The sequence below is a fragment of the Homo sapiens genome, chromosome 3 (assembly GCF_000001405.40).
Source record: "Homo sapiens chromosome 3, GRCh38.p14 Primary Assembly".
Taxonomy (NCBI): domain Eukaryota; kingdom Metazoa; phylum Chordata; class Mammalia; order Primates; family Hominidae; genus Homo; species Homo sapiens.
Window position 1 is genome coordinate 99,277,116 of NC_000003.12, and position 72,089 is coordinate 99,349,204.

At 36.6% G+C, this 72,089-nt stretch overlaps 3 long non-coding RNA genes and 1 pseudogene across 3 annotated transcripts; 1 reads left to right on the forward strand and 3 right to left on the reverse strand.

Annotated features, from left to right (window-relative positions):
* The first annotated feature begins 731 nt into the window (after window positions 1-731).
* On the forward strand, window positions 732-39,140 carry LOC124909399 (uncharacterized). Its single transcript, XR_007095979.1, has 2 exons — window positions 732-855; window positions 38,867-39,140. It is a non-coding gene; the product is annotated as an uncharacterized LOC124909399 (long non-coding RNA).
* Window positions 38,994-52,731, reverse strand: LOC107986104 (uncharacterized). Its single transcript, XR_001740816.1, has 3 exons — window positions 52,701-52,731; window positions 48,209-48,322; window positions 38,994-39,058 (listed from the first exon to the last, which is right to left on the reverse strand). It is a non-coding gene; the product is annotated as an uncharacterized LOC107986104 (long non-coding RNA).
* ARHGEF28P1 (ARHGEF28 pseudogene 1) lies at window positions 49,262-49,437 on the reverse strand (annotated as a pseudogene).
* Window positions 52,723-60,559, reverse strand: LOC105374004 (uncharacterized). Its single transcript, XR_924266.2, has 3 exons — window positions 60,479-60,559; window positions 59,983-60,101; window positions 52,723-52,762 (listed from the first exon to the last, which is right to left on the reverse strand). It is a non-coding gene; the product is annotated as an uncharacterized LOC105374004 (long non-coding RNA).
* Between the last annotated feature and the right edge of the window lie 11,530 nt (window positions 60,560-72,089).

A 72,089-nucleotide genomic window follows, 5' to 3' on the forward strand; every position in this document is an offset into this window, starting at 1 on the left:
TTATCATGAAGTGGTGCTGAATGTTTTCAAATGCCTTTTCTTCATCTATTGAGATGATTATATGATTTTTAGTATAATTCTTATTATATGACCACTGAGAGATGCCAAGTGTGAGAAGTATTGCTGCGTCTAAGATGCAGAGCCCACAAGTAAGCCTAAAGAGAACTCTAAGTGGTAAGGATGGCCTCCGGCTGACAGCCATCAGGACAGTGAGATCTTGGCCCTATAATCACAAGGTACTGGATTCTGAGGATTACTCCCAGAGCCTCTAAATAAGTGCCCAGCTTGTTGACACCTGGTTTGGGCCTGCAAATGCAAAACCCAGGGCAGAGAAACCAGCTGAATCAACAGAACCTTGAGAAAACAAATGTTATTTTAAACCACTATGTTTGTAAGATCGTGGTAATTTATTGCAGCAGCAATAGAAAACTTAAATATACATATATGTGTATATATGTATGTGTGTCTGTGTATATATATATTTATATTCACCAACAAATTTCCCCTTTGGCATTTTTAATGGTTTCTTGCAGATCTGGGCATCACTTGCTTTAGTCTAAATAATTTATTTTATTCTATAGTGCAGGCTTCCTGGAGACAAATTTCTCAGCTTTTATCTTTTGTCTATCTGAAAGTTTATTTAATTTATCTTTGTACATAGAGCATATATTCACTGGAGATAGAATTTTATTATAACAGTGTTTTTTTTTTTTTTTTTTGCTTTCTTTCAGTTCTTTTAAGATATATTTCCAGGGGAGACAGAGTAAGATGGCTCCACCAATTGTTCCCCCGACAAGGACACCAATTTAACAATCATCTACACAGAAAAAACACCCTCGTAAGGATAAAAATCAAGTGAGTACTCATACTGCCTGGTTTAACTATTTATTTCTGAAAGAGGCATTGAAGAGATAGTAAACACAGATGCCACCCCTCCAGCTCTCCATCCCTTACCCCGAGCAGCTGCATGATGTGGACAGCATCTCCAGGCACTGGGGGAGGGAGAGGACAGCAATTGTGAGGCATTGAACACAGTGGTGTCCTCAGTGGTATTAGAGCAGAAAGGAAAATCGGACCAAACTCAACTGACATCCCCAACACAGAGGGAACATTTAAACCAGCCCTAGCCAGAGGGGAATTGCCAACCCCAGCAGTCCCTGCTTGAGTTTTGGCAAACCTCGCCACTGATGGCTTGAGTGTTCTGTGTTTCCAAGGAAACTTGAAAGACAGTCTAGGCCATAAGGACTGCGAATCTTAGGTGAATCCTAGTGCTGAACTAGGAACAGAGACAGTGGACTTGGGGGGATGGGGGCACACAATCTACTGAGATACCAGCTAAGGTAGCCAAGAGAGTGCTGGCATCAAACCTCCCTAACACAAACTGCACGGCTGGAGGCTCCAAAAGAAACCCCTTCCTTTTATTTGAGGGAAGGAGAGGGAAGAGTGGGGAGGACTTTGTTTTGCATCTTGAATACCAGCTCAGCCACAGCAGGATAAGGCACTGCTCAGAGTTGTCAGACACCCATTCCAGGCCCTAGCTCCCAAAAAATATTTCTAGACACATCCTGGGCCAGAAGCGAACCTGCTTTTTTAAAGGAAAGGACTCAGTCCTTCCAGCACTCATCACCTGCTTATTGAAAAGCCCCTGGGCCCTGAATTAATAACAGTGATACCCAGGTACTATATCGAGGACCTTGGGTGACCCTCTGAGACTTGCTGACTTTAGGTAAGTCTCAGCACATTACCAACTGTGGTGGCTACAGGGCAAAACTCCTTCTGCTTGAGAAAAGCAGAGGGAAAGGGAATGGAGACTTTGTCTTGCACCTTAGGTACCAACACCGCCATGGTGGGTAGAGCACCAAATGGGCTCTTGGAATCCCTGATTATAGGACTTGACTTTTGGATGTCATTTCTGGTCCTGCTGTGGGCCAGAGGGAAGTCCACTACTCTGAAGTATGAATCCCAGGCCAGGCAGCATTCACAACAAGCTGATTTAAGAGACTTTGAGCCTTAAGGGAGCATCAGGGGCAGTCTGGAAGTACTTTTTGAGGCCTGGGGTAAAGGTGGCTACAGAGTGAGACTCCTCTCCTCAGTCTTTAGAAATGAAAAGAAAGAGTGAAAAGGACTGCATCTTGTGGTTTGAGTGCCAGCTCAGCCTCAGTATGATAGAAAACCAAGTAAAGTTCTAAAGTCTTTGACTCCAGTTCTTGACTCCCAGATGGCATGCCTGGACCCACCTGGGACGTGGACGACCTTGCCATGCTGGAAAAAACAAACAAACAAACAAACAAACAAACAAATAAAAAACCACGATCCTGGCTGGCTTTGCCACCTGCTAATTGTAGAGCCCCAGGTCCTTGAGTGAACATAGGCAGTAGCCAGGGAGTGGTTACAGCAGGTCTTGGGTGAGACCCAGTGCTATACTAGCTTCAGGTCTGATCCAGCACAGTCATAGTAGTGGTGGCCACAGGGGTGCTTGTGTCACTCTATCCCCAGCTTTGGATGGCTCAGCACAGAAAGAGAAAGACTGTTTGTTTGGAAGAAAGTAACGGAAGACAGCAAGAGTCTCTGCCTGGAAACCAAGAGAATTCTCCCAGACCTTGCCCAAGACTATTAAGATGGTACCTCTACAAGTCTGCAAGAACCATAGTGTTACTGGGCTTGGGTACCCACTGAATCAGATACAGCTTAGATCACAACAACCAAGTCCTTTCATATGTCTGTAAATCCTTCCCAGGAAGAAGGGCTATACATAAGCCCAGACAGTGAAGGCTACAATAAATTCCTAACTTTTCAATGCACAGACACCAAAGAACATCTATTAGCACCAACACCATCCAGGAAAACATGACTTTGCCAAATGAATTAAATAAGCCACCAGGGGCCAATCCTGGAAAGACAGAGATATGTGACCTTTAAGACAGAGTATTTAAAATAGCTGTGTTGAAGAAACTCAAAGAAATTCAATATAACACAGGGAAGGAATTCATAATTATATCAAATTTAAGAAAGATATTAAAATCAAAATAATCAAGCAGAAATTCTGGAGCTGAAAGATACAATTGGCATACTGAAGAATGTGTCAGAGTCCTTTAATAGAAGACTTGATCAAGCAGAAGAAAAAATTGCTGAGCTTGAAAATAGGCTATTCAAAAATACACAGTCAGAGGAAACAAAAGAAAAAAGAATAAAGAAGAATGAAACATGCCTACAGGATCTAGAAAATAACCTCAAAATGGCATATTTAAAAGTTACTGTCCTTAAAGAGGAGGTAGAAAAATATATAGTGGTCAAAAGTTTATTGGCAGATATAATAGCAGCCAACTTCACAAATCTAGAGAAATATATCAATATTCAAATACAAGAAGGTTATAAAACACCAAGCAGATTTAACACAAAGAAAGTATCTTGAGGCATTTAAAAATCAAACTCCCAAAATCAAGGATGAAGAAAGGATCCTAAAAGAAGCAAGAGAAAAGAAACAAATAACACACAGTGGAGCTCTAATATGTCTGGTAGCAAACTTTGTGATGGGAACCTTACAGGCCAGGAGAGAGTAGCATGACGTATTTAAAGTGCTGAAAGAAAATATTTTTACCCTAGAATAGTATATCTTCAAACACAAAGAAGAAATAAGGACTTTCCCAGACAAACAAAAGCTGAAGGATTTCATCAACACCAGACTTGTCCTACAATAAATGCTAAAGGGAGTACATCAATCAGAAAGAAAAGGACATTAATGAGCAATAAATAATCACCTTAAGATGAACTCACTGGTAATAGTAAGTACACAGAAAAATGCAGAATGTTATAAAACTGTACCTGTGATGTGTAAACTACTTTTATCCTAAATAGAAAGACTAAATAATGAAGCAATCAAAATAATTACAACAAATTTTCAAGATACAATAAGATATCTTTTCTATAACTTTTCAAGTATAATAAGAGATAAATAGAAACAACAAAAACTTAAAAAGCAGAGGGATGAAGTTAAGGCATGGAATTTTATTAGTTTTCTTTTTTCTTATTTGTTTGTTTATGAAAATAGTGTGAAGTTGTTATCAGGTTAAAATAATGCATTATAAGGTAGTATTTACAAGCCTCATGGTAACCTCAAATCAAAAAAACATACATTAAATACACACAAAATAAAAATCAAGAAATTAAATCATTTCAACAGGGAAAATCTCCTTCACTAGAGGAAGACAGGAAAGAAGGAAGAGAAGACCACAAAGCAATCAGAAAACAAATAACAAAATGGCAATAGTCAGTACTTACTTATCAATAATTACATTGAATGTATATAGACAAAACTTTCCAATCAAAAGATATAGATTGGCTGAATGGATGTTAAAACAAGATACACTGATTTGCTTTCTACAAGAAACACCCTTAACCTATGAAGACACTGAAAATAAAGGGATGGAAAAAGACATTCCATGACAATGAAAACCAAAAAGGAGCACTAGTCGCTATACTTATATCAGACAAAATAGATTTCAGGACAAAAATTGTAAGAAGAGACAAAGAAGGTCACTATATAATGATGAAGCAGTCAATTCAGCAAAAGCCTATAACAATTTTAAATATATATGCACCCAATGCTAGAGTACCCAGGTATAAAGCAAATATTATTAGAGCTAAAGAGAAATATATCTATATAATAGACATATTGTGTGTCTATATAATGACATATATAATTATATGTCTATAAATATGTCTATATAATAGACATATTTCAATACAATAATTGCTGGGGACTTCAACACTCCACTTTCAGCATTGGACATATCTTCCAGATAGAAAATCAATAAAGAAACATCAGAATTAATCTGCACTATACACCAAATGGACCTAGAGAAAATATTTGCAAACTACCCATCTGACAAGGGATTAATAAGTAATCCCTTGTCACGTTACCAGCTTCCATATTTAAGAAGCTCAACCAACTCTATAGGAACAAAGAGCCTAATAATCTGATCAAAAAAAATGGGCAAAAGGTTTGAATAGAAATTTCTCAAAGGAAGACATACAAGTGGCAAATAGACATATAAAAAGGTGCTCTTATGGGACCAGGCACAGTGGCTCACGCCTGTAATCCCAGCACTTTGGGAGGCTGAGGCGGGCAGATATGAGGTCAGGAGTTCAAAACCAGGCTGGCCAATATGGTGAAACCTCACCTCTACTAAAAATACAAAAACTAGCCAGGCATGGTGGTGTATACTTGTAGTCCCAGCTACTCGGGAGGCTGAGGCAGGAGAATTGCTTGAACCCAGGAGGTGGAGGTTGCAGTGAGCCGAGATTGTGCCACTGTACTCCAGCCTGGGCAATAAAGGGAGACTCTGTCTCAAAAGAAAAAAAAAAAGGTGCTCAAGGTCATTGATCATCAGAGAAATATAAATCAAAACTACAGTAAGGTATCATCTCACACCAGTTAAAATGGCTATTTCAAAAACACAGGCAATAACAAATGCTGGCAAGGATGTGGAGAAAGGGGAACTCTTGAACATTGCTGGTGGAAATGTAAATTAGTACAACCACTATGGAGGTCAGTTTCGAGGATCCTCAACAAACTAAAAATTGAGCTGCCATATGATCCAGCAATCCCTCTGCTGGGTATATATGCAAAAAAAGTACATCAGTATATTGAAGATATAGCTGTGCTCTTATGTTTGTTGCAGCACTGTTTACAATAGCTAAGATTCAGAAGCAACCTAAGTGTCCATCAACAGATGAATGGATAAAGAAAATGTGGAGCATATACACAATAGAGTACTATTCAGTCATAAAAAAGAATGAGATCCAATCATTTGCAACAACATAGGTGGAACTGGAGATCATTATATCAAGTGAAATAAGCCAGGCACAGAAAGACAAACATCGTATGTTCTCACTTATTTGTGGGATCTAAAAATCAAACAAGTGAACTCATGGACATAGAGAATAGAGACATGGATATAGAGAACCAGAGGCGGGAGGGGTAGTCGGGGGTTGGGGGAGGTGGAGATTTTTAATGGGTACAAAAAGTCAAAGAGTGAATAAGTCCTACTATTTGGTAGCATAAAAGGGTGACTACAGTGAATAGTAACTTAACTGTATGTTTTAAAATAACAAGCAATGTAATTGGATTGTTTGTATCTGGAAAAATAAATGCTTGAGGGAATAGAAAAAATATAAAAGAAAATTATTACATTATTTAAAAAATATATAAAACCTCATTGTCAGAATATATGTAATCAGCAGCTTGGTATTCTAATATGTTGGCCTTATGTTCTGACAGTGCTATTACATCAACTGAATAAGGATCACTTGTATCTATCCAAAAAAAGATATTTTTCTAGCAAGAAGCTATCATTCTTATCATTTTTATCTGTGTGTAAGCTGTCAGGGTTTTTCTTCTTTATTACTTTTATGAATTTTCACTTAATCCTTGGTGTTCATCTTTTGACTATGAGTTTTTTTAGTGTAGTTTACTTTGTATTTATTCTATGGGTTTTGCCAAGTTTCTTGGATATATGGGTTAATAGCTTTGTATCAATTTTGAACAATTATAGAGATAATATGTGCAAATATTTCTTCTGTCCCATTCATTTTCTCCTCTCCTTCTGGGACTCCGTTTATGTGAATGTTAAACTGCTTGATTTTAATCCTATAGATCTTGAATGCCCTGTCCCATTTTTCTCCTTTTTTTCTCTTTGTGTTTTGGTTTGAATGATTCCTATTGTCCTGCCTCCAAGTTCATTTATCATTTCTACTGCTTTGTCAAATCTGCTGCTAAGCCTATCAAATACTTTTTCTGTTTTTCCTTCTGGAATTTTAATTTTGTCAGAGTTTGCATCTTTAGGTTGACTTATTGTAGCTTCACTTAGATTTAGCTAACTTTTGTCTTCCAATATTTTGAAGAAGATATTAGGACTTTTCAATCAAGTGGGGCTTAGAATCTGAACACTGGAAGACTCCAAAGCCCTCTTTATTCTTTACTTTAGTCCATCAGCTTTAGTCTCTTTATACTTTTAGCTATCAGCTTTTCAAAGCATAAGAGATGGTTCTCTGCCTTACAGTTCAGTGCCACCTCTTTCATCAATACAGATTTTTCTTTTCCTTTAGTCCTGTCTTCAGATTCTCTGAATCCAGGAAAATTTTTCTCTGTCCTATTTCTTCGTCAAGCCCTGAAAGTTTGCTCCAGCACATTTGGTGCAGATGCAAAAGACCAGAGAAAAAGGAGGAAAGAGAGAGACAGAGACAGAAAGAATGTGTGTGTGTGTGTGTGTGTGTGTGTGTGTGTGTGTGTGTGTGTGTGTGTGTGTGTTGTTGGGCTGTCCTACCTGGCCCCAGTCTTTGGTACACAACTGCTGTGCACTCAGTGAAGATAAGGGTTGTAGGGTGGGTATAGGTTCTCTGAAGCTGGAAGTCCATAGGATTCTAATCCATCCATCACTCTGGACCACAGGTGACTACTAGAAATTTGGTAATAATTAGACTGACATCTCTTTATAACAGATTCCCTCTTGTTGTGTTTCCATAAATGAAAGCAGCTATGAGTTTCTTTATTTAGGTTTATTTGCGTTCTTGACTCTTTAATGGGTTTTTAAAACCTATGATTTTGTAACGTTATCAGCTTGCTTCATTATTAGCTAGGTAGAACTTTGTCTGGTTTTACATAATAGTAAATAAATTACTTTTAAAAGTCCATGACAAATTTATTCTATATCAGAATGTGTGTTGTATAAAGGAAACTGTTTATTTTGAAGGAAAAGGGGTTTTATTGGATTTCGTTATACAATATAAATAATATACTTTTCTTTCCCTTTGGATTTAAGGGAAGTTTTTTTTTTTTTTTTTTTTTTTTTTTTTTTTTTTTTTTTTTTTTTTGAGACAGAGTCTCGCTCTATCACCCAGGCTGCAGTGCAGTGGCACAATCTTGCCTCACTGCAACCTCCACTTACCAGGTTCAAGCAATTCTCCTGTCTCAGTCTCCTGAGTAGCTGGGACTACAGGCACAGGCCACCACACCTGCCTAATTTTTGTATTTTTAGTAGAGATGGGGTTTCACCATATTGGTCAGGCTGGTCACAAACTCCTGACCTCAGCTGATCCACCTGCCTCAGCCTCCCAAAGTGTTGAGATTACAGGCATGAGCCACCGCACCCGGCTGGATTTAAGGGAAACTTTGAAGGAAATATTTTTAAGGGATACCTTAAAAGTATTTCCTTCAAAGTTTCCCTTAAATATTAAATATTTTAAAAATAAATTTAAATATAATAAATAAATTTAAATATAATAAATATAAATAAATTTAAACATTAAAAAACAAATATTTTTAAGGAATACCTTAAAAATATTAGATACATCTTTCCTTAAGCAGTTAATCTTTGTTGGCTCTGATTCAAAGTGATCACAAATTCTGAAATTTCAAAAATTTCTACTCACTTTTCTTTGCCTCTTGATTAGTTTATTCCATTCTCTTTAGCCATGCAGGCATTTCCCTCCCCTCTTCTATAATATGAACTTTTCTTGAATAATCAATTTATTCCATTGGCACAATTTCCACATGTTGTGGGAGGGACCTGGTGGGAGGTGACTGAATCATGGGGGCAGGTCTTTCCCGTTCTGTTCTTGTGATAGTGAATTCTCATTGTATTGACTCCAGTAGAATGCGTAACATTTGGGTTTCACTAAAGGTGTATTCTGCTTTTGCATTGGAGTCATACACTATGATTTTAAAATCACAACTATTCTCATTATGCATCATTTCTTAACCTCTATCAGATTTATACCCATATGATCAGTAGAATTTCATCACATCTTAAATCAAAATAATTCTCAGATAGTATTGAAATGAATCTTCTTTCATTTTGGGAAATCTGAAGACAAAACAAAAAATTGGGCATCTAGGTCACTTGAAAGAGTGTGGGTTTCTTCAAGGGCTTCTGCTAATCTGTTCCTTTTATTTAGCACCTGGTACTGGTAGATCTGGTATACTAGACATTGATACTTTCTGCTTCAAACCTTGTCTGGCCTACAACTTCATCTGCTGAATTCATGGATATTGCACCCTCTAAGCACAAACTGTTTTTGGTTTCCCTATACTTTTGTGCTTACCCATTCCAGGGGAAAGCAGAAACTAGAACTGGGACTAATCCTGATTCCAATAGAAGTTTTGATCTCAGGCCCAGCCCTGGCCCCAGCTTTAGATAGAATTTCAATGATCTCCCTTTCACTAAATCACACAGTCACTTAAAACTCAATCAGTGATTCATTTGGTTTAGCCACCTACCCTTCCAGAGCAAATGGACCTTGGAAAGCTGCCAGTCCTTTATAAGTCAGTGCTAATTAGAGGTATTTTTTCTTTCCACTGAGCACCTAATTGAGATGAGTCACATGAATAAACAAAACAAAACAAAAAATCCCTGTTTCAGAGATAAATAAGATATGAGTAATAATTTCAGATCAGTCCTGAATTGTTACACCAAGTAAGGGATTTTGGTCTTGAGATGCTGGTAGAGAAGAGATGAAATCAACAGGAAATGGTGCAGAAAGGATGCTTAAATGTTGCCAGAAATGAATTTCATCAGCTTAGCAGTTTTGATTAGATCAACCCTTGTTGAGTAATTTTTCAACCTACCATTCAAGATAAAGGAAGCAAATCCTTTTCTGTTTCCCAAAATTCAGTTCTCTGTTAATGAGACTGTGAGGAAGATATACATTTAAAAGAGGGCAAGGAGAGGATACCTGCTCTTAAGTGATGGAGAGATTCTTACATTTTTAAGGTATAAAGTGGCCTAGTTCATCATTTATTTAGGAAGAATGTTGAACCTGATATTATAATACTTGATGTAATATCAAAATATTTAATTCATTAGACATATATAGAGCACCTACTGTGTGCTAGGCATAATTCTGTTAGATCCAAATATAGAAAACTTTTAAAATAAGAATGAAGTGTTTTATGGTGCTTATATTTAAAGACTGTATGAAAAATAGCTTCAAAGGAATAGCTAAGTCTTTGTGCACAAGACAGCCCAGCATGACTTGGGATGCATTAACTTTGGAAAAATCACACTTTATACTGCTCAAACTTCAAGCAAAATCATGTGTTATATGGCAAGGATTTACAAGTGTAGGTACCTGTCTTTGAATTTATACTCAGAGTCTAAGTTGATTTAAAAAAAAAAAAAACAGCTTTCTCTTGGTGATATGGTTTGGCTGTGTCCCCACCCAAATCTCATCTTGAATTCCCATGTGTTGTGGGAGGAACCTGGTGGGAGGTGATTGAATCATGGAGGGCAGGTCTTTCCCTTTCTGGTCTCATGATAGTGAATGGGTCTCACAAGATCTGATGGTTTTAAAAACGTGAGTTTCCCTGCACAAGCTCTCTTTTTTTGCCTGCTGCCATCCATGTAAGATGTGACTTGCTCCTCCTGCCTTCCACCATGATCATGAGGCCTTCTCAGCCATGTGGAACTGTAAATCCAATAAACCTTTTTCCATATAAATTACCCAGTCTCAGGTATGTCTTTATCAGCAGTGTGAAAACGGACCAATACACTTGGTTTATTTATTTTTTTAGTAATGACAAAAAAGACAGGTAAGTTTTTTCATACTACCCAATTTCACATCTGCTTATGATACATAAAAGACATATTAATATTTTGACATTTAAAATGCATATTGCAATCATAGATGCATAAAATCAAAAGGAAATAATTCTGATTTCATTTTTATTTCTATTCATATTTTCTCCAAGTTAAGAAGATCTTTGCTTAACTTATTTTTAGGAACACTGTGTTACATATGTTTCCTCAAAAACTTTTGGTTTTGGCTCCTACATCTAAAGAGCTTAAAAGTTGTCACTCCTGTTCTTACAACAAGAAAAAAATGAACAAACTGGAAATCAGTGACTTTTCTTGGACTCATTAAAGAACTGAGCTGCAAGGCAAACCTCCACCCTAAATCTGGAAAGACAAGTAAATCCAGAGCGTCACAGTCAAGCCCTGCTAACCTGAAACAGTAGCTGCTAGAGCCATAAACTTGTTAAAACATTTTAACAGTAATTTTGATGAATTGCTGGAAGCTGGTTCTGGACTAGCATGAGAATGAGAAACTCTTGGGGCATTGCAGTCTGGGGCGTGAGGCCCACAATTTCATGGGTTTTACCTCCAAGAACCTCACTAGGTTCTCATGATGAAGAGCCAAGAAATATATCCTTATTGCTCAGGCAGAGGAAGAGGAAGAGTGATTACTGAGAAATATATCTAGAGAGTCTTTATAGCAAAGGCCTACTTTTCAGGGAAAAAGACACTACTAGAACTTTATCTCATCTAAGGTAAGGGCATTTTCTTCTCACCCTCAGCCCTTTCTAGGCTCCCTGTCTCACCTAATGGGAGAGAAAGATAAGAAATATTCCCGAATGTCACAGTCTTCACAGTGGAGGAAAAAAGCCCACTAAAAAGACTGAAAATCCTTTTTTTTTCTTTTTCTTTTTTTTTTATTATTATACTTTAAGTTTTAGGGTACATGTGCATATTGTGCAGGTTAGTTACATACGTATACATGTGCCACGCTGGTGCACTGCACCCACTAACTCATCATCTAGCATTAGGTATATCTCCCAATGCTATCCCTCCCCCCTCCCCCCACCCCACAACAGTCCCCAGAGTGTGATGTTCCCCTTCCTGTGTCCATGTGATCTCATTGTTCAATTCCCACCTATGAGAGAGAATATGCAGTGTTTGGTTCTTTGTTTTTGCGATAGTTTACTGAGAATGATGATTTCCAATTTCATCCATGTCCCTACAAAGGATATGAACTCATCAGTTTTTATGGCTGCATAGTATTCCATGGTGTATATGTGCCACATTTTCTTAATCCAGTCTATCATTGTTGGACATTTGGGTTGGTTCCAAGTCTTTGCTATTGTGAATAATGCCACAATAAACATACGTGTGCATGTGTCTTTATAGCAACATGATTTATAGTCCTTTGGGTATATACCCACTAATGGGATGGCTGGGTCAGATGGTATTTCTAGTTCTAGATCCCTGAGGAATCGCTACACTGACTTCCACAATGGTTGAACTAGTTTACAGTCCCACCAACAGTGTAAAAGTGTTCCTATTTCTCCACATCCTCTCCAGCACCTGTTGTTTCCTGACTTTTTAATGGTTGCCATTCTAACTGGTGTGAGATGGTATCTCATTGTGGTTTTGATTTGCATTTCTCTGATGGCCAGTGATGATGAGCATTTTTTCATGTGTCTTTTGGCTGCATAAATGTCTTCTTTTGAGAAGTATCGGTTCATGTCCTTCGCCCACTTTTTGTTGGGGTTGTTTGTTTTTTTCTTGTAAATTTGTTTGAGTTCATTGTAGATTCTGGGTATTAGCCCTTTGTCAGATGAGTAGGTTGCAAAAATTTTCTCCCATTTTGTAGGTTGCCTGTTCACTCTCATGGTAGTTTTTTTTGCTGTGCAGAAGCTCTTTAGTTTAATTAGATCCCATTTGTCAATTTTGTCCTTTGTTGCCATTGCTTTTGGTGTTTTAGCCATGAAGTCCTTGCCCATGCCTATGTCCTGAATGGTAATGCCTAGGTTTTCTTCTAGGGTTTTTATGGTTTTAGGTCTAATGTTTAAGTCTTTAATCCATCTTGAATTGATTTTTGTATAAGGTGTACGGAAGGGATCCAGTTTCAGCTTTCTACATATGGCTAGCCAGTTTTCCCAGCACCATTTATTAAATAGGGAATCCTTTCCCCATTGCTTGTTTTTGGCAGGTTTGTCAAAGATCAGATAGTTGTAGATATGTGGCGTTATTTCTGAGGGCTCTGTTCTGTTCCATTGATCTATATCTCTGTTTTGGTACCAGTACCATGCTGTTTTGGTTACTGTAGCCTTGTAGTATAGTTTGAAGTCAGGTAGTGTGATGCCTCCAGCTTTGTCCTTCTGGCTTAGGATTGACTTGGCGACACAGGCTCTTTTTTGGTTCCATATGAACTTTAAAGTAGTTTTTTCCAATTCTGTGAAGAAAGGCATTGGTAGCTTGATGGGGATGGCATTGAATCTGTAAATTACCTTGGGCAGTATGGCCATTTTCACGATATTGATTCTTCCTACCCATGAGCATGGAATGATCTTCCATTTGTTTGTATCCTCTTTTATTTCCTTGAGCAGTGGTTTGTAGTTCTCCTTGAAGAGGTCCTTCACATCCCTTGTAAGTTGGATTCCTAGGTATTTTATTCTCTTTGAAGCAATTGTGAATGGGAGTTCACTCATGATTTGGCTCTCTGTTTGTCTGTTGTTGGTGTATAGGAATGCTTGTGATTTTTGCACATTGATTTTGTATCCTGAGACTTTGCTGAAGTTGCTTATTAGCTTAAGGAGATTTTGGGCTGAGACAATGGGGTTTTCTAGATATACAATCATGTCTTCTGCAAACAGGGACAATTTGACTTCCTCTTTTCCTAATTGAATACCCTTTATTTCCTTCTCCTGCCTAATTGCCCTGGCCAGAACTTCCAACACTATGCTGAATAGGAAGGGTGAGAGAGGGCACCCCTGTCTTGTGCCAGTTTTCAAAGGGAATGCTTCCAGTTTTTGCCCATTCAGTATGATATTGGCTGTGGGTTTGTCATAGATAGCTCTTATTATTTTGAAATACATCCCATCAATACCTAATTTATTGAGAGTTTTTAGCATGAAGGTTTGTTGAATTTTGTCAAAGGCCTTTTCTGCATCTATTGAGATAATCATGTGGTTTTTGTCTTTGGCTCTGTTTATATGCTGGATTACATTTATTGATTTGCATATATCAAACCAGCCTTGCATCCCAGGGATGAAGCCCACTTGATCATGGTGGATAAGCTTTTTGTTGTGCTGCTGGATTCGTTTTGCCAGTATTTTATTGAGGATTTTTGCATCATTGTTCATCAAGGATATTGGTCTAAAATTCTCTTTTCTCGTTGTGTCTCTGCCCAGCTTTGGTATCAGAATGATGCTGGCCTCATAAAATGACTTAGGGAGGATTCCCTCTTTTTCTATTGATTGGAATAGTTTCAGAAGGAATGGTAGCAGTTCCTCCTTGTACCTCTGGTGGAATTCAGCTGTGAGTCCATCTGGTCCTGGACTCTTTTTTGTTGGTAAGCTATTGATTATTGCCACAATTTCAGATCCTGTTACTGGTCTATTCAGAGATTCTACTTCTTCCTGCTTCAGTCTTGGGAAAGTGTATGTGTACAAGAATTTATCCATTTCTTCTAGATTTTCTAGTTGATTTGCGCAGAGGTGTTTGTAGTATTCTCTGATGGTAGTTTGTATTTCTGTGGGATCGGTGGTGATATCCCCTTTATCATTTTTTATTGTGTCTATTTGATTCTTCTCTCTTTTTTTCTTTAGTAGTCTTGCTAGCGGTCTTTCAATATTGTTGATCCTTTCAAAAAACCAGCTCCTGGATTCATTAATTTTTTGAAGGGTTTTTTGTGTCTCTATTTCCTTCAGTTCTGCTCTGATTTTAGTTATTTATTGCCTTCTGCTAGCTTTTGAATGTGTTTGCTCTTGCTTTTCTAGTTCTTTTAATTGTGATGTTAGGGTGTCAATTTTGGATCTTTCCTGCTTTCTCTTGTGGGCATTTAGTGCTATAAATTTCCCTCTACACACTGCTTTGAATGCGTCCCAGAGATTCTGGTATGTTGTGCCTTTGTTCTCATTGGTTTCAAAGAACATCTTTATTTCTGCCTTCATTTTGTTATGTACCCAGTAGTCATTCAGGAGTAGGTTGTTCAGTTTCCATGTAGTTGAGCAGTTTTGAGTGAGACTCTTAATCCTGAGTTCTAGTTTGATTGCACTGTGGTCTGAGAGATAGTTTGTTATAATTTCTGTTCTTTTACATTTGCTGAGGAGAGCTTTACTTCCAAGTATGTGGTCAATTTTGAAATAGGTGTGGTGTGGTGCTGAAAAAAATGTATATTGTGTTGATTTGGGGTGGAGAGTTCTGTAGATGTCTATTAGGTCTGCTTGGTGCAGAGCTGAGTTCAATTCCTGTGTATCCTTGTTGACTTTCTGTCTCGTTGATCTGTCTAATGTTGATAGTGGGGTGTTAAAGTCTCCCATTATTAGTGTGTGGGAGTCTAAGTCTCTTTATAGGTCACTCAGGACTTGCTTTATGAATCTGGGTGCTCCTGTATTGGGTGCATATATATTTAGGATAGTTAGCTCTTCTTGTTGAATTGATCCCTTTACCATTATGTAATGGCCTTCTTTGTCTCTTTTGATCTTTGTTGGTTTAAAGTCTGTTTTATCAGAGACTAGGATTGCAACCCCTGCCTTTTTTTTTTGTTTTCCATTTGCTTGGTAGATCTTCCTCCATCCTTTTATTTTGAGCCTATGTGTGTCTCTGCACATGAGATGGGTTTCCTGAATACAGCACACTGATGGGTCTTGACTCTTTATCCAATTTGCCAGTCTGTGTCTTTTAATTGGAGCATTTAGTCCATTTACATTTAAAGTTAATATTGTTATGTGTGAACTTGATCCTGTCATTATGATGTTAGCTGGTTATTTTGCTCGTTAGTTGATGCAGTTACTTCCTTGTCTCGATGGCCTTTATATTTTGGCATGGTTTTGCAGCGGCTGGTACCGATTGTTCCTTTCCATGTTTAGCACTTCCTTCAGGAGCTCTTTTAGGGCAGGCCTGGTGGTGACAAAATCTCTCAGCATTTGCTTGTCTGTAAAGGATTTTATTTCTTCTTCATTTATAAAGCTTAGTTTGTCTGGATATGAAATTCTGGGTTGAAAATTCTTTTCTTTAAGAATGTTGAATATTGGCCCCCACTCTCTTCTGGCTTGTAGGGTTTCTGCCAAGAGATCCGCTGTTAGTCTGATGGGCTTCCCTTTGAGGGTAACCCGACCTTTCTCTCTGGCTGCCCTTAACATTTTTTTCCTTCATTTCAACTTTGGTGAATCTGACAATTATGTGTCTTGGAGTTGCTCTTCTCGAGGAGTATCTTTGTGGTGTTCTCTGTATTTCCTGAATCTGAATGTTGGCCTGCCTTGCTAGATTGGGGAAGTTCTCCTGGATAATATCCTGCAGAGTGTTTTCCAACTTGGTTCCATTCTCCCCATCACTTTCAGGTACACCAATCAGACGTAGATTTGGTCTTTTCACATAGTCCCATATTTCTTGGAGGCTTTGCTCATTTCTTTTTATTCTTTTTTCTCTAAACTTCCCTTCTCACTTCATTTCATTCATTTCATCTTCCATTGCTGATACCCTTTCTTCCAGTTGATGGCATCGGCTCCTGAGGCTTCTGCATTCTTCATGTAGTTCTCGAGCCTCGGTTTTCAGCTCCATAAGCTCCTTTAAGCACTTCTCTGTATTGATTATTCTAGTTATACATTCTTCTAAATTTTTTTCAAAGTTTTCAACTTCTTTGCCTTTGGTTTGAATGTCCTCTCGTAGCTCAGAGTAATTTGATCATCTGAAGCCTTCTTCTCTCAGCTCGTCAAAGTCATTCTGTGTCCAGCTTTGTTCCGTTGCTGGTGAGGAGCTGCGTTCCTTTGGAGGAGGAGAGGCACTCTGATTTTTAGAGTTTCCAGCTTTTCTGTTCTGTTTTTTCCCCATCTTTGTGGTTTTATCTACTTTTGGTCTTTGATGATGGTGATGTACAGATGGGTTTTTGGTGTGGATGTCCTTTCTGTTTGTTAGTTTTCCTTCCAACAGACAGGACCCTCAGCTGCAGGTCTGTTGGAGTACCCTGCAGTGTGAGGTGTCAGTGTGCCCCTGCTGGGGGGTGCCTCCCAGTTAGGTAGCTCGGGGGTCAGGGGTCAGGGACCGACTTCAGGAGGCAGTCTGCCCGTTCTCAGATCTCCAGCTGCGTACTGGTAGAATCCCTGCTCTCTTCAAAGCTGTCAGACAGGGACATTTAAGTCTGAAGAGGTTACTGCTGTCTTTTTGTTTGTCTGTGCCCTGCCCCCAGAGGTGGAGCCTACAGAGGCAGGCAGGCCTCCTTGAGCTGTGGTGGGCTCCACCCAGTTCGAGCTTCCCGGCTGCTTTGTTTACCTAAGCAAGCCTGGGCAATTGTGGGCGCCCCTCCCCCAGCCTCGCTGCTGCCTTGCAGTTTGATCTCAGACTGCTGTGCTAGCAATCAGCAAGGCTCCGTGGGTGTAGAACCTTCCGAGCCAGGTGCGGGGTATAATCTGAAATTTCATATAGACTGAAATTTCATCATAACATTAAAGAATATTTCCACTGCCACACATTGCCAGCACACCAGTAGAGCTCGGTGTAATGACAGTGGATTATAGCTAAAAGGTCTGCAACATGCAGGCTGTCTCTGAGGAAGGGTACTTAAAGAAGCCCAAAGTCATCAGGGAACATTTTAAAAAAGGACATCAAAGTAATTTAAAGCCTGTGACAAATTCAGATACAGCAAACATTGCATAGAGGCAAACTCCCAGCCAGATTGACATAAAAGCTAACATTAAAGGACATTTGCCTCAGTTCCCATTATATCCGGCTTTCAAGGAGAAATTAGAAGACATACTAAAAGGTAAGAAAAACCACATTCTCCAGAGACAAAGCAAGCATCCAAACTAGACTCATATGCCACAGATGTTGGGATTGTCAAACATGAAATTAAAACCACTATGATTAATATGTTAGGGACTCTAATGAAAAAAGTAAACAACAGAGAGCAACAGAAGGGTAATGTAAGCAGATAAATTAAAAGTCCAAGAAAGAATCAAAAACATTATAACAGCTGAGAAGAATGCCTTTGGTGTCATTAATAGACTGGGCACAGTCTAGGAAAGAATAAATGTGCTTGAATCGAAGTCAATGGGAATTTCTCATGCCAAAATGCAGAGAAAAAAATGATACAAGTAGAACAGAATACCTAAGAACTGTGTGATAATTTCACAAGTGTTACATGTGCATAACTAAAATATTAGGCAAAGAAAAAGACAAAAAGGATTATTTGAAGCACTAGCAGTCAAGACCATTGCAAAATTAATGAGACCCCCTGTCACAAACCCAGGAAGCTCAGGGATCACTAAAGCACAGTAAGTTCCAAACAAAAATGTCGACCTACCCTTAGTCACAGCATACTCAACTTGCAGAAAATCAGACAAAAAGAAAACCTTGAAATAAATTAGAGGAAAAAAATATGGCATTTTTACCTATACAGGGAAAAATACAAAGATAAGAATTAAAGCGAACTTCTTGTCAGAAACTATAAAGCAAGAAGGGAGTAGAATGAAATAATTGAAGTGCTTAAGAAAAAAAAAACACCAACTAGATCCAGGGAAATTATTTTTCACAAAATGATGGAGAAATAAAGACTTTCTCAAACAAACAGCAACTGAAGAAATGTACCAACAGCATACCTGTCTTGTAAGAAATATTAAAAGAAGTTGTTCAGGAAGAAGGAAAATGATAATAGATTTACAAACTCAGATTTACATTTAGAGAGAAAGAGCCTCGGATAAGAAATTAAAACAGCTAAATAAAATCTATCTTTTTCTTATTCATAATTGAGCTAAAGAATGTTTGTTTAAAGTCATAATAGTAACAATGTATTGGGTGATTATAGCTTATTAATAAGTAAAATAAATGACAGCAATGTCCTAAGGATGGACAGGAGGGAATAATTAGAAATACTTTGTTATGAGGCATCTACATTACAAATGAAGTCATATAGAGTTACTTGAAGGTGGACTTGGATTGGTTAAAAATGTGTATTGCAAACTGTAGAGGAACCACTAACAAAATTTTAAAAACAAGTGTAATCAATATGCTAAGAGAAGTATTAAATGAAATAATATTAAATGTTCAATTACAACTAGAGAAGGAATAAAAAAGGGGGGGGAAATACCTCCAGAGCTATTTCCTGGAAATAGACAACTGCCTGAAGAAATAATAGGTAACTCTGACATTCCTTGTCCTTTAGTGAATAATTAATTGATGGTCAAATATTAGAGGAAATTTTGGAATGCACAGCATGCCACACTTTGCAACTCTTCTTACAAAACATTTTTTTATAATTAAATTAATTGGTTGCTTGTGTACAAATGTTCTTCCCCAGATTGGTGGCATTCAGATTGCAGGACCCTATATTTCACTGTGTCCTCCGTTTGGTACTTTTTAAAAAACTAGTTGAATACAATTGATTTATCCAGGAAATTAACAATTTATTTAATTCTCTCAAAATCAATTCCAATGCCTGTAATCCCAGAACTTTGGGGGGCTGAGGCGGGTGGATCACTTGAAGTCAGGAGTTCAAGGCCAGCCTGGCTAATATGGTGAAACCCCATCTCTTCTAAAAAAGGCAAAAATCAGCCGGGTATTTTGGCGGGCACCTGTAGTCCCAACTACTAGGGAGGCTGAGTGATAAGAATCACTTGAGCCCAGGAGGTGGAGACTACAGTGAGCCAGATCGCCCCACAGCACTCCAACCTGAGTGACAGAATGAGACTCTGTCTCAAAAAAAAAAAAAATCAGTTCCAAGTTAGATCCAGTAACTAGTAACAGGAATATTTAGGTGATTGCTGTCGAGGAAGACAGATATTGAGGTTAAAACACAGACACACAGACACACACACACACACACACACACACACACAGAGTAATTACAGCAGTTCTTCAAATTTGCTATCCTACTGGTATTTGGCTCAAAGAGTTTCTCAGTAAGATGATCATCTAAAAGTGCTGCTGATAGCTCCTTTTCGAGTTCAAAACTCTTTTAAGGATTTCGGTTAATTTATTTTCCCCAATAGTTCAGGCTTAATCTGATAAACACTGAAAATATATTTTAAAAGTAGATGTTTTATACCTATTTCTACTTATGCCATTTAAATCTTTATTACATCAATGAAAATTATTGTCTCCATATTTTTCTGTATTTATATTTTGTCAAATACAAATAAGATTGTTGTAAAATATGAATAATAAACACTTCAGAAAGGTTACATTATTTACACTTTAAATTAAAAGCAATGGAGAAAGGATTCCCTATTTAATAAATGGTGCTGGGAAAACTGGCTAGCCATATGTAGAAAGCTGAAACTGGATCCCTTCCGTACACCTTATACAAAAATCAATTCAAGATGGATTAAAGACTTAAACATTAGACCTAAAACCATAAAAACCCTAGAAGAAAACCTAGGCATTACCATTCAGGACATAGGTATGGGCAAGAACTTCATGTCTAAAACACCAAAAGCAATGGCAACAAAAGCCAAAATTGACAAATGGGATCTAATTAAACTAAAGAGCTTCTGCACAGCAAAAGAAACTACCATCAGAGTGAACAGGCAACCTACAAAATGGGAGAAAATTTTCACAACCTACTCACCTGACAAAGGGCTAATATCCAGAGTCTACAATGAACTCAAGCAAATTTACAAGAAAAAAACGAACAACCCCATTAACAAGTGGGCAAAGGATATGAACAGACACTTCTCAAAAGAAGACATTTATGCAGCCAAAAGACACATGAAAAAATGCTCATCATCACTGGCCATCAGAGAAACGCAAATCAAAACCACAATGAGATACCTACCATCTCACACCAGTTAGAATGGCAACCATTAAAAAGTCAGGAAACAACAGGTGCTGGAGAGGATGTGGAGAAATAGGAACACTTTTACACTGTTGGTGGGACTGTAAACTAGTTCAACCATTGTGGAAGTCAGTGTGGCAATTCCTCAGGGATCTAGAACTAGAAATACCATTTGACCCAGCCATCCCATTACTGGGTATATACCCAAAGGACTATAAATCATGCTGCTATAAAGACACATGCACACGTATGTTTATTGTGGCACTATTCACAATAGCAAAGACTTGGAACCAACCCAAATGTCCAACAATGATAGACTGGATTAAGAAAATGTGGCACACAGACACCGTGGAATACTATGCAGCCATAAAAACTGATGAGTTTATATCCTTTGTAGGGACATGGATGAAATTGGAAATCATTCTCAGTAAACTATCGCAAAAAAACCAAACACTGCATGTTCTCACTCATAGGTGAGAACTGAACAATGAGAACACATAGACACAGGAAGGGGAACATCACACTCTGGGGACTGTTGTAGGGTAGGGAGAGGGGTGAGGGATAGCATTAGGAGATATACCTAATGCTAAATGATGAGTTAGTGGGTGCAGCACACCAGCATGGCACATGTATACATATGTAACTAACCTGTACATTGTGCACATGTACCCTAAAACTTAAAGTATAATAATAATTTAAAAAAATTAAAAGCAATTAAATTCAGTCAAAAAATATTCAGTGAGCATTTACCTTCAGACACATTGACAAATTCTACAGTGGGTTATAAAGATGAGTAAGACATGAGCTCAAGAGGAGTTCAGTGACCTACTCATATGGAAGAACCCATTTCATAACAAAATAGCTATTAATAAAACCAGAAGTCTTTTTCATTTATTGTGTTCATGATTTTTTTAGTAAAATTCAATTAGTCAATTAAAACATCTCCCTGATTTATCAATTTTCTGTCCAACTTAAAGTACTCAAGATTCAGCAATATTGCCAATTACTATTCCCTCTTTCCCATGCGTGACTGATATCAGTAAATTATACTGGTATATTTTCAGATTGGCCTTGGGTGTGCCTTTAGAATCTTTTCAAACAGCTGAAGATGTGTCTTCCACTTTATTAGAATTGCCACAAAAGATGAAATTTATTTGCCATCCCTGGTTTAGATTAAAGATGTGTTGTAATCATGTTGTCACAAATAAAAACACTGTGTAGTGTCTGAGTAAATGCTGGATCATATTCTAATTCATTTGAAGACATTTGAAGAACTATCTGGAAAAACACAAACAAAGTAAACTGAAAGTAAAACATTTAGGAATGAGTTGTACAGGAGAAGAGGATCAAAGCCAACAAGAATGCTATAAAGAACAAACATTATTGAATCCTAGTATTCTAAGACATAATATTGTCTTTCAATTAAAAGATTAATTGTCTTTCAATTCATAATATTGTCTTTCAATTAAAAGATTGTCTTTCAAAAACATTAGCAAAAATCTAGAACATAGTATGTCTTGGTACCAGCACAACCATATTCTTTCCATTGAAAACCACGTTTTAAATGTGATAATATTTCTGGTTATCGGAATGTGTCTTATGACAGATTTCAAAAGGAATTTTTTTCCATTATTTATAAAAGTAGACTTTAATGGGTTGACATTACCTGCACTTGTGTGAATTTGGCTACATGTAGACTGTTAAAGTTTATAATATTGAGTCATTTGAATTGGCAGTATCCTAAAAAGTTAAATATTTACCCAAATTTGGATTTTTTAACACCGCTTAAAATGTCTTCGATATTAAAGTATGATTTAGCATATAATTTAGTTATAATATGTAGCATATAATAGAGCATCTTGTAACTCTCAACGCTTCCACTGATAACAAACAACATTGGATCAAATTTAAAATAACCATTTAAAAGGGGCAAGTGAGCTTCCAAAACACTGAAGATAAAAGTGAAAAAATCTGAGAGAAAAGAACTATAGAAAGATAAATTAATAACCATCAGCAGCTTTTATTGTTTTGGAGGTATCTGTCAACCTAGATGTGGGCTAGTAACAGATAATCTAGTTTTATCCTGGCAGAAAGTTGCTCTTAGAGAACAAAAACTTGCAGAATCTTTGCCGTCTCACAGACTAGAGTGAAATGTTAAACTTTTGAAGTATATCTTACATTTAGGCAGTTTTCCCTTTAAGATAAATGCTAAATTTGAAGCTTCATGTGGTAGAAGCCAAAAAAGCCAACTCCTTAAAACACATAAAAACCCCAAACCTGTGAAAAGCACAGAAGAAATTTTGGCAAACTCATAGCTTCAAAGAGACAATGATTTGCAATAAGAACCCACTGTGAAAGAGGATCTGGCAAACATAGTCTCAACTGAACAAGCTCTCAGTTGAAACCACTAAAGGGCTATGCCCAATTAACAGAGCAGAATTAATTGCGCTATGTTCAATTAATAGACAGATTTAGTTTTGCCTAAACTATGTCTAGTATCTACCAAATGCAATTCCTATTTGACTAAAGTGAGTAGTTCTCACTTTATTTTCACAGTAGAAGAAATAGTGAGATAGTAGTATTGGCATAATGAGATAAATGGAATAGAGAATCCAGAAATAGATCAACACATACATATTTGACAAAGATGCCAAGGTATCTCAATGATGAGAGGATAGTCTTTTAAACAAATGGTTCTGAAACAATATCTGTATGATAGATATGCTTCAATCCTTAATAGAACATAAACAAACACTTACTTAAAATGGATCATAGGTTTAAATAAAATAGCTAAAATTATCAAATTTCTAGAAAAAAAGTGTGCAAAGTATTTATGACTTTATGTTAGGCAATTTCATTTCTTAGATAGTACTCAGAAAACATCGATCGTAAAGAAAAAAATGACAAATTGAATATCATCCAAAGTAAAAATGTCTGCTTTTTGAAAAACACTAGAAAGAAGATAAAAAGTAATGCCACATATTTGCAAAACATGTATCTGATAAAAATACTTGTATCAAGAATATATATCTTAAAAGATTCATAGAACTCAGTAATGAGAAAATAAACAATCCAATAAAATGGCTAAACAATTTGAACAAGAACTTCACCAAAAGATTTTAGCATTACTGGGGAAATAGTAAAATTAATATTTTATATTAGACTATAGTAATTCAGGGATAGGTATTATAATCTCCAGGGAAACCACTAAAGAAGAGTAAAAAATATTTGTCTTGGAAGTCAATAGAAGGAAAATAAAATAATAAAAATATTCATTATCCAAAATAATGCAAGAATGAGGGAAAAGAAACTTAAATATTGGAGCCAAATAAAGAAGACTTGTAGTTTGCAAATACAAAATCAAATGTATTAATAATTAGAATAAATACAAATCAAATTTAAAGTTTAATTAAAGGACTAAAATTCTCAGACTGCATAAAGATACAAATTCATTCTATTCTGCTTACAAGAAATAATTAAATAAGTCATACCATGAATACATGAATTAGGAAAAAAGCAAAGTAGACTTTAAGGCAAGAAACATTGTTAGAGATAAAGAGAGACATTTTAATGATGATAAAATTGACTATCCAATAACATGACAAAATGATTTCAAATATGTAAAACAAAACTCATGGAATAAAAGGAGAAGAGATAAATTCAAAACAGTAGTGACAAATTAAAAGATCCTTTCTCATTAACTAATACAATAAGTAGAGAAAAAGAGAGAATATTGTATGTTTCAGGATATACTGGTGATGAATCCACTGTATCACACAGAAATACAATTTAGTAAGTTTGGGAAAACTCTAGGTTTACTAAACAAACATTTATTTTAGTTATTATTCAAGTTATAGATGAACTTAAAATTTTTAATTCTTTAAGTTACCACTTGCATTTTAAAGTAATTTAATTTACAAAAACATTTATTTTAAGAAATAAATCTTCTCAGATAAGTCCAGTGCTGCAAATTTCTGTTATTCTATAAATTGCACATTTTTGAGTAAGAACACTCAGATCCTATGATGTAAGACCACATATATTCTCCAAAATTATAGAGTTAATACTGTTATTGAGAATATATTCTAAACTTAATTTTGGAGTCCTACTTCACGTAGAGTTAAATGTAGAGAAGACCTTAAATGACCTGATGGAGCTGAAAACCATGGCACGAGAACTATGTGACACATGCACAAGCTTCAATAGCTGATTCGAACAAGTGGAATTAAGAGTATCAGTGATTGAAGATCAAATGAATGAAATGAAGTGAGAAGAGAAGTTTAGAGAAAAAAGAATAAAAAGAAACGAACAAAGCCTCCAAGAAATATGGCACTGTGTGAAAAGACCAAATCTATGTTTGATTGTCGTACATGAAAGTGATGGGGAGAATGGAACCAAGCTGGAAAACACTCTTCAGGATATTATCCAGGAGAACTTCCCCAATCTAGCAAGGCAGGCCAACATTCAAATTCAGGAAATACAGAGAATACTGCAAAGACACTCCTCGAGAAGAGCAACCCTAAGACACATAATTGTCAGATTCACCAAGGTTGAAATGAAGGAAAAAATGTTAAGGGCAGCCAGAGAGAAAGGTCGGGTTACCTACAAAGGGAAGCCCATCAGACTAACAGCGGATCTCTCAGCAGAAACTCTACAAGCCAGAAAAAGAGTGGGTGCGAATATTCAACATTCTGAAAGAAAAGAATTTTCAACCCAGAATTTCATATCCAGCCAAACTAAGCTTCATAAGTGAAGGAGAAATAAAATCCTTTACAGACAAGCAAATGCTGAGAGATTTTGTCACCACCAGGCCTGCCTTACAAGAGCTCCTAAAGGAAGCACTAAACATGGAAAGGAACAGCTGGTACCAGCCACTGCAAATTGAGCCATGCCAAATTGTAAAGACCATCGATGCTAGGAAGAAACTGCATCAACTAATGGGCAAAATAACCAGCTAACATCATAATGACAGGAACAAATACACACACAGCAATATTAACCTTAAGTGTAAATGGGCTAAATGCCCCAATTAAAAGACACAGACTGGGAAATTGGATAAAGAGTCAAGACCCATCAGTGTGCTGTATTCAGGAGACCCATCTCACATGCAGAGACACACATAGGCTCAAAATAAAGGGATGGAGGAAGATCTACCAAGCAAATGGAAAGTGAAAAAAAAGGCAGGGGTTGCAATCCTAGTCTCTGATAAAACAGACTTTAAACCAATAAAGATCAAAAGAGACAAAGAAGGCCATTACATAATGGTAAAGGGATCAATTCAACAAGAAGAGTTAACTATCCTAATTATATATGCACCCAGTACAGGAGAACCCAGATTCATAAGCCAAGTCCTTAGAGACCTACAAAGAGACTTAGACTCCCACACACTAATAATGGGAGACTTTAACACCCCACTGTCAATATTAGACAGATCAATGAGACAGAAGGTTAACAAGGATATCCAGGACTTGAACTCAGCTCTGCAACAAGCAGACCTAATAGACATCTACAGAACTCTCCACCCCAAATCAACAGAACATACATTCTTCTCAGCACCACATCACACTTATTCCAAAATTGACCACATAGTTGGAAGTAAAGTACTCCTCAGCAAATGTAAAAGAACAGAAATCACAACAAACTGTCTCTCAGAACACAGTGCAATCAAATTAGAACTCAGGATTAAGAAACTCACTCAAAACTGCACAACTACATGGAAACTGAACAACCTGCTCCTGAATGACTACTAGGTACATAACGAAATGAAGGCAGAAATAAAGATGTTCTTTGAAACCAATGAGAACACAGACACAACATACCAGAATCTCTGGGACACATTTAAAGCAGTGTATAGAGGGAAATTATTAGCACTAAACGCCCACAAGAGAAAGCAGGAAAGATCTAAAATCAACACCCTAACATCACAATTAAAAGAACTAGAGAAGCAAGAGCAGACACATTCAAAAGCTAGCAGAACACAAGAAAAAACTAAGATCAGAGCAGAACTGAAGGAGATAGAGACACAAAAAACCCTTCAAAAAATCAATGAATCCAGAAGCTGGTTTTTTGAAAACATCAACAAAATTGATAGACTGCTAGCAAGATTAATAAAGAAGAAAAGAGAGAAGAATCAAATAGATGCAATAAAAAATGATAAAGGGGATATCACCACCAATCCCTCAGAAATACAAACTACCGTTAGAGAATACTATAAACACCTCTACACAAATAAACTAGAAAATCTAGAAGAAATGGATAAATTCCTCGACACATACACCCTCCCAAGACTAAACCAGGAAGAAGTTGAATCCCTGAATAGACCAATAACAGGCTCTGAAAATGAGGCAATAATTAATAGCCTACCAACCAAAAAAAGTCCAGGACCAGATGGATTCATAGCTGAATTCTACCAGAGGTACCAAGAGGAGCTGGTACCATTCCTTCTGAAACTATTCCAATCAATAGAAAAAGAGGGAATCCTCCTTAACTCATTTTATGAGGCCAGCATCACCCTGATACCAAAGCCTGGCAGAGACACAACAAAAAAAGAGACTTTTAGACCAATATCCCTGATGAACATCGATGCAAAAATCCTCAGTAAAATACTGGCAAACCAAATCCAGCAGCACATCACAAAGTTTATCCACCACAATCAAGTTGGCTTCATCCCTAGGATGCAAACCTGGTTCAACATACACAAATCAATAAATGTAATCCATCACATAAATAGGACAAAAGACAAAACCACATGAGTATTTCAACAGATGCAGAAAAGGCCTTCAACAAAATTCAACAGCTCTTTGTGCTAAAAACTCTCAGTAAACAAGATATTGATGGACCATATCTGAAGATAATAAGAGCTATTTATGACAAACCCACAGCCAATATCATACTGAATGGGCAAAAACTGGAAGCATCCCCTTTGAAAACTGGCACAAGACAGGGATGCCCTCTCTCACCACTCCTATTCAACATAGTGTTGGAAGTTCTGGCCAGGGCAATCAGGCAAGAAAAAGAAATAAAGGGTATTCAATTAGAAAAAGAGGAAGTCAAATTGTCCCTGTTTGCAGATGACATGATTGTATACTTAGAAAACCCCACTGCCTCAGCCCGAAATCTCCTTAAGCTGATAAGCAACTTCAGCAAAGTCTCAGGATACAAAATCAATGTGCAAAAATCACAAGCATTCCTATACAACAATAACGGAAAAACACAGAGCCAAATCATGAGTGAACTCCCATTCACAATTGCTACAAAAAGAATTAAATACCTAGGAATCCAACTTACAAGGGTTGTGAAGGGCCTCTTCAAGGAGAACTACAAACCACTGCTCAACGAGATAAAAGAAGACACAAACAAATGCAAGAACATTCCATGCTCATGGGTAGGAAGAATCAATATCATGAAAATGGCCATACTGCCCAAGGTAATTTATAGATTCAATGCCATCCCCATCAAGCTACCAATGACTTTCTTCACAGAATTGGAAAAAACTACATTAAAGTTCATATGGAACCAAAAAAGAGCCCACATTGCCAAGACAATCCTAAGCAAAAAGAGCAAAGCTGGAGGCATCACAATACCTGACTTCAAACTATACTACAAGTCTACAGTAACCAAAACAGCATGGTGCTTATACCAAAACAGAGATATAGACCAATGGAACAGAACAGAGTCCTCCGAAATAACACCACACATCTACAACCATCTGATCTTTGACAAACCTGACAGAAACAAGAAACGGGGAAAGGATTCCCTATATAATAAATGGTGCTGGGAAAACTGGCTAGCCATATGTAGAAAGCTGAAACTGGATCCCTTCCTTAAACCTTATACAAAAATTAATTCAAGATGGATTAAAGACTTAAACGTTAGACCTAAAACCATAAAAATCTTAGAAGAAAACCTAGGCAATATTGTTCAGGACATAGGCATGGGCAAGGACTTCATGACTAAAACACCAAAAGCAATGGCAACAAAAGCCAAAATTGACAAATGGGATCTAATTAAACTAAAGAGCTTCTGCATAGCAAAAGAAACTACCATCAGAGTGAATAGGCAACCTTCAGAATGGGAGAAAAATTTTGCAATCTACTCATCTAACAAAGGGCTAATATCCAGAATCTACAAAGAACTTAAACAAATTTACAAGAAAAAACCCCATCAAAAAGTGAGCAAAGGATATGAACAGACACTTCTCAAAAGAAGACATTTATGCAGCAAACTGACACATGAAAAACTGCTCATCATCACTGGTCATCAGAGAAATGCAAATCAAAACCACAGTGAGATACCATCTCACACCAGCTAGAATGATGATCATTAAAAAGTCAGGAAACAGGTGCTGGAGAGGATGTGAAGAAATAGGAACTCTTTTACACTGTTGGTGGGACCGTAAACTAGTTCAACCACTGTGGAAGACAGTGTGGCAATTCCTCAGGAATCTGGGTCTAGAAATACCATTTGACCCAGCTATCCCATTACTGGTTATATACCCAAAGGATTATAAATCATGCTATTATAAAGACACAGGCACACGTATGTTTATTGCGGCACTATTCACAACAGCAAAGGCTGGGAACCAATCCAAATGTTCATCAATGATAGACTGGATTAAGAAAACGTGGCAAATGTACACCATGGAATACTATGCAACCATAAAAAGGATGAGTTCATGTCCTTTGTAGAGACATGGATGAAGCTGGAAACCATCATTCTGAGCAAACTATCGCAAGGACAGAAAACCAAACACTGCATGTTCTCACTCATAGGTGGGAATTGAACAATGAGAACACTTGGACACAGGGCGGGGAACATCACACACTGGGGACTGTCATGGGTTGGGAGGATGGGGAGGAATAGCATTAGGAGAAATACCTAATGTAAATGACGAGTTAATGGGTTCAGCAAATCAACATGGCACATGTATACCTACATAACAAGCCTTCACGTTGTGCACATGTAACCTAGAACTTAAAGTATAATTTAAAAAGTTAAATAAAAAGCATATATAAACTCTATGTTTTGTGCCATTTAAATTTTGATCAAGTTTGTACATCATCTGAAGACTGTTGGTAGATGCAGACTATATAAAGTAGTTATCATAAAACCCACCAATGGTTATGAAAACCTTCCTAGCTAACGACGTTACTGTATTTCTTACAAACAGAGGTATATAAACGTTTTTGTTTTACAGGTTGGAAAACTGAGATTAAAAATCCCTTACTTTTTGCCTGCATCACTCTATCTCATCTTGCACAATACTTGAGCCATCTCCATATGAAATCTCGGCAATAAATGACATTGTTGACCATGCCCTATTTCCCTAAACTCTCTCCAAAAACATTTATGAAGTTAGTTATATACAAGTGAGGTTGGTCTTTTTCAATATCAGGACTATTAAGATATCAGGACAGTTAGGAGATAGGTAACTAAATGAGATCAACAAGGGATTAATATGTAGGCTATACCAGAAACACCTGGATATTGATAAGAAAATGATATCAATACCAACGGGAGAAAGTGAGCAAAGGATATAAACAGGCAATTTTTGGAGGAGAAAATTTTTGTAAGTCTAACAGGCATATAAATACTTCAATTCATTAGTAGTAGAAGAATTATACACCACCTCTCTCCAAATTCTTACACAGGTCTACAAATAACTATGTACATGGATATTCTTTGCAACATTATTTGGATGATGGAAAGCTGGAAGCAATCTATTTCAGGGGTCCCCAACTTGATCCCACAAGCTCTATTGTGAACTGTACATTTGAGGGATCTAGGTTGTGTGCTCCTTAAGAAAATCTCATGCCTGATGATCTCTCACTGTCTCCCATTATCCCCAGATGGGACAATCTAGTCGCAGGAAAACAAGCTTAGGGCTCCCAATGATGCTACATTATGGTTAGTTGTATAATTATTTTTTTACATTACAATGTAATAGTAATAGAAATAAAGTGCACAATAAATGTAATGCACTTGAATCTCCCTGAAACCATCTACCCACCTGCAGTCTGTGGAAAAACTTGTTTTCCACAAAACTGGTCCCTGGTGCCAAAAAGATTGTGGACTGCTGATCTCTGTGACCTTCAGTACGAGAGTAGAAGCATATCTTTGAGGACAATGCCTCAAGTAAAATAATGGATTATAAGCATATGGCAACAGAACTGGACCTAAAAATCAGACATGCAATACCACCTACATAACTTAAGAATATATGATTACAAAGATACATTTCATATTTTGTTAGAACATAGAGAAGTAAAAAGATACACAGTAAACAATATGAATGACTGTAGTGGAAAGGAGAAACAGTGTAAACCATGTGGATAAAGACAAACAATGGGATCAAGATGATGCTGGCCTCATACAATGAGTTGAGGAGGAGTCCCTCCTCTCAATTTTTCGGAATAGTTTCTCTAGGAATGGTACCAGCTCTTCTTTGTACATCTGGTAGAATTTGGCTGTGAATCTATCAGATCCTGGGCTTTTTTTGATTGGTAGGCTACTTATTACTGATTCAGTTTTGGAACTCATTATTGGTCTGTTCAGGGAACAAATAGCCAGGAAAAAACTGAATCAATTTCTTCCTGGCTCAGTCTTGGGAGGGTGTATGTGTCCAGGAATTTTTCCATCTCTTCTAAGTTTTCTAGTTTGTGTGCATACAGGTGTTCATAGTAGCTTCTCATGGCTGTTTTTATTTCTGTGTAGTCAGTAGTAACATTCCCTTTGTCATTTCTAATTGTGTTTATTTGAATTTTCTCTTTTTTCTTCTTTATTATTCTAGCCAATGTCCCATCTCTTTTACTATTTCTTTCAAAAAACCAACTCCTGGATTCATTGACCTTTTGAATACTTTGTTGTGTCTTGATTTCCTTCAGGTCAGCTCTGATTTTTGTTATTTCTTGCCTTCTGCTAGCTTTGGGGTTGATTTGCTCTTGCTGCTCTAATTCTTTCCGTTGTGAAGTCAGGTTGTTAATTTGAGATCTTTCTAACTTTTTGATGTGTGTATTTAGTGCTATGAATTTCCCTCTTAACACTGTTTTAGCTGTGTCCCAGATATTCTGGTATGTTGTATCTTTGTTCTCATTATTTTCAAAGAACTTCTTGATTTCTTCCTTAATTTCATTATTTACCCAGAAATTATTCAGGAACATGTTGTTTAATTTCCATGTAATTGCATGGTTTTAAGAGATTTTTATAGTCTTGACTTCCATTTTTATTGTGCTGTAGTCTGAGAGTGTGTTTGGTAGGATTTTGATTCTTTTACATTTGCTGAGGATTGTTTAATGTCCAATTATATGGTTGATTTTAGAGTATGTGCCATGTGGCAATGAGAAAAATGTATATTCTGTAGTTTTGGATGGAGAGTTCTGTAAAGTCTCTCAGATCCATTTGGTCCAGTGTTGAGTTTAGGTCCTGAATATCTTTCCTAATATTCTTCCTCAATGATCCATCTAATACTGTCAGTGACATGTTGAAGTCTCCCACTATTATTGTATGTGAGTCTATGTCTCTTGGTAGGTCTCTGTTAACTTGCTTTATGAATCTGAGTGCTCCTGAGTTAGGTGCATATATATTTAGGATAGTTAAGACTTCTTGTTAAATCAAATCCTTTAGTCTTATGTAATGCCCTTCTTTGTCTTTTTTGACTTTGTTGGTTTAAAGTCTGTTTTGTCTGAAATCAGAATTGCAACCTGCGCTTTTTTATGTTTTTCTTTTGCCTGGTAGATTTTCCTCCATCCCTTTATTTCCACCCTGTGAGTGTCATCAAGTGTGAGATGGGTCTCTTGAAGACAGCATACCATTAAGTCTTGCTTTTTTATCCAGCTTGCCACTCTGTGACTTTGAAGTGGGCTATTTAGCCCATTTACATTCAAGGTTAGTAATTATATGTGTGGATTGTCACTGTACTGTTAGCTGGTCATTATGTTGGCTTGATTGTGTGGTTGCTTTACAGTGACACTATTCTGTGTGTTTAAGCAGAGACACAACAAAAAAAGAAAACTTCAGGCCAATATCCTTGATGAACATCAATGCAAAAATCTTCAACAAAATACTTTCAAACTGAGTTCAGCAGCACATCCAAAAGCTAATCTACCATGATCAAGCAGGCTTCATCCTGGGATGCAAGTTCATTCAATATACACAAACAAATAAATGTGATTCATCGCGTTCACAGAACTAAAGAAAAACACCACATGATTATCACAACAGATGCAGAAAAGGCTTTCCATAAAATTCAGCACCACTTCATGTTAAAAACTCTCAATAAACTAGGTATTGAAGAAACATACCTCAAAACAATAAGAGCCATCTATGACAAACCCACAGCCAACATCATACCCAATGGGCAAAAGCTGGAAGCATTCCTCTTGAAAACTGACACAAGAAAAGAATGCCCTCTCTCACCACTCCTATTCCTAGTAGTACTACAAGCCCTAGCAAGAGTAATTAGGCAAGAGAAAGAAATAAAGGACATCCAAATAGGAAAAGAGGAAGTCAACTATCTCTGTTTGCAGAAGACATAATTCTATATCTAGAAAGCCCCACAGTCTCAGCCCCAAAGCTCCTCCAGCTAATAAATAACTTCAGCAAAGTTGCAGGATACAAAATCAATATGTGAAAATCACTAGCATTTCTATACACCAATAACAGCCAAATTGAGAGTCAAATCAGAAAAGCAATCTCATTCAAAATTGCCACAAAAAGAATAAAATACAAAGGAATACAGCTAACCAGGGAGGTGAAAGAGCTCTACCATGGGAATTACAAAACATCGCTCACAGAAATAAGAGAAGACACAAACAAATGGAAAAACATCCCATGCACGTGGATAGGAAAAATCAATATCATTAAAATGGCCATACTGCACAAAGCAATGTACAAATTCAATGCTATTCTTATCAAGCTAGCAATGACATTCTTCACAGAACAAGAAAAAACTATTTTAAAATGCACATGGTATCAAAAAAAGCCCAAATACCCAAGGCAATCCTAAGGAAAAAGACCAAAGCTGAAGCATAATGTTACTTGACTTCAAACTATACTACAAGGCTGCATTAACTAAAATAGCATGGTACTGGTACAGAAACAGGCACATAGACCAGTGAAACAGAATAGAGAGCCCAGAAATAAGGCCACACATCTATGACCATCCAATCTTTGACAAAGCTGACAAAAAACAGCAATAGGGGAAAAGACTCCCTATTCAATAAATGGTGCTGGGGTAACTGGCTAGCCATATGCTGAAAAATGAAGCTGGACTTCTTCCTTACACCATATAGAAAAATCAACTCAAGATTGACTGAAGACTTAATGGTAAAATCCAAAACTATAAAAACTCCGGCAATGACATTCTTCACAGAACTAGAAAAAAATATTTTAAAATTCATATGGTACCAAAAAAGCCCAAATAGCCAAAGCAATCCTAAGCAAAAAGACCAAAGCCAAAGCATAATGTTACTTGACTTCAAACTATACTACAAGGCTACATTAACTAAAATAGCATGGTACTGGTACAGAAACAGGCACATAGACCAATGGAACAGAAGAGAGAGCCCTAGGCAATGCCAACCTGGACATAAGAACAGGCACACATTTCATGATAAATACACCAAAAGCAATCAGAACAAAAGCAAAAATTGACAAATGGGATCTAATTAAACTTAAGAGCTTCTGCACAGCAAAAGAAACTATCAGCAGAGTAAACAGATGACCTACAGAATGAGAGAAAATATTTGCTAACTATTCATCCCACAAAGGTCTAATATCCAGCATCTATAAGGAATGTAAACAAATTAACAAAAAAAAAAAAACCTCCTCATTAAAAAGCAAGCAAAGGGCCAGGCACAGTGCCTCATGCCTGTAATCCCAGCACTTTGGGAGGCCGAGGCAGGCAGCTCACCTAAGGTCAGGAGTTTGAGACCAGCCTGGCCAACATTGTGAAACCCTGTCTCTACTAAAAATACAAAAATTAGCTGGGCGTGGTGGTGGGCATCTGTAATCCCAGCTACTAGGGAGGCTAAGGCAGGAGAATCACTTGAAATCAGAAGGTGGAGGTTGCAGTGAGCCAAGATTGCGCCACTGTACTCCAGCCTGGGCAACAAGAGCGAAACTCCATCTCAAAAAAAAAACAAGTGAGCAAAGGACATGAACAGACACTTCTCAAAAGAAGATATACATACAGCCAACAAGAATAAGAAAAAAAGCTCAATATCACTGATTATTAGATAAGTGCAAATCAAAACCACAATGAGATGCCATTTCACACCAGTCAGAATGGCTATCATTAAAAAGTAAAAAAAAAAAAAAAAAAAAAAAAAAATTACAGATGCTGGCACGGTTGTAGGAAAAAGGGAAAACTTACATGCTGTGGTGGGAGTGTAAATTAGCTCAATCATCGTGGAAAGCAGTGTGGCAATTCCTCAAAAGCTAAAAGCAGAACTATGATTTGACGCAGCAATCCCAGAGGAATATAAATTATTCTACCATAAAGACATATGCATGTGAATGATCATTGCAGCACTATTCACAATAGTAAAGACATGGAATCAACCAAAATGCCCACTGATGACAGATTGGACAAAGAAGATGTGGTACATATACCCCATGGAATACTATGCAGCCATAAAAAAGAATGAGATCACATCTTTTGCAGGAACATGGATGGAGCTGAGGGCTATTAACAAATTAATGCAGGAACAGAAGACCAAATACTGCAAGTTCTTATTTATAAGTGAGAGCTAAATGGTAGGAACTTACAAACACAACAAGGGAAACAACAGACACTGGGGTCTACTTGAGGATATAGGGAGGGAGGAGGGAGAGGAGCAGAAAAGATAACTATTGGGTACTGGGCTTAATGCCTGGGTGATGAAATAATATATACAACAAGCCTCCATAACACATGTTTATCTATGTAACAAACCTTCACAGGTACCCCCAAACCTAAAAAAAAGTTAAAAAAGAAAAAAGTGCGGAAACAATAAATCAAAGAAACACTCTTCCCACACACATCTGCAAACTGTTTCTTTCTCTCGATTATCAGTCTTCTAACCCCCTTTACCTGAGTAACATTATAACTACTTTCCCTCTATCTTCTTTTACTTTTCTTCTCTCCATTTTTTCTACCTTGGACACAGTGACTTTTAAGACTCCAAATCTCTTCATTATATTTCCTTTATAAAAGTTCTAATACTTTAGCTCTTTAGATAACAATTGAATCCTTAGCACAACCATACACTATCTGGCTGCTGCCTACAGTTCCAGCCTCATGCTGGGTATTCTGGTCCTTGGCAACACTCTGATACCTTTAAGTCAATGCCTGTGTCTAGAACATTCTTCCCTCATCTCCTCATCTATTAACTTATATTTATTTTTTAGTTCCGCACTCAGAGTCCTCTCTATACAACCAACTAGAACAGTTCCCTTTGGTATGCTCACAAGAGTACCCAACAATGATTCTTCATATCACTGACCACAGGGTATAAGTGGATCTAGGAAATGTTTTCATAATTTCTATTTTTACCAGATTTTTAGGCTCCTTGGAGTTCGGGATTCTATTTGTTTGCTCACCATCATATTCAATGAACTTGACAGATTTCCAGGCACATAGCTGGCTCTCCGTAGTTATCTCTTCAATTAATAAATAAGTGTAAAAATTCTTGCCTTAAGGACAATATTAGACATCTGCTTTCATCACTTAAAAACAAGAGATTTATAGAAGGAAGTTTAGAATAATAGTAATAATAAAAAGGTTATGAGTCAGAGAAAGAAAGATGTTCAAAAGGGAAAAAGTTTAAATGAAATCAAAACATACACAGCACACTTTACTTCTAGATTTAAGTATTAAATGTTTATCATAACTATGAGAAAACAAAGAGCATCATGTATCTATTTTACATTTCTCTCTTCATAATTTCAGTATAATTCCATAACTGTTGGAAACAAGTTTTAAAATTGCATTCCACATGGCAGCCTTTAAACAATAATGTTTTTTCTGAAACAATGCCAGGAGATTTTACATCACAGATGTCTATGTACCCAAAGATTCATTGTGCAGAAACTTATTCCAAAATATTCCCTTTAAAATTTGCTTATGCATTTCCTTATGTAAACAAGTGAAGGCAGTCAGACATAAGAGAAGAATGAGAATGTTGCTACATTTTTAAGTATACAGCATCTGTTGTATTAAAATAAATATAACATGTTTTTTAATTCTGTGTCATTAAAACTAGCCTACAGGAAACCTCAGGGAGTAAACTATAAGTGGTATACCCCATACACACATATTTAATAATGACTAGCACACAGGGAACCTGTACATTTGCAAAGAAAATCAATGTCAATGTTTCCTATTCAAACTAATTTGGCCATAGGGAGGAATCCTCAGAAATAGGATATTTGTTATTCAGAAGCCAGACTGAGCCTAGATGAGTTTTCAAAAACAAAATCTAATCAGGGTGCTTTTTGTGCCAGGTGCTTTACAAACATTATGTCATTTAATAATCATCCCTTAAGGTATATATAATTATCAACATTTACAGAGGAAGGAACTGAGACTCAGATATATTGAATAATTAACCAGAATAGATGCAGTTAGGTAACAGTGGGGTTGGACTTGAACTCAGGTATAACTCCAAATTCTTCCCGTTGTCCACTCAGGCCTACTTGACAGCATTCTTCCTCTCTTCTTTAAATTTCAATCTTTCTCAGCCTGTGACTATCCCAGTCTCTAAATCCTTCTCAGGATGTTATTCCTCCCAACAATTTCCCTCTGCTCAACTTTGTGCACTTTCACTGTAGTTACTGTGATAGACATTACAAACTTGGAAATTCACTGCTTTGTAGGTATCCTTCTAATTAAAGGTAGTCTAACTAAAGGGTAAGTAACTTGAGACTAATTTCTATTTCTTTGTTCTCTTTCTCCTTTACACTTTTTGGTCATGGAATAACTTGGGCAAGCATTTACCTATTAATGTTAAAGGCTAACATGTGAATAGTTGGAAGAATAACATAATAAATGACAACGTATCATTTCCAAATTTCTGGTGCATATATTAACTTATTTAAGCATCCTTTTCAGCTCAATGTGAAGGGGCCCCCCATGTGGAGTTTGCCTCATTAATTAAGGACTGTGATTAATTAAGGACAAATCCCAAGCTAATCCCAAACAGGCCTCTCCTACTTGATATCCATGTGCATTTTTTCCTTACTAAATGAAACTGGAGAAGAGATTTTTCTTCCAAAGACCAAGCCCATCATAGACTTTCCTCATCTCGACCTTCTTGAGCTTGGGATTCCAGCATATGTTTATTTAATCTAAATAGTCTTCCGTAAATTATTTAAGTTCACTTCAGTGTGCTCACCCATGAAAGTTTGTAGTAATGCATAATGAGATATCTTCAAGGATTAAATGAGATTAATTAGACCAGACAGGTTATAGGGAAAATTCTTAGTCAATGTTAAGTTTCTCTCTTTTACCTTCTCTTAGACTTTCTAATTTATTCTAAGTTCTCATCAGTTCTTGCTCTTTTTCCCTAGTTCCCTTTTTTTCTAGCTATTTATTTCTTCACTAATATCCTTCAAACTTGATCTGCTTATTTTGAATAAATTCTGCAGCCTCAAGGCTTTCTATAACTGAACTCTCCTATCAGCCTCCTATTTCTTTCCCTTACTTTAGAAACTTTGTAGCCTGGAACTTTATCTCGAAGAATAAATTTCTAAAATGGGTAGGTTGTGGTTACATAACTCATCTTGAATTTGAGCATGCCGAAAACCTTCATTAAATTCATATGTCCTGCTGTGAGAAGATAGAGCCGTTCTTTTCCTCTCAACATTACCATAAAAGGGCATCATGTCTCCATTTAATTAGAGTCCACTACCCCTGTCTCTAGCCAAGCTAGAGATATTTTCAAATCTACCATGATTTTTGAAACATGGTGTGGCTTGCTATAAGACTCACTTTCAGTAAACTTGATATTTGGGTATATACTATATAAATTATAACAGTAAGAAAATCTAGGAGAATAATTATGGGAAATATTCAGAAATGGTCATAAGGAATAACTATAATCATTGGTAGTAGGGTATAATGCTTAAGCTTAATGGTAATGTCAATGGCATTGTGATTGTGTTGGTTTGGAAATATGGCCCCCAAATCCTTTTGACCCTCTTCCCATCAAGGGCTCTATGTCCTTTACCCTTAAATTTGGGCTCTGTGACTTCTTGAATCATAGAATATGCCAAAGTGACATCGTTCAATTTTCTAGGCCAGGCAACCAAAAATTGGTAACTTCCATTTCTTCTTTCTTAGTACATTTGCTCTTGGATCCCATCCACCACGCTGTGAGGAAGCCAAATTACCTCATGAAGATGCCCTCAAGGAGCTGAACCAAAGGCTCTGGCCCATAGCCTTACGGATCTCCAAGTTGAAAGTCAGCACCAACCTGCTAGTCATAAGAGTGAGTCATCTTGACAGTAGATCCTCCAGCCTCCAACAGATGCCCTGTGGAGCAGAGAGGAGTCATTCCTATCAAACCCTGAAAAATTCTAGATCTCTAATAAAATAAATTATTGATACTATCTGAGCAATTAAGTTTTGGGGTGATTTGTTAGGTATCAATACATAATTGGAACAGGAAAACATGCAAAGGGATATCAGTGCTGCCTAAGGTTGGGGAAGTGAATATTATCATGGGGAGAGCTCTGTGTCCTCTGTGCTCCCTACATCTAAATTGGCTTTGAATGTTTCAGCCTAACATCCATATGTATCCTAACTTCCATATGGATATGAAAGTTAAACAGACACACACATTAAACAAGGTTATGTATTGGTCAGTTGATGAAAATGTGACAAGAGGCTCACAAGAACCTAAGCCTGTATTTCTCCTAGAAACAATGTTTCAGTAATAGTAAATTCAGCATTCATGGAGACTTTATAAAACATAACTATCATGAACAAGAATCAACTGTATCTATTCCAATCTAACATCTCAATGATTCTGCCTAATTTGCAGATATGTATGTACATGCACACACACACATAAAAGACAACATGATAATATAGGAAATCATTGATATAAACCATGAATCATCAGCCCTGATTCTATTTGGTCTTTTATCATATACAATTTATTAAAATATATGAAAAAGTACAAGTGCTATTTTATGGACAGACTCACTAATATGGTGTCCAAGTAACCTGTTTCTCAGTCATCTGCACCACATATAAATTATGTTATCCACACTTTAACTTTTGAATAAGGCATTGTTCTCTGGATGAGAAATGAGGATAAATCATGACTTCCTACATATAATGTGAACTTAATAAAAACTATGTTAAATTGAAATACATCTGATTAGATAAATACAAGGCAAAGATGGTGTGGGTGGATTGAATGTGGGTGCTCTAAATAGACTGGTTAATACTCCAAACCCTTAGCTGTGATTAAAGTTTTTTCTACCACTCATTCACTCTTTTCTTTTAGTCACTGATAAATCTCATAGGTCCACTGCCAGGAGAAGACCTCCTTCTGAATATGTGATGATTATATGATGAAAAATCTGCAGTCCCAAATGTTAACTTGTGTTTCATTTTCTAAATCTAAACTCAAAATCCTTTAGAGTTGGTTCATGGCAGCTGAAGGATTGGAAACAGAGAAACACTTAAATCTAACTTTTTCTGCATGAGCTACAAGTAATCATTTACCCTCTGCTCTCTCTTCCAGATGTTCCTAATCACTCCTCATCCTCCTCCCTCCTGCCACACTGAACTTTTTAATGTGCAGCATACTGGAGAGAAAACGAGTACTTTGGTCAGACAAGGAAACAGAGCTGAACATGGAAAAAAGAACCATATTCTAATTTTAAAGAAAGTGGCTCCGCAGAATCTTAGATTTTCCAAGCTGTGGGGCCTTTATTGTGCTAGGAAAAAAAAGGGAAAATAATACACAAAACTGAATCTATTATATTTTCCCTTAATGGCAAATCTTGATAAAAGAAAATGGAACTTTAGAATGGAAGGAGCATCTGGGCTCATTTTCTAATGAAATATCTTTACAAATGAGAAACCTAAGGGTCAGAGAGAAAATGTGACTTGCCCAAGCTCTCACAGCTTTCCATGACAGAAGTAGAATCTAAGTCTTGATGCTTATATTTTAGTATAACTAAGTCAGGTAATAGCAGAGAACACTCAGAAACTTTAACAGTATGTCAATTTCTTGGACTATAATGTTGATGACTGTTTTAGGATTGATTATTTTAAAGATACAGAAATATTTTTTCTGTCCTTTTTTTTGGCAACAACAGAGCGTGCTTTTTTCTCTCCTCATTATTCTGTGGGGAAATTTTGTGAAATTCTGTCCAGTAAAACTGACTGAGGCAGTTGGGAGAATGACCACTGCCTTCATGTAGTAACAGAAGCAATAATCTCTAGTGAGAAGACAATTGGTTGCAGGCAAGTCTCACTGGTACTATGATAGGGGACCCAGATACATTAGAGAAAAGCAAATTAACATGACCCCCAGGTCTCTGGAGTCATATAAGACGCTAAGTCTAAGTCATATAAGTCCCTTATAACTTCATAGTCATAAGGGACTTGAAGCCTATGTGAGTTCATTGTTATGTGATGGAGAGTGGAGCAATGGAGCAAGGAAGAATGAGTGGAAAACTGTTTGGTGTTTAACTAATGTGCTCATAGAAAACCTGATAATTTTTGGCTAGTTCAAAGTTGTGTCTGACCTGAAGCAACTGTTATTGCCTACTGACTAGAGTTCTTTGTGGAGGTTATATGATTCACTTGAAGTGTTTTCCAATACCAAATTGGTTAGCTAATTTAAATAAGGAACCAGATATGTTATTTCTTCCCCAGACTTCTTTCAACAAAAGCTAATTTTCTTTCCTTCCTCCTATCCAAAACACAACTAATAAAATTGGAAATTCTTTTTTTTTTTTTTTTTTTTTTTTGAGACGGAGTCTCGCTCTGTCGCCCAGGCTGGAGTGCAGTGGCGCGATCTCGGCTCACTGCAAGCTCCGCCTCCCGGGTTCACGCCATTCTCCTGCCTCAGCCTCCCGAGTAGCTGGGACTACAGGCGCCCGCTACCACGCCCGGCTAATTTTTTGTATTTTTAGTAGAGATGGGGTTTCACCGTGTTAGCCAGGATGGTCTCGATCTCCTGACCTCGTGATCCGCCCGCCTCGGCCTCCCAAAGTGCTGGGATTACAGGCGTGAGCCACCGCGCCCGGCCGAAATTCTTAATAATTTAGAGAAACTCAGGAGAACCCCTTAGAAGTATAAAGTATCAATAGGACATAATCTGTGACTCATGGTTAAAATATGCTTAGTCAGTGTTCAGGGGCTCTGTGTGGCACCACTCCAACGACATCGTTTGTAACATTTTTGCACAAATGGAGCAAGACTATTAGTCTGGTTTGATGAAACACAAATCTGAAGAGATGGGATAATGGAGTAGTATCACAAATCAAGAAAGCCTGAACTATGTGAAAAACCTCGACCCATATAAGAAAAATATGAAGAAAAACAAGTTAATCAGAAAAAATGAGAGCCATAATAAATTATCTAGTTTGGGGAGAATGCATAACATTCTCGAGTCCAGCAGGAGGGACATATGTCATATTTATACCTCAGGATCACAAAAATGGCAGAATTGAATCATGGCAGCAAGGAGGACCTCAGATACCTATTCTTGAAATCTCCAGTAGATCCCTTGTTGGGTTCTTTATTTCCACCTTTCTCGATCATGTCTACATCTATTCCTCATCTGGAGTCAAAGTTAACTTGAGAAATATTCCCTGCCTTTCCATCTCCTGCCCACTCTTGAACCTTGATTCCCACCACTGCATTCTTGATTCCCTATGTTCAGCTCTTTGGCCTTCTTCCTCTTCCTAGAAGATGCAAAGACTATTCACACTTTGGGGCTTGTGCACTTGCTATTGCTCCGTGTGGAATATTCTACCCTAAGGCATTTTTATGGTTTAATCCCTCTTGGAATTTGGCTCTCAGCTTAAGTGTTACTTCTTTAGTGAGGCCTTTCCTAAGCATCTAATTTAATGTAATGGATATAACTCCTTACCCATAACTTTCTGTCATATTATGGTAATTTACTTTGTTTACAGAACCTGTAATTAGCTGAAATTATTTTGACTTTTTTTGTTTATTATGTCCTCTGTCTCCTCTCTCTGTCACGTTCTCTGCTATATTTTTCTTAACAAGAGCCTTACGTGACACATAGTAAGTACTCTTTATATATTTAATGTGAAAATCAAGTTACCTGACTAACCCTGAGGTTGCTTTGCTAATAATTTCATCTCTTAATGAGTCCATAAATAACCAAAAGGAGTTGCTAATTTGAATTTAATTCTTAGCAACAAGGGAAAACTGACTGAGTCAACGGACGTGAAAGTAACTTTGGAGAATGTGAACAATGTTCTTGGAATTTATAATAAAGCTGTGGAAAGCAATCCTGGGGGACAGCCAGATATCTACTCTGGACTTTAGGAAAGCAGGCCTCAAAAAGTGTAAGACAAATTAGGAATGACTACATGGCTAGAGATTCAAAAGAGAAGACTGCTTCAGGAGATGAAAGAATAACAATAACATTTTGATAATACAGTTACTGATTACATTTTTTAAAACAAACAGAAATTGGAACCCTAGGTACTGTCTGGGATGAGGTCATTTTTAAAAAGACATGTACAAAAGTCAGAATAAACAGTGTATAGCCAAAAATAAAAATATAAGAGTTCCATAAACCATAAAAATATAAGAGTTCCATAAACCATAAACTCTTATAAAAATATAAGAGTTCCATAAACCATCAAGTTGAAAATAGGCTGTGGAAAACAAAATACAAAATACAGAACTTAAATGATTTTTTTAAAAATTAAAGTTTGCTCTTCCCACAGTGAAAAGAACATGTAGAATCAAATTTATTTGGGAGAGACAGTGTAACATTAGTATAATGCTAAACTCATTGTTTTATTCCAACTTTTATATATAGAGAAAGATATTCAATCCAAAAAAAGAAGAAATATGGAGAAGAGGAAAATAAGGCACAAGATAAAATAAGACAAATTAATGGGGAGATCAATGTAGCCCAGAGTATTAAAACAACTTGAAGTAACACAATGTTTACATTGAATAACATTGAATAGCAAGGAGACAAAAAAGGAGCCTTATCTTAAAGTTCACAATGAATAAAATGAATTTTTGAAACTAGAGACCTATTAGTTTGTGTCTTTCATGATAAAGTTCTAAAGCATGTTATTAGGGCTAGATGGGGGTGTATTCCGTGAACTAGGAACATGGCATTATGTTAATATAAATAAATCCAAACAACTGTTAAATGGGTTTTCTTACACAAATAAGCTTGGAAAATGTTGGATTAATTGAAATTAAAGAAGATTTTCCTTTATTTACTGCAAGATTCGCAGTTTATAACATGCAATCTGCACTGAGACTTTCCAAGAAAAGGCAGATCATATGTGGTGTTTTTAGAATCTCATGGAACTAGTATCTTAAAGAACATACTTTGGGAAACAGTGTTCTGGTGACATGCTGCAGGGTTTTATACTTTCATATATTGTGCTCCACACTTTTGCTAATAACTTAAACAAGGACAAGATGGCCTGCTTATCACATCTACAGCCAACACAAAGCTAGGAGAGACAGTTAATATGATGGATGGCTAAATCAAGTTTAAAAAAATATTATGACAGGTTGGAATATTGGGCTGAAACTAACAAGATAATAGTGGTCTCCAAAATTATCTCATATGTACAAGACAGGAGACACCTGGCTTAATAATAGTCATTTCTATCAACAAAATCTAGAGAGCTACAAACTCAGTATGAGCCAACAGTGTGTTGCCTTTGCAACAAAAACAATGTAGTAAAACTGTTATACTGGGATGTCTTAACAGAACAAAAGGGCTTAGAGGAATTCCTAACTCCGTTGTCTTCAGTACTGGTCAGGCAACATTTGGAAGGTGGAGTGATGGAAATATGCTCAGTGGAAAGCTACTGCACCTATCATTAGCCATTAAGACCTGCATTCTACATTAACTAAACTCTAAGTCAACCTTAATAGACGCCTACTATAAAGAATAACTCTTGGCCGGGTACAGTGGCTGATGCTCGTAAGCCCAGCACTTTGTGAGGCTGAGGCATGCAGATCATGAGGTCAGGAGTTCGAGACCAGCCTGGCCAACATAGTGAGACCCCATGTCTACTAAAAATACAAAAATTAGCCAGGCATGGTGACAGCCACCTGTAATCCCGGCTACTCAGGAGGCTGAGGCTGGAGAATCATTTGAATCCGGGAAGCAAAGTTTGCAGTGAGCTACGACCATTCCATTGCACTCCAGCCTGGGCAACAGAGAGACACCCCATCTCAAAAAAGAAAGAAAGAAAAAAGAACAACCCTTAAATATGGAGCTAAAATAATGCATATAATGTTTTCAAGAGGAATAAAAAATTGCTAATTCACATTAAAAACTGATTTTACTCAAGAGGAAAAGAAAACATAAAGAATAAAATACCAGAAGTCATCATCAGTCCTAAATAATGTTTCTACTTATTGATCACCCCATAGGTACACATATTGCTTCTAATCCTCAGAAAAACTCTGCAAGGTAGATATTATTAATCCCTATCAACAGATGAGGAACTGGGAATGTCCATGTAATGCCAGCCAGTAAGTCGCTGAACCTGAGTACAAACTCAAATTTGTCTGACTCTTGTGCTCGTGATATTTCCTCTACAGCACTCAATCTTCTGCTAGGGAAAGGAAGGCAGACTTGGTCAGATTGTCCTTTTCCATGCATCAATCTCTATTTTATAATAGAAAAAAATCACAGAATGTAAATTCCTCAAGGAAAATGACCCTACTTTATACCATTCCTACCCACTCCCACTGCTACCAGTATAGCAATAATATAGTATATAGTAAGCAATTTAATCCAATTCAAAAAACATTGATTCATTCAGCAAATATTTATGAAAAGTCTACCATGTGCAGGCACTATTGTTGGCCATGAAGATACAACAATGAAAAAAACATGCAAATTCCCAGACCTCATGAAGCTGATTTCATAACAGGAGAAATTACAATGCCATGAGAAGCATATGAAAGATATGTTTATTCTTGGCCACTTCATAAAAATTATTTAAAATTGCCCATTAAATAATTGTTTTTAGGACTGTGGATTAATTTCTATTGCTGTGTGACAATTGGCCACAATCTGTAAAACAACACTTATTTATAATCTCACCATTTCCATGGGTCAGGAATCTAGCACCACGCAGCTGAGTTCTCTGCTCAGAGTCTCACATAGCTGAAATCAAGGTGTTGCCTTGGGATGCTGCCTCACCTGAAGCTTGTGGTTCTTTTCCAGGCTCATTCAGAGTGTTGCCAGAATTCAGTTCGGAGATTGTAACACTGAAGTCCCTGTGTTCTTGACTGATGTCTAGGAGGCCCCTTCTTGATTAATGTGAAGGAGCTCCTAGAGGATATCTGCCATTCCCCAACATGTTGGCTCTCTCTCAACATGGCAGGTGCCCATTTAGGGCTAACAAGAAAAGGTCTCTGCTGCTTCCAATTTCTGACTTCTGTCCTTGACCTCTAGAGTCAAATTTACAGGACTCGGGTGATCAGGTCAGACCCACCCAGATCATCTCTGTTTTGATTAACTCAAAGGCAGTTGATCAGTAAATTTAAGTACATCTACAAAATCTTCAGTAATTAAAATCAAAGTTTACAGTGATTAAACTCCATCATTAAAATTAGTAATCTTATCTCTTCAGAAATCTATTTTGCTATATAATATAACATAATCAGAGGAGTGATAGCTCATCATATTTTCATCCATCCATGCTCAAGGGAAGGAGACTACACAAGCACGAGTCATTTGGGGCTCATCTTAGAATTCTGCCAATCACAGGCTGTAAAGGAGTTTGAGAATTCATTTCTTCCAATTTCTTGCTTTATATTTTTCATTCATTAATTCACTCATTTAATATATATTTACTGAACACAATTACATGTGTCCTATGTGAAGAGATGCAGTTAAGTAAGTAAGACAGAAGTCATTGCTCTCAAGGCCCTAAAAGTCTAAAATAATTCAATAAATTGGGCTGGGTGCGGTGGCTCACTCCTGTAATCCCAGCACTTTGGGAGGCTGAGGTGGGTGGATCACTTGAGGTCAGGAGTTTGAGACCAGCCTGGCCAATGCAGTGAAGCCCTGTCTCTACTAAATATATATAGATTAGCCAGGTGGTGTGATGGCATGCACCTGTAATCTGAGCTACTCAGGAAACTGAGGAAGGAGAATCGCTTGAACCTGGGAGGCAGAGGTTGCAGTGAGCCAAGATCATACTGCTGCATCTAGCCTGGGTGGCAGAGCAAGAGTCTGTCTCTAATAATAATAATAATAATAATAATAATAATTCAATGAATAATAATAATTCAATTAATAATAGTAAAATAAAACAGTATGATAACAGCAATAAAAGTATGTGAACATATAGATTTGGCACAGAGGAAGGGATCAATCATCTAGAAGGGCCAGAGAGCATTGTGATATGATGCAGTAACTATATATTAGTAAGTGGACTCAAACCCTTCTGAATAAATAACCTTTATTTTGAGAGTTTCATGGAAGGACTTACCATGATGACACATTCTCTCTTACTAGTATTAGCTTGTTGTCATTAACAACTATGAATACTAAAATTTCCCACTTCTTCTGAGGTGTACCTTGCAAGGTGCAGCTCCCCACTCCAAGGGCTAATCAATTTCCAGGTACGTCTGTAAAGTGAAATTGATGAGTCTATGGAGAGGTCTTTATCCATCCATGAATGGAGTCAGAAAGGTCTCATTTTCTGTGAACAATAACACTATCTACTTGCTTTATTACTTTCTTCCATATGTAGGTTGGAAATACAGGTTAAGTCATACCACTAGTAAATCTGTAGCAAGATCTCACAGGGGAATAAAAAACAGTGAATGCATTCATTTCTTGGCTTACATATGGGGGAAGTACATGAATGCCTGGACTCCAAAGGGACAACTTTGTACAGTTCTGTTTGTAGTTACATATGGTCTGTATAAACAGATGAAGGGTCTTTGGCTTCCTTTAGACCAAGAAGGGTAGTGAGATTCTAGCAGCCAGAAACAAAACACTGAAGGCTGGCTACAAACAAGTTTGATCAATGGTCTGAGAGCTTCAATTCACCATTCTATTTCCTTAGCAAGCACTTCATCTTGTGCCAGCCACTGCTGTGCATGACGTTTGATTTTAGGGACTGGCTATTCATCATCTTTTGGTTTTCTCTCCAGGCACGAGGGTGCCAATAAGGCTGCTTATTGCCTCAGGATAGCAGGTGGCAATGTTGGCAGTTAAACAGTCAGCGAGATGTCAATCTTACTTTTATTGCTCTGTTCCAGAAAAACATAGAACTGAATGAAAGCACATTTCCCCACCTCTCAAGTTTTCTAAACTGTTACATTATTTGGAAAAAAGAAAAGCTTTGCAACATAGAAGTTTCTTTTAGTTCAGAGATTCTACTTGATATTTATTTCAAGAATAAATGAATGAATTCTTCATAGATTCTGCCGAATATGTCAAGGAAGATTTACCTTTTTCTGTAAAAGCAAATAAGGACGTTGTCTTTTGTAGTAAGATTTTGAGTGATTTACTGTCTCATGAGTTGATCCATGCATGTCGTCTGCAAGGTTTCATATCATCCCAGACTAAAACGAAACATGATGAGAACAGTGTTAATTCTATACCTAGATCCTCTCAGAATCCCTTTGTGGTTTCTTTCTGTGCTCCCACCCCTTAACTCCTCCATGCAGTCCTCCCAAAGGTTTACTCCCACACTTTGCTTCAGAGGACTGTCGATGAGCAACTGGAGCTGCTCTTCCCAGAGATGCAGCATGCTGGGAGATATTGTTCCAAGGGTAGCTCACAGTTTATGACATCAGCTCTGTGTTGTAATTTCTGTTCTACCCTACCTTAGACAACGGCTGAGATTGAGACATGGCTTGGCTTCTTCCCTTCTATTTTCTCTCATTAGCTTCTATTAGAAGAACTTCCTTAACAAATCTACTCATTCAGATAAGTATTTAAAGAGATCCCTCTAGCTGTGACATGCAGAAGAGAGAGTTGGCCAAGATTACATGAAAATAAGACTGGCCTTCGAAATATTGAGCACATCATACTTCTTTGGGTAGAAACACTTCGCGGCGGAGGGGGGAGCAGGCAGTCCCACCTTCAGTCAGAGCAGAAACTCCTTCTAAAGCACGCATTACAGAGAATCATTCAGCTTAAGCTTGAAGATCTGGAAGCTCATTCTCTTACAGAACAGTTTTTTTTAATATAGTCACACCTGTTATAAACATCTTCCTATAATAGGCTTAAATGAGTCTCCCATGAGTTTTGCCCGTTGCTCCCATTTCTGCTGTCTATAATCTCACAGATGAAAACTGATCCTTTTTCCATGTGTGTAATGGTTAATTTTATGTGTCCATGTACCCCTTGAACTTAAAATAGAATTTGAGGGAAAAAAAAAACAGAAAAAAGAAAGTGCTACTCCCCAAAATAGATTGTTCCCATACCGACAAATTGATGCCTGCATTCTCTCGAGCGTGCATTATTGTATACCAGAATCACTATGCACAAACATGGCAAGAAAGGACCTATCCCAAAAGTATTTCTGGAAAAGTTTAATATCTGCCTCCAACAAATACTTGGCTGTGTGGTTAAGGGTCAGTATCAATGTCACTGCATTACAGTGAATGTAATGCAGGGAGCCTTCTTCACGAGCTGCACTGGAGAGAAGCTTGGGGATGATCTTCCCCCAAAACTGAAGCAACACAAATCAAAACCAACACACAACTTTAAAGACACCAGCCCCAGGATAGCAGTACTTAGGATCACTGCCCCTGAGATTACAAATCCAACTGGCAAAATGATCCTTGAAAGTCACTTACATGCAATAAATACATAAGATCATGAAAAAAGAAATTATGTGTCAACTTTACTGGGCCACAGGGTACCCAGACATTTGGTCATACATTATTCTGAGTGTGTCTTTGAAGGTGTTTCTGGGTGAGATTAATATTTAAAAGAATGAGTAGAGTGAGTAAAGCAGATAACCCTTCCTAATGTGAGTGGATCTCATTTGATCAATTGAAGACTTGAATAGAACAAAAAAGCTGAGTAAATGAGAATTCCTTAAACCCTGATTGCTTGGAATATTGGTTTTTTTCCACCTTCACCTCAAACTGAAACCCAGCTCTTCTTGGGTCTAGAGCCTGCCAGTTTTTGAACTGGAACTACATCATTAGCTCTCAGGTCTCCAGTTTGCCAAGTGCAATAATGCATTTACTACATATATACATACATGCATACACACATACACAAACAAACACAATTGATTCTGTTTCTCTGCAGAACCTTGACTAATACAACAACCCGCAGGTAGGAATATCCCTATGTAGTCTAATTTAACATCTACTGATATCTCAAACATATTTCATCCCCCTTGCCCAGCAGAAACCTTTGGCACTCATAAGTACAAATGAATAACATGAGAAAATAGTACATTAATTAAGGAATAACTTTTGTTTTACTCTTATCCTAAATTTTATCACCTTTTGAAATAGAAGACACCTGACTAAAGCTCTAAAGAGGTTGGGTGACCTTGAGGAAGTCATACCATCTGTCTAGGGCTGCCGCTTTATCTTCTATATCAAAAGAGCTTTGAGTGGGTGAGATACAGGGAAGAATATTTTAATTTGGGAAGTAGAAGTCTTGATAAGAGAATTAATACAGGAAGTTGGGGTCTGGTAGAGTCTCATAATTGAGGCTTCTATAAATTCTGGAGTGGCACGAGGTGTTTGAGATAAGGAAGGGTGCAAGAGGGTGGAAAAAGACTTCTGGTCATCTTTTTTTTTTTTTTTCTCAGCCCAACATAAAAAGCTGAGCATAAAAAGAAATTTCCACTGATTATTTTGACTGATGCCTAGTTTACACATACTTCTAAAACAAATTACTAAATTTAATATCTTTGTCTGTGTATTTTAGACATAAACTATTGTCTTTGATCACTTTTTATGTGGTGAATCCAGCTGTTAAGAACAGAATCAACAGAGTGTTTCTTGGCTACAAAACAATTGCTAAATCATATATTAATATCTGACTTGGTTGGCAACTCTAGGATAAAATTCTCTAAGAGTATAAGTCAAGGAAATAAAACCTCATGGCCTTCAATTACGATCTTTCCTGTAGGCCAGGCTTTTAAGGCTATGGAATAGAAAGATCGCACATGACTAAAACTTGCAAAGAAGTTTTGTGTTTTAGCAATAGTTATTTCCTGGGAAAAATTAATATCTCCTTGAGAAGATTACTTTCATCTTTTTAAAATCTTGGCCATTTCTCTTTATGTATTTCTCAAAAATTAATGGGTTAATAAAAAAGATTTGGAAAATGATAGCAAGCACTGAGCTATTTGAAGATCTAGACATCTTAACTGGATTCATTTACTTAACTAACACAACTCTACATTTGATAGTAGTTTTCCTTTGGCTACACACCAATAGCATTTCTAATGTCAGTCAACTTTATTTATACACAAACTCTCTGAAGAGAATGTGTAACATTTCAAATGTATGGCCTGAAATTATTTTAATAATCTTCTATCATACCAAATTATTATTTAAATCTTATCCTAGATTTCCTCATCTTTTACTTTATTTATTTATATATATATATTTTTATTATACTTTAAGTTCTAGGGTACATGTGCAAAACCTGCAGGTTTGTTACATATGTATACATGTGCCATGTTGGTGTGCTGCACCCATTAACTCGTCATTTACATTAGGTACATCTCCTAATGCTATCCCTCCCCCCTCACCCCACCCCACAACAGGCCCTGGTGTGTGATGTTCCCTTTCCTGTGTCCAAGTGTTCTTATTCTTCAATTCCCACCTATGAGTGAGAACATGCGGTGTTTGGTTTTTTTGTCCTTGCGATAGTTTGCTGAGAATGATGGTTTCCGGCTTCATCCATGTCCCTACAAAGGACATGAACTCACCATTTTTTATGGCTGCATAGTATTCCATGGTGTATATGTGCCACATTTTCTTAATCCAGTCTATCATTGTTGGACATTTGGGTTGGTTCCAAGTCTTTGCTATTGTGAGTAGTGCCGCAATTTAGTTCTTGGACTTCAGCCCATTCTTCTGAGCTTTAGAAAGGTGTCTTTTATTTTAAAAGATGACGTTATAGGCATGGGCAAGGACTTCATGTCTAAAACATCATCTTTTAAAATAAAAGCCACCTTTCTAAAGCTCAGAAGAATGGGTTGAAGTCCAAGAACTAAATTAAGTCTGGGTGACCTTGAGGAAATCATAACACCTCTTTAGGATTGCTGCTATTCCTTTTATGTCAAAATAGGCTTTAAAATATAAGATCTCTGAAATCACTCTCAACCAGATGATTCTACAATTAAAATAGGTTCTGTCAATATAAGTTATGTGTATACTCTTATTTAGCAGTATTTACTTTTTAAAAACTGAAATTTAAAAAGTATAAGCATTTTCTTTTACCTATTCACAATAACAAAGACATAGAATCTACCTAAATTCCCATTGGTAGTAGACTGGATTAAAAAATGTGGTACATATATACCATCGAATACTGTGCAGCCATAAAAAGGAACAAGATCATGTCCTTTGCAGCAACATGAATGGAATTAGAGGCCATTATCCTAAGCAAATTAACATGGAACAGAAAACCAAACACTGCATATTCTCATATGTAAGTGGGAGCTAAACATTAATATATATGGGCACAAAGAAGAGAACAACAGACAGTGGTGCCTACTTGAAGGTGGAGGGAGGGAGGAGGGTGAGGATTAAAAAATGACCTATCAGACACTATGCTTATTACCTGGGTGATGAATAATCTGTACACCAAAGCCCCATGACACACAGTTGACCTATATAACAAACCTGCATGTGTATCCCTGAGCCTACAATAAAAGTTTAAAAAAAGAGAAAACATCATGCTTAATGAAATAAGCCAGACACAGAAAGCCAAATATTGCATGATTCCACTTACATGAGGTTACCCAGAGTATTCAAATTCATAGAGACAGAAAGTAGAGTGATGGTTGCCATGGGCTGGAAAACAAGAGAAAATGGGGAGTTGCTGTTTAATGGAGACAGTGTTTCATTTTGGAAGATGAAAAGAGCCCTAGAGATTGGCTGCACAATGTAAACGTATTTAACATTACTGAGCTCTATGCCTAAAAATTATTAAGATGGTGAATTTTACATTACATATTTTACAATTTTATATTAAAATTAAAAATATATCTAATTCATGAAAAATAGAAATACACAGAATAAAGCAAAAAAGCAAGCATTATTTTCATAAATACTGAACAAGTTGGTCTAAGTGAGAAATAAATTTTTAAAAAATGGAATGTATATTCCTTGGCATAATAGCCATAGCATATTAACTTTACAGTTGGTAGCTTATAAAGTTGCGGGAAATGTCAGATGTGGGGTAGGAAAGACATCTTCCCTTCTTCACACAGTGTTCTGCCTCTAAAATTTAGTAGGCTCAGCCTCACTCCTTCCTGAGATCTTAAGTTAAAGCAGAGTTTATCTCCCCATTTCAGATTGCCTATGAATACTGGGCTCACATCCTAGTTCGAGTGGGAAATTAGAGCTTTTTGTTGAATTGTAAATGAAACTGTGTGGTTTCAACTGATAAGGAGGATGACTGCCAGGCCACTGGCACACCCACACAGTGTCCAGAATTTGCTATGTATTTGCAGCAAAGGCACCAATAATTATCCAGGGAATGCTCCTGGAAAGCACATGGTGATTTCTCTTCTCTTACAAATATCAGACCCGATGAAAGACTACAGTAGGGCTTTTATTTGAGTGTACACATGTAAAAGAACAGAAAGAATTGGCATACGCTGAGAAAACAAGGGTATTTGAGCATGAATTCCTCACACCAAATTAATCTCTTTTATCTTTTCTTTTGGTTTCTAACATCCTGAGCATAAATATATATGTCTTATATATTTATTGAACAACCATATTTGGAGTGGCTACTGAGTCTATTTTAATGCAGAAGACGCAAAGACGTATGTTACAAACAATGCCCTTAAAGAGACAATTTGAAGAGAGGAATGTAAAGGTCATTTGGCACAAATGCAGCATTTCAAATATGTATTAAGTGCAGTGATCACACAGAACCACTGAGGTAATGACTGCCACACATACAAAGGCATGTAGGGCTAGAAAAGCCATGTCTTTTGGGCAACTGAAGAAAGTAGTTTGGAGCTGAAGGCATGAGAGGAAGCTAGCAAGGAAAATTGGAAAAGTAGGCAGGTATTAGGCAGCTATAACTGATTTCAAGCCAATTTATGACACAGACATATATTGTTATTGGATGTCAACAGCAGAAATGGATATCAAACAAAGACACTTTTATTCTCCAAAATTATTGGTGACAAGTTTATCTGTTTTGTGGTAAAGTTATATACTTTTCTATTTATATAAAGTGAATCATTCAGACTCTGCAAGAAACCAAACCAAAACAAACAAATATAACTTAAACCCAAATTCATCAATTCCATTCATTCTTCTACTCAAGGACATGTTATAGCATGAGCATAATGTAAGTCTGAACTCTGCTATTTGCCCTGTTGGTCTCAGTTCCAGAGCATCTCTCATACAGTGAGTATTTCTCCTTATTTATTTTATTATTATTATTTTTTTTTGAGACAGAGTCTTGCTCTGTCGGCTAGGCTGGAGTGCAGTGGCACGATCTCGACTCACTGCAACCTCCATCTCCCAGGCTCAAGCAATTCTCCTGCCTCAGCCTCCTAAGTAGCTGGGATTACAGGCGTGTGCCACCATGACCGGCTAATTTTTGTATTTCTAGTACAGACGGGGTTTCGCCATGTTGGCCAGTCTGGTCTCGAAACCCTGACCTCAGGTAATCCGCCCACCTCAGTATCCCAAAGTGCTCGGATTACAGGCGTGAACTTCTCCTTATTAATTAAGATTGCGAGATAAAGCATATCCTTATCAGATTCACTATTTCTCCTTACTAGATTTGGATTTTATTTAAAAAATATATGTATGTATCTATATACACACACACAGACACACACACACATATATATATAAAGCAATTCTACACTATCTAAATGCAAATCAACTGCCAGATGCTTAACCAAATATAAATATATAAATATATGAATATACAAATAAAACAAATGTAAGTAACATTCCTATGCTGGAGAAAAAGTAATGAGCTGTGTTAGACTACTTGAGAGATGCTAATTTGATCGCCAGTAGGCACCTTCTGAAGAGACTTAGAATAATTCTGATTTTATACTAATTTTATCATCTGCATCTGGCTTTGTATCCTAAGTTGGATAAAATACATAACTCCATGGTGTACTTATGTTCTTTTTTAAAAAAATTTAGTAATTTAAACTAATTTTGAGAAATATGCAAATGAGTCAATGATGCAATAATTTTATCAATATGAAGTCTCATATTTCACATTAATGAAGATTTGTAACCCTGGTGATATCCCTTTCCTAAAAACCATCACCGTATTGTCATCCTTATCATCATCAGGCATGCATTTTTCGAGAGGAAAACAATAGAATAATAGCAAAACTTGAAGAGACAGTGTCTGCTTTGTAATATTTTAAGTTATTTGATCTTGGTGAACTCTGTCCTTCCTGCCATCCTGACTGTGGCCTGTTTTATGCTTTCCTCCAAATTCCTCACCTGCTTAGCAAATGTGTCCAATCTTTTAAGGAAAGACTTTGTAGTTTATCCAGGCACATGCCATTCTGTTGAGGTTGGGGGTGGGGATCCTCAACATTTATGTTTTAGAGATGATAGGATAATTTTGATAAATATTTTCAAATTTTTTACAGTGATACACTTCTGTGGAAAATCCTGTCACAGCTGGGAAAACCAGTTGAGTATCACGCATACTGACATTTTCAAATCATCTTATTTTTTTAGCCCAGATAAATGCTTGATGGATACCATGGCTCTGCATATCTTGAATCTTTCATGTAGAAGGCAGAGTCTGGGTGTGGAAAGATCATGGTAGGGAGAAGTCGGAGGAATGGAATGTGGTAAGGAAATTTATTGGAATATGGGAACAGACCAGAGCTAAATTGACAGTAGTCAGCCAGCACCCAGGCCAAGAATACAAGCTTCTCTAGAACAGGAATGTTGGCTGTTCTCTTGTGGCTCATCTGGGCTATGGATTCTCACAGTGTGTGTGAAATACCACGGATGTGGGAAAAAAAATAATGTATGTTGATATTTGAATCTACTATCCACTGAGCACTCTGTTGTGATAGATATTAGGTGGAAGATACTCTGCTACCACAAAGCATCATTATTTCATCTTATAAATGTCTAAACCAAGCATGATTTTTAATAAGAGATAAAATGTGGAGTTTTGCTTTTCCAGAATAGTTAGGCAGTATACCACATGACTTACAAGGGAGGAATAAATTAGGAGAGATGTGAAAAACAAGAGTTCCTACAATATATAAACAAATGATACCTGTGTTGCAGTGCCAAAAAATTAAACTTTTAAAAGTATATATATATACTTTATATATACTTTTATATATATATACATTATATATATGTATGTATATGTATATGTGTGTGTGTGTGTGTGTGTATATATATATATATGTATACATATAAACAAATGAATTACCATGGAGAAAATCCCAAAGATGAAGCATTTTTCTCCATGACTGGTCCTTTCAGGTATTTAAGAGAATCCATAAGTGGGAATCTTGAACTTATTTCAATTTTTAAGGAGAAATAAAATTTGAACTTGGAAACAAAGATGAACTCTTCAGGCAAGGGAACAAGCATGATCAGAGGCAAGAAGTGAGGCTCCTTATGATGTATTTTGGTGTCAATTGGAAGACTGATGTAGCCTAAATAGAAAAGTTATGATGAAGACAAGAAGGAAGCATTAGATTCAGGACAGGATGTAGAAGGCTGGGAATACCAGTTTCAAGAAATTATTATAAAAATAAAATTTAAAACTGTTACTCATAGAGATTTCACAGGGTACTTTATAATTTTATAACATCATTTTATTTTTTAGGGTTGTTTTGCAGGCAGTAGTATATGGTCTTGCTCTGTCACCCAGGCTGGAGTGCAGTGACATGAACACGGCTCACTTCAGCTCGACCTTCTGGGTCCAAGCAATCCTCCTGCCTCAGTCGCCCATGTAGCTGAGACCATAGGCACACGCCACCACACTTGGCTAATTTTTTTGTTAGAGACAAATCTCACTTTGTTGCCCAGTCTGGTCTTGAACTCCTGGGCTCAAGCAATCCTCCAACTTTGGCCTCACAAAGTGCTGAGATTACAAGTGTGAGCCACTGAACCCAGCTTAATATAAATTTTTTATAAAGCAAATATTATAAACCATGAAGAAAATGCAACTAAGTCAAAATGTAAAACTTCCTTATGATAAAAATTAAAAGATGATGGATGGTACAGTACTTTGGAAGATAATTTGGCAGCTTCTTATAAAACTAAACATACTTACCCAAAGATCCAGCAATAATTCTTCTTGATATTTACCTTAAACTCGTGTCATGAAGAAAAAAGAAACAAAAAAAACTGGATATGAATATTTAAAGCAGCTTTTATGATAATTGCCAAAACTTGTACCAAAATGTCCTTCAATAGGTGAATGGATTAAAAAAAAAACGTGGTACATCTATAAAATGGAATATTATTCAGCAATACAAAGAAATAAGCTAATAAGCCACAAAAAGACATGGATGAACCTTAAATGTACATTGCTAAGTGAAAGACGCCTGTCTGAAAAGTCTACATGATATGTGATTTCAACAATATGACATTCTGGAAAAAGGCAAAACTATGGAAAGAGTAAAAAGATCAGTAATTGCCAAGGGTTTGGAGAGAGGTAGGGAAGGACAAATAAGAGCACAGAGGACTTCTGGATAGTGAAACTGTTCTGCATAATACTGCAATGGCAGATACATCTTATTATACATTTTTCAAAATCCATAGAAAGTACAACATAAAGAGTGATTCTTAATGTAAACTATGGACTTTAGTCAATAATAATGTATCCGCATCGGTTCATCAACCATAATAAATATACCACACTAATGCCACATGTTAATAATAAAGAAAACTTGAGTAGAGGATAGGTTGAGAGGGTATAGGGGAGCTCTCTGTTTTTGTGTAAGCCTAAAACAGCTAAATAATCTATTGATTAAAAAAAGAACAATAGGATAAAGATGTCTGCAACATATACAGCAAGAAATTAGTGGATGGAATATATAAACAAGCTCCTCAAATCAATAAGAAAAAGACAATGCAATAGAAAATGAGCAAAGGAAATTAATCAGGAAATACACAGAAAAATTCTGAATAGCAAGTAAATACGTACTTGCTGAAGAAAATGCTGAATTTCAAGTAAATATATGCAGCATTCAACAAAATATTTATGGAGTCTTTCTGAGATAGGCACTGTTCTAGGTGCTTGGGATACATGAGGGAACTAAATATGGAGGCGTGTTTGTATGGAGGTAAAATTATTGCAAGTATGACATCATTTGGGCAAACATTAAATATCGGATTTTAGCAACTCTTGGCAAAGATTTAGAAGAACAGAATATTCTATGCCTTAATGGTAGAAGTAAAAAGTAGTTCAAAATTAAAACAAACAAACAAAAACTCAGAATCTTGATAGTATCTTGTAGTATTAAACAGGCAAGGCCTATTACCCAAAAATTACACTTATGAGTATACAACCTAAAAGGACTCTTACACAAGTACACAAGTAAATATAACAATAATGTTTATCACAGCATTGTTGTAATATTTTAAGAATTGGAAGCAATCAGAGAGTTGAAAAATATGAGGTATATACAAAGGAAGGAATACTGTCAAGTAGATAAAAGAAATTTAGCAGATTTTAATATATCAACATGGCTAGATCTCAAACCACAAGTTTAAGGAGAAAAACAATCAACTGGCAGAATATAGAGCATGCAATAAATTATATTAATAAAATTACAAATAACATAATATGTATATTTAAATAGATTAGACTATTACAGGTATAATATTTGTTGCTTATAGGGAGAGCAGAGGGGAATGGTTAGGGGGAATAAAAGCAACTTTAACTTTATCTCTAATATTTTATTTACTTTATGCAGAATTGATAAGTATGGCAAAATGTTAACATTAATTTCAATGAATAGGCATAGCTTCATATATTTTTTGTATTTTTCTGTAATTTAAAAAAGATCTGTAAATATAAATGAAATTGTGAGAAGTATAAGTGAATTTTTTACAACTCTACTCCAAGACAAGCAAATAGTTGTATATACCTATCAGGATTTCTGAGCTAATAAGACTTAACATAACCACTTCCAACCTTTTATGAAAATTAAGGATGTAGACACCAAAAAGGTAAAAGCTTCCAGAAACACAGTGACAATCTGGGCAGAATTTCCTTTAATTTTTAGACCAAAGGAATTGAAGGAAAAATTACAATCTGTGGAATGCTTAAAGGAGGGGAACTAGAAATAAAGCAAACCTACTCACCAGACAATAATTTAAAAATCCCCTTAGCTCTCCCTGTAGTCTGTTCATTGGTCCAGGGAGGGAACAAAATACCTTACCAGACAGAAGAGCTGGCAGCTCTCTTCACTGTGATGCTAGTTTTTTGTGATGGCCAAATGCAGGCTCTCTTTATACCTTCAATCATCAGTATTTCTTGGTCTACAGCTCATCTATTGAGAGGACTCACTGAATGAGAAGCTGGGATGGGCAAGAAGTACTGAGCTGCCTCCCAGGTAGTGAAGTCTCCACATGTAAAGCATTATTGCAGATGTTCTCAATGTAGACATAAATCACCTGGGAGCCTGTACATAATATAGGTTTCTAGGTCTTCCTCCTCCTCACACTAAAGATTGTGATGCAGGGGATCTGGGATTAGTCCCAAGGCTCTGCAATCTGGTGCTAACTGGCCCGTGACTACATTTTAAAAACCACATTGCCATCTAACTCCCAGCAAAAAGATCCCAAATAACAATGTAAACTTAAAACTTTAGGTTTTTTGTTCTTTTTGTTCTTTTATATGTTCTGAGCCCTTTTAGCCATATATTATACATTGAGAAAAGTCCCAAATCAGTCCAAGAAACTGAAAGACACTAGGTGTAGGACTGCAGTTCATACTTATCACCTCTCTTTGGCTGTAGATCTTAGAAGAGAGTTTGACCACCATCCAACCAGAGAACATGCAGAGCCAAAAGCAGTTTGCTTACCTGGTCTGTTGATGAAAACTGGGTCTGGGTATATTTTTCCTTGTTTAAGGAGAAATAAACAGACAACAGCATGGGATCCATGAAAGACTATGATACCACAAGTGAAAGGACAAATTTCCCTAGATAATGAAGAGAAGAATAAACTAAATACACCCCTGAAAATAACACATTATAGAAACAGAAAGAAATTTTTATAACATTTTGCAGTCCTCTTTAAAATATAAGAATATATTTTCATTTTAGCAGATGCAGAGAATCATCAGAGAAAAATATGAGATAATTTGACTGGAAGATGAGATGAAAAGGATAGAAGAAAGAGAAGAGAAGAGGGAAATAAAATAAGAGGTAGAAAGGAATAAAATAGAAAGGGCAGAAAGTAAATCAGCAATTGAAGTTAAAACATGAAAACTCTCCTGTAATATATTTTGAACTTCAATTGATTCCAGTTGGTTTATGTGCTACTGGATAAATTCTGCAGCCCAGGAGGAAAGCTCACCCTTGAAGTACGTTCTCCTAACTTTATCTTTGGATTCCACTCCTCTGCCCGGTCCAGGTACTGTGTCTATCACCAAATAGCTTATCCCAGAGTTAAGCTGGAGTCTCATTATTTTTTTATAAAAAGAATGCATTTTTCTGCTATTTTTATTTAGCACTTGAAAAAAAACCTAAACTATTTTCATGAAGCACTCTGCCAGTAAAAGCTCCTTGTCTATCTCTACATTATAGAGCCAAAAGAGCAATACCATGCCAACTACATTGACAAGTACTTGAGGAAGTATTTTTTTGCATGGTCGAAGCTCATACTAGAATGGCTTGTGTAATTTTGTTCAATTAAGAACGACCAAAAAGCCACCAAAAGAGGATATTAGCTGTCATCATGCCTTGGATCTATTATCTTCTACCTAGGAGCTGTGAATGATCCTTTAACTGTTAGTCTTTTTATTAATAATTGTTTAAATTGACAAGTAAATGTATATATTTATCAAATATAGCATGATGTTTTGAGATATATATATATACACACACAAGTGGAATTGCTAAAATAACCTATTTATGCATTACTTCACAAATTTATTATTTTTATGGTGAGAATACTTAAAACCTACTCTCTGCAATTTTTGGGTTATACAATATATTGTTATTAACTGTAGTCACCATAATATACAATAGATCTCTTAAACTTAGTTTTTCTAACTGAAATTTTGTGTTTTGTGCCAATATCTCCCCAATCCTCCCACCCTCAGCCTCTGGTAACTATCATTTTTCTCTCTGTTTCTATGAGTTTGACTTTTTTACATTCCATAAATAAGTGAAAACAAGTGGCATGTGTCCTTCTGTGCTTGGCTTATTCCACTTAACAACGTCCTGCAGATTCAGCCACACTGGCACAAATGACAGGATTTCCCCACTTTTTAAAGCTGAATAGCATTCCGTTGTGTATATATACCACATATTCTTTATTTCTTTATCTATTGATGGACATGTAGGTTGATTCCATATGTTGGCTATTGTGGGTAACACTGCAATGAAACTGAGAGTGCAAGTGTCTCTTCGACATATTGATTCAGTTCCTTTGTATAAATGCCCAGAAGTGGGATTACTGGATCATATGGTAGTTCTACCTTTAGTTTTTTACTTATCATTTTCCATAATGATTGTAGTAATTTATGTTCCAACAAACAATGTAAAAGAGTTCCCTTATTATCTCTATCTTTGCCAATATTTATCTTTTTTTTGATGAAAGTCATTCTAACAGGTATAAGGTGATATCTTATTGTGGTTTTAATTTGCATTTTCCTAATGATTAGAGGTGTTGATCATATTTTCATGTACCTGTTGACTATTTGTATGTCTTTTTTGGGAACTATCTAGTTATGTTTTTGCCCATTTTTAAATATGGTTATTTGTTTTCTTGATATTTTTTGTGTTCCTTACATATCTTGGATATTAATCCCTTATCAGATGTATGGTTTGCAAATATTTCCTACCATTTTGTAGGTTGTCTCTTCATTTTGTTCGTTGTTTCCTTTGCTTTGCAAAAGATTTTTAGTTGTTGCCATTCTGTTTGACTGGTTTTGCTTTTATTGCTTATGCTTTTAGCGGTATATCCAAAAAAATCGTTGCCCAATGTCATGGAGCTTTCCGTCTATGTTTTCATCTAGTGGTTTCACAGCTACTCTATGTCTTTTGATTAAATAATTTAATCCATTTATATTTAAGGTAATTATTGATAGGTAGGAACTTACAACTGCCGTTTTGTTGTTTTCTGATTGGTGTATCCTTTGTTCCTGTCTTTCTCTCTTGCTGGCTGACTTTATTTATTTATTTATTTATTTATTTATTTATTTATTTATTTATTTATTTTGGGACGGGTTCTTGTTCTGTTGCCCAGGCTGGAGTGCAGTGACAGATTTACATCTCACAGCAGCCTTGAACTCCCAGGCTCAGGTGATCTTGCCTCAGCCTCCTGAATAGCTGGGACTTCAGGCGTATGTCACCATGCCAGGCTAATTTTTTTATTTTTAAATATTTTGTAGAGATGAGGTCTCACCAAATTGCTCAGGCTGGTCTTAAACTCCTGGGTTCAAGTGATCCTCCTGCCATGGCCTCACAAAGTGCTGAGATTATAGGCATGAGCCACCATGCTGAGACTGTCTTCCTTTGTGATTGAATAATTTTCTCTAATGGTATATTTTGATTCCTTTTTATCTTTTGTGTATCTACAGTAGGTCTTTGCTTTGTGGTTATGATGAGCCTTACATTAAACACCATATGGTGGTTTTTTTAAGGCTATTTCAAGCTGATAACAACTTAACTTCAATTGCATAATGTAACTTTACATGTTTTCTCCACCTCGTTCCCACGTTATGTTTTTGATATTAAAATTTACATTTTTATATTGTATATCTCTTAATAAATTATTGTAGTCATTATTTTTAATAGTTTTGTCTTTCGATCTTTGTTCTAAAGATATAAGTGGTTTACACAACATCCACACAGTATTAAAGTATTCTGAATTTGACTGCGTACTTACTTTTACCAGCAAGTTTTATATTTTAATATGTTTCTGTGTTAATAATTAGTATCCTTTGTTTTAGCCTGAAGAACTTTCTTTAGCATTTCTTGCAAGACAGGTCTGGTGATGATGAACTCCCTTAGCTTTAGTTTGTCTGGGAAAGTTTTTATCACTTCTTTATTCTCAAAAGATGCAGTTAGCACTTTGACTATATCATTCCACTCTCTCTGGCCTATAAGTTTTTTTTGTTTGTTTTGTTTTGTTTTTTCCTGAGAAACCAGTGGCTAGCTTTACTAAAACTTCCTTGCATGTGATTTGCTTTATTTATCTTGTTGCTTTCAGGATCCTCTCTTTGTCTCTGATTTTTGACAGTTTGGTTATAACGTATTTTAGCATAGTTTTGTTTGGATTGAAAGTTATTGGAAACATTTGACTTTTAGTACCTTGATATTGATATATTTTCCCAGATTTGGAAATTTTTATGCTATTATTTCTTTAAATAAGCTTCCTACTCCTTTGTCCCTTTCTTCTTGAACCTGTAACTCAAAAATTCAGTTTTTTAAATTAAATATATAAATCATGTAAGCTTTCCTTATTCTTTTTCTTTTTTTTTCTTTTTTTCTCTTTCAACTGTATATCGTCAAATAACTTGTCTTTGAGTTCACAGATTCTTTGTTCTGTTGCATCAATTTGGCTATTAATCCTATTGTATTTTTATTTCATTAATTGTAATTTTCAGCTCCAGAATTTTTGTTTGATTTTTTGTATAATTTCAATCTCTGTTAAAGTTATATTTTTGGTTATTTATTGCTTTCCTGATTCCATTGAGTTGTTTTTCTGTATTTTCTTGAAGTTCACTAAACTTCCTTAAAACAATTATTTTGAATTATTTGTCAGTCAATTTTTAAACCCCATTTCTTTGGAATCAGCTCTTTGAATATTATTGTATTATTTTGAGGTTTTATATCTCGGTTTTTCATGTTTCTTGCTGCCTTACATTGATGTCTGCACATTTTGTAGAGTAGTCACCTCTTCCAAACTTTAAAGGGTAGTTTTACTATAAAAAGACCTTCCCCTATGTATGGGTAAGGGGTTGCAAGGCCATTTTCTAGGTGGTGTACAGCAGTTCTGGCATCAGTGAGAATGCAGCTGTGTAGTCTCTATCCAACTCTGTCAGCTGAGATCAGTGTTGATGAAGAGTGCAGGTGTCCTTAGGGGTCAAAGCTATGCATGTCTGCAGTGAGTGGTGGTGAGGGTTGTTGGGGTCTTTGATAGTAATAACTGCTAAGGCTTTACTGATCTCTTGGGAACTTGTAACTGAGGAGATTCCCCTCAGTTTATAAACTTGTTTGCAGTGGTTGTGGCACTAGTGTTTGGTGGGTGGTGCTTATGCAGTGGTCATGGAGCTGAAGCCTGAAGCATGCACATGAGTGGAAAGACTATGGCTTTGGGCTTTGGAGAAGTAATGGCACTGGTACCTGGGGCATAGGCACCTCTGCTGTCATCTTGGCAACAGAATTCAATACGTTATGAGCTATTGTGCGTTGTTGATTAGGTTTTAGAATGTTTTTATTTCTTTCTTTTCCATGTTTTCTAAATATCCTATAATAAGATTTTTTATGTTTAAACTTAGAAAAATACTTTAAAATAAATATGTATGCATCTAATTATTTGTTGTATTCCTTAAATATTATTAAAAAAAATAAATCCACAGGACTTCTAGCCATGATGAAATAACAAATATTGAGCTTAGGTTCCTGCTGTAAACAACCAAAAATCTGGGGAAAATATATGAAACAACTGCTTCCAGACATAGTAAAAGCAGGAAATGCAAAACTTTGATTCCTAAGAGAAGATAACAAACTGACATGAGTACCGTACATATACTGGCTTTCTACCTGGATTTAATTACCAAATCATAAATAAACAGTTGGGGAATACAAAGAGAATTCAGTAGGCTTCCCTGAGTTGAGGTCATGTGGATCAAATTTTGAGAGGTTGAGCCAGCTAGAAATTATGAGTCAAAATTCTTGAAAGTAGACATCTACGTGTACAAATGCTTACATAGGGGTTCCATTGAGTCTTTGCTGACATGCATAGAAGTAATTCTCTTTCTGGAATAGCCAAAACAATTCTTACTAGATTGACTTTCTTGCAGATAACAATCATAAGCTCTGGACAAAATGCAAAGGAAATTATCTGAAAGAACTGGATAGTGCAAAACAGCAGGCAGATTCTGGAACTTGGAAGAAAAGCAGGTGTTGTTGTTGTTGTTGTTGTTTTGTTTTTGTTTTTTCATCTTTCAGCTGAGAAAGCTCTACTTGGCACCATGTAAAGGAGTTAAAACCTAATAATAATAATGTTAAAACCACACTATATTTTTCAGCCAAAAAACCTGGAGTATATCTTCTGTTAAGTGAAGGGGCCATGTAGGAGGAGACAGCACTAGACAGAGGGAGTCACAGATTCTGTGACACAGTCTGCCAAAGTCTGTAAGCTATGAATGCGTAGCACAGACTTCAAGCTATTTAACTAAAAGCAAAAGAATTAAACTTAGAGTTGAGTTGCTATGCAAAAGCAGAATTTGAAGTCTAAGTTCAACCAAGGTAATTGCCAGCTAAAACAAACAAAATAAGTGCTATTTTGGGAATAACATGGCAGAATCCAGAGTCCCTACTACATGACATCAATAATATCAAAAATTGATACAAAATTACTCAATAGTGAAGTGACAGGAAAATATGACTTATTCTCAAGAGAAAAGGTAATCAGCAGACTCCAAGATAGAATAAACAGAAAGGACCTTAGAGCAGCTATTATTACTATGCTAAATAGAAAAAAAGTTTGTGACAAATTAGCAGATAAATTTTAGTAGACAAATGGAAGCTATTTAAAAAAACACAAGAAAATAAACATGAATCTAGACTCTCTGTTCCATTCTGCACAAAATTCAAGAATTATTTTGGTTTATTTTCTTTCTCAGAAGTCTCTTCCAGATATCAGTTATTACTGAAAATCAATAGTCCTAGAAAATAACCTCAGAGCCATCTATAAATTATTTTTGATTTTCTAAATGCTTTAATGTTTGCTATATACAGGGTTACAATCTTGACTGGAGTGTCCTCTCTTCTTTTTCTGCTACATGGGCATTCACAAACTTCTAAAAGGGGCCAGAGAGCAAATATTTCAGGTTTTGCAGGCTAAAGGTTCTCTGTTGCAAATACTTAACTCTGCTATTTTAGTGTCAAAGCAGCCATATACAATACATAAGCAAATATGTGTGGCTGTATTCCAATAAAACTTAATTTACAAAAACAATAATTCAGATTTGATCTATAGCCCATAGTTTATTGACATTTTCTCCCGAATATATTTTACCTAATTCAAAATATAGATCAAAATGCATTTTATAGTTAGGCCTTGGAGGACCAAACCATTTCACTTACTCTATAATATCTGTAGTCACTCTAGAAGCATAAGTGAATAAGAAATTTAAATGAATGTGTGTGGGGGAACTGCTAAGACATGTTACCTGTATATTTGCCTTCTTTCTGATATGAGACTGTAAATTACTCAGTAGTAGTCCTCCAAGTCTCTCATTTCTATGCACACAAAAGGTGAACAAACATAGGTTATGATCCTGTTAATCAAGATGATATTAATGTAAACTTCTTACAAAGTATCCAAGTGATGTTTGCCATGAAAAAAAATCTTAGCAAAGAGAAGGACATCCGCTTTAAACCTATGCTTGATCTGTTTCTGGAGTGATCAAGTAGTTTGTAGCATAGCCAAGGGAAGAATGGGCATACATGTGGTATTTATCCTTGTTCTTTGGTTTGTAAGACTGAATAAATGGACATAACAAAAATAAAACCTAGCATACAGGATGGGCATGAGGCTGTGTTTGGTACAAATATATATACTTACAACACTTATTTGGGCTACTTGGTTAGAAGTGAAAAAAAAAAAGTTAATCCACAAACAAATACCAGTATTAAAGCTCATCACAACTGCTTTTAATTATGAATTAACTTTTAAAAGTTAGCTAAATACATCCACCACATTCCATTCTTCCCAAAAATTTATTAACAAGCTCTCTTGATCTAGGTTCAGTATACCTTTAGCAGTGAAATCAATTTAGTTCCAGTGAAAAAAGTGATTATATTATAATTCCCTGGATACATTAAGTGTACACAAAAGTCACATATTCCTGTCCTACTGGAGAGCTCTGGCTCACATATGGTTTCGGATATGCCTATTAGAGCCTTAGCTCAGTTTTGCTCATTTTGGAGTCCTTAAGAATGAGTCCTACTCCTCCATTCCCATACTAAGGCCTTCATGCAATGTGAGTCACTACCATCCTCTCTGATGGTATTTTTGTTGAGGTAGATCAGATTTGTGTTGAGCCCTCAAAATAGCAGGCTGTGTTTCTCTGTCCCATACAATATTATCACATCTACGCATCCTCAGCTCCATCAAATGACTTCCACAAATGCAGTTTATAAGGAATATAAAATATCAACATAGGGAGGCAGAAACCTGTATTTCAACTGCCTCTACTTGTCAATTTAATTGGTGCTTTGAGATATATGCTTAAAACACATGGAGTTCATCACTATACTCTCAGTGCTAGCATAATGTCCATCATATGTATGTTTAATAAGTAAATCAATAACCTTAAAATAAAAAATTAATAGTTCTTTACAACAATTTGTATTCTATCTCTCAGCTGTACTCTGTTTTACCATCTGTTACAACCAAATTAATTTCAGAAGTTAAAACTAAACTTTGGAATTATTAATAAAAGGGACACAAAATTACTTTATTTGTTCCCTGCTAATAAGGAACAGAAAGGCCCAAAAGAAGTATATTTTACATCTTAATCTTCAACATAAAATTGTTTATTTCATTCATAAAAGTATCTTCTTTTTTTCACGAAACCTAGGAAATCAAGAGGGTTTTCATAAAACCTGGCATATTAAAACAGAATTGCCTCCTGACTTGCCTGTGTTATACGTGTATATATTTCTCTTTGCCACTCCGCGTAAGTTTGAATACAGACAAGGTATGCTTAAGGGAAAACATAGTAATTTAAAGAGTCATCCTAATCCCAAATCTCATGTAAGTATATGGTTTTCCATATTTAAAATTAACATCCAGCGTAGTCAGGTGTTCATGAGCCAAGCTACTGCACAAATGAGCCTGATGAAGAGAGACCCACATAACTCAGACGCTAGTCCCACCCCTATCAACAACAGTCTTATGGAATATTATTTTGAGAGGCTATTTGTCTTTCAGTATCTGATCCTTTAAGACATGAGAAACATACCCCACCATGGCTTGTCCATACTACTCTACCTCCACTTTCCCAAAGTTGCCTTTTATTTCCTTACCTCCAAGATAGCACATTTCCTAAGGGTAGCTGATGCTTTCCTACTGTAGTCTGATGAGAATGCTGCTCCAAGAGGTAAATGTGGGGTGCAGAGGAAACAATTCTTTACATCTTTACAGCCCCATAAATATCTTTAAAGCAAGAAGGAAACAAAATTAAAAGTATCAAAATAAAAGTATAAATGTGACGGAACCAATCAACGTTGCTTATGAGCACCCTCTTCCTGCCTTACACTGTGTCTGCAGGAGTTTAAATATACCAGTGAAGTGTGTGCGTGTGTGTATAATCAATAAGTACAATAAGAGTTTAAGACATAGTCACTCTTTTCACTTGCTTGTAATCTTGTGGAGGCAAAATTTACCCACTTAAAACAGCAAAAGTATAATAAACTCAGAGATGCCTATAGTAAGTATAATAGATATTCAAAAAAGAGAATAGATTGTGTTATATTGTTATATAGAGTCAATTTTAATTTTTCTATTAGTGATATTCAAAAGTAATCTTCATTGGTTATCCACACAGTTACTAAGAAATTATCTCACTTATTTAAACTGCTAAAGCTGAACCCTTTCCAGTAAAACTAAATCTGAAACTATCACCCCAGAGAGTGGAACACAGAGGTTAAGCATACAAACGCTGCAGCTGGAGTGTCTGCACTCATGTTTTGACTTTATTAGGTATGTGACCTTGGGCAAATTACCTCACCTCTTTGTGCCTCACTTTCCTAATTTGTAAGGTGGTATATTTCTAAATTTTTCCATGGGATTACAGTGAAAATTAAGTATCTTCATATTATTTCTAGTATAGTCCCTGCTGGTAAGCATCATGTAAGTTTTCACTATTATTTCAAATACAAGGATTTGTATAAGCATTGTGTAAGCATTTGCTATCATTTCTGGTTTCTACCATCAAGTAGCTGATCTTCTCCTACATGGTAATATAATTTGGGAATGATAGAGCAGCACAGTGCCCTGCAACTGGAAGTTCATGGTTGCTGAATGAAAGAGTCCAAATCAAGCAGAGTACAGATAGGTTGAGTGTGCCCAGAAGGCATTGGAATAAGTTATTTGAAAAAAATGGCCTAATCCTCCATTTCTTTGAGAAAGAAAACAGAGTTACTTTAAAGGGTTAAGAAGCCTTCACATCCGGAGGCTGACAACCTATGTCGAAATACTAAAATCATGTTTGAATGTGCTAGTTTTATGAGGCTGAAGCCTCAATTAGCCAAGGGAGGCCTGTATACATCACTGCTTCTTTCTTCCTGAAGAAGACATGCAGATTAATTTATTCAATGTCCCGAGATTTTCAGATATAACCATCAGTGCCACACTGCTTGAAAGTGGTAGGAAATGGTTGGGCGCTGTGGCTCACGCCTGTAATCCCAGCACTGTTGGAGGCTGAGGCGGGTGGATCACCTGAGGTCAGGAGTTCAAGACCAGCCTGGCCAACATGGCGAAACCCCGTCTCTACTAAAAATACAAAAAATTAGCCAAGCGTGGTGGTGGGCACCTGTAATCCCAGCTACTTGTGAGGCTGAAGCAGGAGAATTGTTTGAACCAGGGAGGTGGTGTTGCAGTAAGCCGAGATGGCACCTTTGCACTCCAGCCTGGGCAACACAGCAAGACTCTGTCTCGAAAAAGAAAAAAAGAAAGTGGTAGGAATTTAGACAGACTAGACATGTTGCCTTAAATCACTCAGTTATGTTTCCTTCTCTCGATAGGGAAATTTTGTATTCCCTTTTCTTTACACGAAAAGTCAGAAAGTTCACATCTACCTTCATAGTTGAAAGAGGAGGGCCCGGTTTGACTGGGAATAGCCTTGAAGATAATTGTCTTCATTCCATACCTTATTTTTGCTTCTGTAATGTTTTACAAAGACTTTTTTCAAAAGTCACTTTTACACCTATTGTTTGCATATAACCTCACAAAAAAAGCAGTTGTCTTTATCCTCATTTTTTAATGAGTAAACTGTGGATTAAAGACATAAAATGTTTTTATTCAATCACCTTTTCACAGCAAAAATGGGACTAATCCAAGTTTGGCTGGCCCTCAAACCCCTTCTCTTTCTAATCTTCATTGCTGAATATTTTTTTAAATTTTTCAGAGACACAGTGCAGTGGCATAATTACAGCTCACTGCAGCCTTGAACTCCTGTGTTCAAGGAATCCTCCCACCTCAGCCTCTCAAGTATGTAAGACTACAGATGTGGGCCACCATGCCTGGCTATTTTTTTTTTCTGTAGAAACAGAGTCTTACTATGTTGTCCAGGCTGGTCTTAAACCCCTAGGCTCAAGTGATCCTCCTGCCTCAGCCTCTCACAGTGCTGGGATTACAGGTGTGAGCCACTGTGCCTCACCTGAAAATTTGAATTTTCTTAGCTTCAGGTAAAAATGCAAAAATAGGGCTGTAAAATTACTTGGAGAAAATGTATTAATGTAACTTATATTGCTTTATAGTTTATCCAGTTATATTTGTAACCAAGAGGAATGAAAAATGATTGTTTACTGTCTTTCTCCCAAATCCTCTTGACCCTTTCCCATAAGGGAGAATCTCAATTAACATACAACTTCACGTTTTATATTGTGAGTTTCCATGAACTTCCTTTTCAGTATTTCTTGGATTCTTCAAATCAACCCCACACAGCTGATAGACAACTGGAGTTTACCCTTTTCCTCAACCCCACACAGCTGATAGACAACTGGAGTTTACCGTTTTCCTCAACCCCAATCTTCCAAACAAGAGAAAAAAAAATCCCACGATCAGGGTACAAAGAGCTTTACTGAACTCTTAAAAAATGTTCATACCCCATTCTCTTTTTGAAAAATTGACGCATTCATACATTCACCAAAATATTTACTAAGAAACTATGATAAGCTGAGCTCTGGAATATATGTAGGGAAAGAGATTTTAAAAGTAATAATACAATGAAATAAATTATGATCTCAAAGTGCTTACGTTCAGTGAAACAGCCCAGTTGCAAAGCTATATTTTAATGCTATATGTTTAATGCTCTGAGATGTCTAGGGAAGCCTTCCTGGGGAAATGTCATAACATATAAAAAAAGACCCAGATCTTGTAGCAACACTAAACATTGGAGGAAGAGGAAACACCTGTTTCCACTGAAATGGCACCAGTACCACTGTAAGTTGGCTGGGAACAAGATGGAAAATGGGGCGTGGAAAGAGTTGGTGCTCCCCTTTCCCCTTCCAAAATATTTTTTAACATATAGATGAAGTCAGCATTGAGACAAATTTAAAGCGAAAGGAGTATACAAGCAACCTGGAAGCAAAAGGGTGGAGTGGGGAGGGCTTTCCATCATCTTCCATTGAGGTGTTGTAGGAAGGATTGCCTAAGGTGAGTCTGTACAGCCACTTCACTACTTCCTTCTGTCTCTCAAATATTTCCAGATTCATCGGAAAGGTCAGGCACAAATCAGTGACCCTGGGGCATAAGAAAAAGTACACAAATAAAATACAAGAATGATGAGACTCTGGTTGAGGGAAAGAGAGGGGAAAATAAATACAAACAGACAGAAAAGATGAGGAGCAGAGATTTTAAGCCATGTAGAAGGCAAAAATTTTAGAAACTTGGTGCAAGTAAGCAAGATGTACTTTTACTATCGATAGGATTTTGTCTGTCTGTTCTTTCTTCTTTTACTTCTTTTCTTTATTTTTGAAGCATTCTGACATCCTTCTTGAAG